General features: G+C 42.6%; 1 protein-coding gene across 1 annotated transcript; it reads left to right on the top strand.

The window, feature by feature from the left end:
• Window positions 1-30,490: 30,490 nt before the first annotated feature.
• LOC145351339 (NACHT, LRR and PYD domains-containing protein 12-like) lies at window positions 30,491-57,652 on the top strand. The gene is made up of 9 exons (XM_080200958.1): window positions 30,491-30,776; window positions 36,193-36,359; window positions 36,611-36,782; window positions 36,972-37,037; window positions 38,467-38,577; window positions 38,705-40,445; window positions 47,966-48,127; window positions 49,851-49,975; window positions 57,468-57,652. The coding sequence occupies exons 1-9, from the start codon at window positions 30,491-30,493 to the stop codon at window positions 57,650-57,652; spliced, it is 3,015 nt and encodes a 1,004-aa protein (XP_080057084.1).
• Window positions 57,653-72,089: the final 14,437 nt, after the last annotated feature.

Raw genomic sequence — 72,089 nt, 5'->3', positions numbered from 1 at the left:
TGACAATTGAAGTTTTGAAAACGTAGAAGCGAGATTAATCTTCGTTGCCCACGGTGGTAAGGATTACAGATCAGACCCAGGCAGTGGTGGGCGTCTAAAACTCACTACCTCAGACATTGATGAAGTTAGAAAGTCTTGTAGCATCAAATAAACTTTTAGCTGTTCGCTTGTGCTGCTCGAACCTGCAGGTCAATGGGCAAAGTCCCGGAAAATGAGATTTGTGTAATCAGATCTGAGTTGGCGGGCGTGGACGTGAATGGTTCTATTGACCTCCTTCTGTGCTGTAAACACCTTTCCCAGTGTCACAGTGAAATGTACATTTGAGGAATACTGGTCAGGGAGATAGGCTGGAGATGATTTAACTACTCTTCTCTTTGAAAACGAAATGGTTGAGAGAAGATAAAATAGAAGTGCATAAAATCAGAGTGGTCAAGGCAACGTGGCACAGTGGTTAACACAGTCGTTAACACAAGTACCCGGGTTCGGTTACCGGCTTGGGTCACTGTGTGTGCAGAGTCTGCACACTCGCCCGTGTCTGCGCAATTTTTCTCCGGTCACTTCTCAAGGAATAAAGGCGTGCTGGTTAGGTGCATTGCCTATCGTAAGTTTTCCCTCAGTTCACCCAAACAGGCGGCGAAGTTTGGCGACGAGGGGATGTTTTGAGTAGCGTTATTGCAGATTGTAATATTAGATTTTTACCCCAAAGGAATTCGGGTAAATACCAGACTTTTTAATAAGGAAGCAGATCTGTGTATAAGTAGCGGCGACTGTGTTGTGGGATGGGGGATAAATTGAAGGACATGCCAACTAGTTGATATGAGTTGTGGGACCCAACATTGATCGAATCTAAATGGCTTCCTCCTGTCCTGTCGATATCGTTTAACAGCGACCAACCTCCACCATTCGCCGCCATTCCTTTCCCCCATCTGTCTCTGATATGCTATAGTTTTACTAGTGTCTTTGCAAACTGTGCTTTTTTGGGCAGGAAGTATATATACATAAAATATATATACACACATATATATATAACAACCCTAATAAAGGAAGAGATAATAACAATAGGGAGAAAATAATCTTAGTCCAGATGATCAAATGTTCAATAGAAAAAAAACACAATACTGCGGATGCTAGAATCTGAAACAAAAGCAGAAAATCTCAGCACGTCTGACAGCGTCTGTTGAGAGGGAATAGAGCCAATGTTTTGCCAGAGCAGAATGATCAACTCTTCAACTTGTTTGGCGTGGAAAAAAGAAATAGAAAATGTGAAAAGTTATTAATCGGAGTGCCGAAAGGACCAGGATAATAGCAAAATGTTCAGGTGATGGCAGAGTTTAAAAACGAAACAGCAACAAGAGTGAAAATGTTGATCTTCATGTAGATTGTATGGATGAAACAGGAATACGCTCCATGAGAGCGAGTTAATCGACAGTATTAAGGAGTTTTAAGTAACTGTGCATGGGCATTTTGGAGCTGACAATGTGTAAAGAAACAAGCGAATATGTGAATCTATGAATCAGTAGCAGGGGTAGCTGAGTCCACAATTCAAAGCATTCAACAAGACCTGACTGGCTTAGAATTTCAATCCTACATCCTCGCCTACCGGTTATGTTTCAGGCTGTTGCTAATCGAGAATCTATCTAGCTCTGCCTTAAAAAAAAAATCGAAGCCTGTGTATCCACTGTTCTTTTTTTTACGAAAGATAGTTCCAGAGACAGAAGGAAAACAATTCTCCTCATCTCTGTCTTAAATGAACGACCCCTAACTTTTTTTTAACAAGAGTTACTCCTCGTTCTAGATTCTCGAACAAGAGGAAAGATTTTCACCACATCTACTCTGGCAACAATTCTGAAAGATTTCGATCTTACCGCCTGTCACTTTTCCGGACTCCAGTGAGTATAGACACCATTTTATCATAATATGACCGAAACAGTAATGGTACATATTCCGCCCCCCGCCCCCCCTCCCCCCCCCCCCCCCCCACACACACACACACACACTGACACACGTTGGTTGTTGTTAAATTCAGTTTAATATTGGATTTCGGAAACAGCTTCGAAGTTTAACAATGCCAATAGTACTATATAAATGCATAGTTTTTTTTAATTATAGGAATAAATGGGTGTTTTTCTTGGAATAAATAGTGCTTTTCTGGTTGGCAGTTGGCGCCTAGTGGCGTGCTGGAGGGATCGGTGCTGGGGCCTCAACTGTTTACAACCTGGAGGAGGGGACCGAGTGTAGGGTAACAAAGTCTGCTGATGACACGAATGGAATGTTGGCCTTTATCGCGATGGGGATTCAATATAAAAGCAGGGAGGTCTTGCTGCAACTGTACAAGGCACTGGTGAGGCCGCAACTAGAGTACAGTGTGCAATTTTGGTCCCCTTATTTGCGAAAGGATATATTGGCCTTGGAGGGAGTGCAGAGAAGGTTCACCAGGTTGATACAGGAGATGAAGGGGTTAGCTTATGAGGAGAGATTGAGTAGATAGTGCCTGTACTCGTTGGAGTTTAGAAGGCTGAGGAGTGATCTTATAGAGACATATAAGATAATGAAGGGGCTAGATAAGTTAGAGGCAGAGAGATTCTGTCCACTTAGAAACGAAACAAGAACTAGAAGTCGCAGCCTCAAAATAAGGGGGAGTCAGTTTAGAACAGAGTTGAGGAGGAACTTCTTAAGAACAAAGAACAAGGAACAAAGAACAACCCAGCACGGGAAACAGGCCCTTTGGCCCAACGAGCCCGCGCCACCATTTTAACAAAGCATTTTCCTACACCTACCTTGCCTCGCGTGTATGCGAGTGGTACCACTATTGTAGCCAGATTCAGGGGAGAATAGTGTAGGGTCAATTTGGTACACCAATCAGCCGAAGAGCACATCTTTGGGGTGTGAGAGGAAACCAGAGCACCTGGAGGAAACCCACGCAACCACAGGGAGAATGTGCAAACTCCCATAGACACTGGCCCAAATCCATGTATCTGCACAGCTAGCAGTGATAGTCACTGAGCTGTTGTGGTGCCCGTCTGCTGGTCCAGGTTTAAGCACACACAATGACATGAAGTACTAGGCCACTCTCGAAACATCCAAGAGCAGCCCACGCACGACCCATTGTGTGCATGCCCCTCGTTAGACAACAAGGTGGACCGACACACCTGTGGATTAAAAGAGACAAAACATTAACATGTAGTATTACATTTCCAGTATCGCCCTGAGGCTCTGACCCTTTTTAAAACCGTCTTCTATAACTCTCTATCTCTGTTTCACTCGTGTGCCTATCTAAGTAAACCTTAAACAAGTCCAGTGTGCCTCCCTCCACCACCTTACTTGGTAGCGCATTCCATATCCCCACGACCCTCTGTGTGAAAAACCTTCCTGTAGTATCCAAATTATACTTCTCCCCCATCACCCTTAGCTCGTGACCTCTCGTGATAGTTGTCTCCAATCTAGGGAAAAACCTGTCACTGTTGACTCTATCTATACCCTTCATTATTTTATACACCTCTATCAGATCCCCCCTTAATCTCCGTCTTGCTAAGGAGAAGAGCCCCAGTTTACCCAATCTTTCCTCATAACCCAGTCCTTCCATACCAGGCAGCATCCTGGTAAACCTCCTCTGCATTCTCTCCAGGGTCTTCACGTCCTTCCGGTAGTAAGGTGACCAGAAGTGGATGCAGTACTCCAAATGCGGTCGAACCAACATTCTGTACAACTGAAGCATTAGATGACAGCTCTTATACTCTATACTTCTTCCTATAAAGGCTAGCATTCCATAAGCTTTCTTTGCAACCTTCTCCACCTGGGTTGCCACCTTCAGAGACTTGTGCACTTGCACTCCCAGGTCCCTCTGCATTTAAGAAAGAAAGGAAGAACATAAGAAAGAAATAGGAGCAGGAGTAGGCCATCTAGCCCTTTGAGCCTGACCCGCCATTCAATAAGATCATGGCTGATCTGTCGTGGCTCAGTTCCACTTTCCCGCCCTCTCCCCATAACACTTAATCCCCTTGCCTATCAAAAACCTATCTACCCGCGTCTTAAATACATTTAGCGAGGCAGCCTCCACCACTTCAACGGGCAGAGAATTCCAGAGATTCACCACCTCTTGAGAGAAGAAGTTCCTCCTCAACTCCGCTCTAAACTTTGTCCCCCACCCCCCTTATCTTGAGGCTGTGCCCTCTAGTCCTACTGTCCTTTCTGAGCGGGAACAGCCTCTCCACCTCGATCCTATCCGTCCCATTCATCATCTTATATGTCTCAATGAAATCTCCCCTCATTCTTCTAAACTCTAACGAGTACAAGCCAAGTTTATTCAGCCCCTCCTCATAGTTCAACCCCCTCAACTCCAGTATCAGCCTAGTAAACCTCCTCTGCACTCCCTCCAAGGCCAAAATACCCTTGCGTAAGTGCGGCGACCAAAACTGCACACAGTACTCCAGCTGTGGCCTCACCAGTGCCCTGTACAGTTACAGCAAGACCTCCCTACTTTTACCTTCAATCCCCCTCGCTATGAAGGCCAGCAACCCATTTGCCTTCCTGACCACCTGCTGCACCTGCAGGCTGGGTTTTTGCGACTCATGCACAAGGACCCCGAGGTCCCACTGCACCGTTGCCTGCTGCAGTTTTTCGCCATGTGTGTAATAGTCCTTTCTACCATCATTCCTACCAAAGTGGACAACTTCACACTTGCTAACATTAAATTCCATTTGCCAGTTCCTGGCCCATTCTCCCAGCCTATTTAGATCCCTCTGTAGTCTTTCCACACCCTCCGCACAATTTGCCGTTCCACCAATCTTGGTGTCATCAACAAATTTCGACACCATACACTCGGTTCCCTCCTCCAGATCATCTATATAAATGGTAAATAGTTGAGGCCCCAGCACCGATCCCTGGGGCACTCCACTAGTCACCAACCGCCAATCCGAATAGCACCCATTGACCCCCACTCTCTGCCTCCTATTTGACAGCCAATCCCCTATCCACGCTAACACCCTACCATCAACTCCATGACCCCTAACCTTCTGGAATAACCTCTTGTGCGGCACTTTATCAAACGCCTTCTGAAAATCAAGAAAGACCACATCCACAGGCTCTCCTCTATCCACCGCCCTCGATACATCCTCATAGAACTCCAATAAATTCGTCTATACTCTTAATTGGTCTACCTTTTATCATGTAACTCCTCCCTGCATTATTTCTTCCAAAATGCATCACCTCGCATTTGTCGGGGTTAAATTCCATCTGCCATCTATCTGCCCAGTATACCAACCTATCTATAATCCTGCTGTGTCACATGACAATCTTCCTCACTATCCGCCAATCCTGCCATCTTGGTGTCATCTGCAAACTTGTTGATCACACCACGTACGCCCTGTTCCAAGTCGCTTATATATATTGCGAAGAGAAGCGGTCCCAGCACTGAGCCCTGCGGCACACCACTGGTGACAGACCTCCAGCCAGAAAAGGACCCTTCCACTACTACTCTCTGTCTCCTGTTGCCTAGCCAGTTTTCAATCCATCTAGATACCTGTCCCTGTATCCCACGTGCCTAAACTTTTTCTACCAGCCTACCGTGAGGGATTTTGTCAAACACCTTACTAAAATCCATATAGATGATATCAACGGCTCACCCATCATCAACCATTTTTGTCAACTCCTCAAAAAATTCTACCAGATTCGTAAGGCAAGACCTCCCCTGAACGAAGCCATGTTGCGTATCCCTAATCAGATCGTAACACTCCAAATGCTTACACATCCTATCCCTAAATTTTTTTTCCAACAATCTTCTTACCACCAATGTCAAGCTCACTGGTCTATAATTACCAGGGTTGTCCCTACTGCCCTTTTTAAACAGCGGTACCACATTAGCTATCCTCCAGTCCTCTGGGACCTCACCTGTGTCCAAAGAAGAGACAAAGATTTGCGTCAGAGGCCCAGCAATTTCATCTTTCACCTCCCTAAGCAGCCTGGGATAAATACCATCAGGCCCCGGAGCTTTGTCAGTTTCTATGCTACCTAAGAACCCTAACACTTCCTCCCTCGAAATGGATATTTCCTTCAACTGATCTACAGCTCCCTCCAAGACATTACAAGACACCAAGCTCCTCTCCTTTGTGAATACCGACGCAAAGTATTCATTCAGGATCTCCCCCATTCCCTCAGACTCGATGCATAGCTCCCCTCCTTTGTCCCTATGAGGACCAATTTTCCCTTGAACCACTCTCTTGTTCCTAATATAAGAGTAAAATGCCTTTGGATTTTCCTTAATCCTATCAGCCAAAGCCATTTCATGCCCCCTTTTCGCCCTTCTAACTCCCCTTTTAACTCCCTCCTGCTCTCTCTGTATTCGTCTAGCGCTCTCTCCGTTCCCAGTTGTTTAGACCTAACATATGCCGCTCTCTTCTTCCTGACCAAGTCCTCAATATCACCTGTAATCCACGGTTCTCTAATCCTGCCTTTCCCATCCTTCCTCTTTACCGGCACATGCCCTTCCTGCAACATTTTCAGTTTGCCCTTGAAAGACTCCCACTTGCCAATCGTGGACTTGCCCGCTAACAACCCCTCCCAATCAGTGTCCTTCAACTCCTTCCTAACCTGGCTATAGCTCACCTTCCCCCAGTTCAGCACCCTCCCCTTTGGACGGCACTCATCCTTTTCCATTTTTATCCTAAAGTAGACAGACTTGTGGTCACTGTTAGCCACATGTTCTCCTATTGCAACCTCTTCCACCTGCCCCGGCTCATTACCCAACACTAAATCCATATAGCCCCCTCCCTAGTCGGGCTAGTTACAAACTGCTCCAAGGACCCTTCCAGCACACATTTTACAAATTCCTCCCCATCCATACCTCCAGCTCTAGGCACCTTCCAATCCACGCCAGGAAGATTAAAGTCACCCACTACAACCACCCTATTCTTTCTGCACCTATCTAAAATGTCTCTACAAATGCCTTCCTCCACTGCCCTTGGGCTGTTGGGTGGCCTATAGTATACCCCTAGCATCGTAATTGCTCCCTTTCTATTCCTCAATTCCACCCACAGCGACTCAATCCCTAACTCCTCCATTTTGTCCTCCGTCTGCACTGCTATGATGTGCTCCTTAACTAACAACACCACCCCACCACCTCTCTTCAACCCTCCTCTGTCACACCTAAAACACTTATACCCAGGAATATTCAGCTGCCAGTCCTGCCCTTCCTTTAACCACATCTCCGTCACTGCCACCACATCTAAATTCTTCACGAACATCAAGGCCCTAAGCTCATTCATTTTTCCTGTTACACTCCTCACATTAAAACAGACGCAATCCAACCCTCCAGGCCCACTCGGATCCTCATTTCCCCTGATAATTTTCCTTTCAACCAAACCTACCCTGACGCCCAACTCGCTCCCGATCCCAGTGCCTAATGAGCTATCAGTCTCATCCCCACCCCCCCCTCCCTATTAGTTTAAACCCTGCCTGAACACTCCAGCTAACCTCCCAGCTAAGACGTTTGTCCCCCTCCCATTCAAATGTTCCTCATCCCTCCTGTACAGGTGCCCTTCTCTCACAAATACTTCCCAGTGATCGACAAAAGTAAAGCCCTCTACCTTGCACCAATCCCTCAGCCACGCATACAGCTGCATGATCTCATTATTCCTAGCCCTGCTGTTACTAGGCAGCAGCCCAGAGAATGCACCCTGGAGGCCCTGCTCTTCAGCTTGGCCCCCGACTCCCTAAATTGCCTATGTACATCCCCTCTCCTCTGCCTTCCTACGTCCTTTTCTCCTATGTGTATTATTACTTCAGCCTGGGTCCCCTCACCCTTCAAAATTCCCTCTATCCTCTCTGATAAGTCCTGTACCCCTGCTCCAGGGAGGCAGACTACCATCCTGGAGTCACGCTTTTGCCCACAGAACCGCCTATCAATTCCTTTGACCCTCCCATCCCCCACCACTATCTCATTGCCAGCCCCCTTCCTTCCCTCTGAGTCATTCTGGCCCTCCTGTCTTTCCTTTTGTACCCCTGTCGATGCCTTTTGGGGCATCTTCTCTCAGAGGGTAGTGAATCTCTGGAATTCTCTGCCCATTGAAGCAGTGGAGGCTACCTCGTTGAATATGTTTAAGTCACAGATAGATTTCTGATCAACAAGGGAATTAAGGGTTATGGGGAGCAGGCGGGGGTTAGTGGAACTGAGCCACTTTCAGATCAACCATGATCTTATTGAATGGCGGGGCAGGCTCGGAGGGCTAGATGGCTTACGGCATAGATTTCTTATGTTCTTATTTTTATACCCTTTTCATTTTCACAAAATTTGTCGCACATTATATTGCAACTGCTCGCAAACTACGCACCCTTATCTGAAATAATTCCAAAGACTCAGATATGGCGTTGAGTATTTGTCGTGCCGCAACATAATCAACAGCTAGCAAGTTGGCTGTTCTCTTTGCACTTCAGCTATTTTTGGAACAGGTTGCCGACCTTTACCAAGGCTGCTGGTGGTGCAAAGCAGGCGACCAAGTCTCCTCATTACATACCGACACAAATGCTAGATCAAACGCCATCAAAGCTGGCTGTAGGCTCAAGCTGAGCCGTCAGGTCAAGATGGCCAACAATGATGAATCATTGTCGCGAATCAGCAGGATGCAAGCATCCAGTTTGAGTGACTTCCACAGAAATGGGAACAAATTAAAAGCGTTCTTCTTCGATTCTTTGCATTATGAAAGGCCTCTTGCACTAATGAACCCGAATTCTGAGCCTCCATCAAATGTGCAGCTGTTGAAAACTGGGCAGGGCTGCGGTTTTTATTGATAATGGAAAAAAAAGCTTCAAAACACAATGCTAACGGAGGTGATGTGCAGTGTACGCACATTGCCTGTCACCACGATAACCGAAATTATTTATCGGTTCACCGGATACAACTGAAGTTATTTGAAACGTGAAAAAAATACAACCGACTTTTATTTGTTTAAAACATTAATCATATTGTCTAATAGTCGGAAACAGTGAACATTTCGCTAAATGAATTATCATAATATGATGAATGCCATTGGGTCGTCACGCATTTTACTGTGAAAGACATATAGAAAAATGGCTGGAGTGTCAATGTCCTGACCCCTTGAACGCCGCCATTCAGTCGCTGCAGAGCACTGAGTCAATCGAGAGGTGCTTGGTTGCAGTATTAGCTTTTTAAACACAATCACTTGACTCAGAGTAGTGGTAATTAGGTTACAGCATTGGGCCATCGATTGCATGATAATCTTTGACTTACAGCCTTAAGGATTACGTATCACTGCAAAACAAAACGTAGGCTGATAAGCACATTATCGGCAACATGGAAGAGCTGCATTGTCTGAAAAGCTGCATTCTCCATTTGTTGCGATTACTTCCTTGACAGCTTTTAAATGTACCCAGAAATATTGATTCCCAAAATTTCCTAAAGATTAACATTAAACTAACAGAGGTTTAATTGCCAATTTAGTCTTGTTGCCCTATTTTTGCATATGTGTATGGTACTTCTTATACCGCAGTCTTCTCGCATCACGTTGTCCAATAAAATTATACCTTTGCGGCCAACAGTTTATGCTCACGTCATCTCTATGACTCTATTTCTTAATTTTTCACGTTTCCTCTTTGCATTCCTTATTCCACTTTATCCACCTTTTTATTAATAAAGTGACAACAAACACCTTGAAAATTGAAAATACTAGACTGAAAATGCTGGCATTGCCGCATCTATGGAGAGACAATCCAAGTTAACGATTCGTTCCGTATGACCCTTCTTCACGTCATCGGCCATATAGGCAATATTCGTGCTAATCGCCTAACTATTTGTTCTCCAATTTCTCCGTCATATCGGGCGTTTTGTATTTGCTGGTCTTTCCCCTGGCATGTACCTAGACTACAGTCAGGGTGGTTCGACTTTAAAGTATGAATTCAAACTGCTAATTGGTGATTCCAGTTTTTTTTCTGGTTTAACGATACTTTTGAAACGCCTACGCTAATTTATTGTGTTTTTCCCACTTTAATAGGACGCACTTGCGTGTTTGCAGGCTAGCTTCTTTCTGAAACGAGTTCCAGACCGTTGAGGAATTTCACAGCTCGAATTTCCAAGGCATGAAGCGAACAGCGTAAACCTTTCATGACATTCAACTGATTGATAGTTGCAGAGCTTGGAAAGCATCGATGAAGAGATAGACTAAAATTCATCTTTTCCCAACCCAAGAATCAACTGTTATTGAATTGCTAAATGAAATAAATTACTGCATTGTGGCAGGCATTTGCCTAAGACGACAGTGTGGCTGGTGCGTGAATAAAAACCAAGTCCTCAGATCAGCACGGGCTGAAGGGTGAACAAGTTGGGTGGAAGACAGGTTAAGGTGCAGGATGACAAAGAAACAAAGGGGAACAAATGACGGGTAAGGTGCCGTGTGTGTATCGGGTGGCGAGCTAGGGAAAAGATTTGGTAGGTGAAGGGATAGAGTGGCTGCCAACTGGGTGCTGGGGTGTTAGGGGATGTGCGTGGAAGTGAAGGTATGTTGTGTTGTCTTGTTGGAGGACGGGGTTGTTAGGACACCATTGAACTGATACTGCTGCCTAACAGTACATGATAGTTGACGGGGGTTATCAGGCTTATCGTCTGTGATCTTTACGAATAGTGGTCGAGTCTTGTCGTTCATCAGCGTGTCATGAGGACACAGTACATATTTCATTAAGGGTTGTCGTTGAGCTTTTATAAATAGCCGCTGAATGAACAACAAGAATTTTAGAATGGCTGAAATGGGTTACATGAGCAGACAGTCCCTTCTTGAATGTTGTTCGGAAGCTTCATGTCCTGCAGTAACAGTATTGGTACTTAGCTACCTTATCGCTGGGATCAGCTGCTATGATCTGACTAATAAAAAATAATGTACAACTTGGATGTAAAAGAAAACAATCTGAGAAACTAAGCTTTATTTAATAATACAGTTCAAATATACTTGTAACTGTTGAAGCAGCTTTACTATTAACACTTGGCCATTGTTTCTGAACTTGGGGGAGACCAGAACAAGGGGGGGGGGGGTCTTAGTTTGAGGATAAAGGGTAACCTTTCCGGACCTGAGGTGAGCAGAACTATCTTCACCCAGCGGTGGTGAATGTGTGGAATTCGCTGCCACCGAATGCAGTTGAGACCAAAATGGTGTCCGATTTCAAGAAGAACTTAGGTATATTTCTAGGGGCTAAAGGAATCTTTTTGGGTGGATTGAAGGCTCAGGATATTGAATTTGATGAATGGCGGAGCAGACTTGAAGGGCCGAATTACGTACTCCTGCTTCTAGTTTCCATGTTTCTATCTCAGCTGGCTTGAAAGACAACCTCAATTCTTTTTTTAAAGAAACCCGAAGGAATTACAGCATAGGAATGGCTAGGAGAAAGAAAGCAGATGGAAATTTTGCACTTGGATTTCCAGAAAGCCATTGCCGGGACGCCACACTGAAGACTGTTGAATAAGGTGAGAGCCCATATTGATGGAAACAAGCTAACAGCGTCAACAGAAGATTGACTGACCGACCGAAGGCACAGAGAGAGAGTAAAAGGCCCTTTTCAGGACGACAGCTGGTGAATCGTAATGATCTGCAGGGGTCAGTGTTGGGCCACCTCCTTCCACTTTTACATGCAATCTAGAGAAGAGAACTCAGGGCATTGTGGCCAAGTTTGCAGATGAAACACGGTAGGTAGATGGACAGGTAGTGTTGAGAGTACAGGGAGGCCACAGAAGGACTTGGACATGTAAGGAGAGTGGGCAACGAAATGGCAGATGGAACACAATGTGAAAAAGCGTGATGTTATGCACTTTCGAAGGAAGAATGGAAGAGTAGACTATTTTCTAAACGGGGAGAGAATTCAGAAATTGGAAGCATAAAGAGACTTGGGATTCCAAGTTCAGGATTCGCTTCAGGTTAACTTGCAGGTTGTGTTGATGGTTAAGAAGGCAAAATGCAACGTTAGCGTTCATTTCGAAAGGACATAATACAAAAGGACTGATGCACTTATGAGTCTTTACAAAAATCTAGATAGACCACATTTGGAGTAATGTGAGCAATTTCAGGCGCTGCATCTAAGGAAGGAATCGCTGGCCTTGGAGAGTGTTCAGAGATCGATCATGACAATGGCCCCAGAAATAAAAACATATGTGGAGCATTTGAGTACTATGAATCACTACTCCATCGAATATAGAAGGATGAGGGGAAATGTCATTGAAACGTACAGAAAACTGAAAGGCCTGGTGTTGCCTGCCAAACATTCTGTTTTAACCCTTATACTGTGGACAAATAAGTACGAGTAGACGTCTTGTTAGTACAACCAATATTTATTTAAACCCACACAATCAATAATCACCCACCCGACCAACAATAAGATATCTTACAGAAAATGCTAGAATTCAACTCCAACACAAGAACTTAACTTTGCGTGACTGGCAAGTATCCAAGCAGATATTGACCTTTATCTGTGCACTGATCTTGATAGTTGTGTGCGTCGTCTGGACCTTTGGTCTGGTCTGGCACTCTGGCTGTGGTCTCCCTTCCTTCTCAGGTGTGGTGGCTCTCCTCACAGTCATCGTCGCTGGCAATGGTCACCATTGTTGTAGCTCATTCGTTGGGTCAGATAGAATTTCCTGGTTGCGCAGAACCCTTTATACCCCGTTGGGTTTCACGCCCCTTTTGGCCATTGCCAATTAATTGATCAGGACTTGATTCCCCTTGAGCGATAAGAGTCCAATCAGGTGCTACCACACCGATCTCTGGGTGTGTCCCCAACGGCCATGCCTGTAGGTGCTGGAGGCACACAGGTCACATGCCTCCCTCCTAAATAAGAGTTCACGGTGCCCTTATGTCTGGTACATAACCCAAGATGCCCAGAAAGTCTCTTTCATCCTGGAGATGAAACAACCCAGTGTGACCATAAAGTCCCTTTCATCCTGGAGATGATCCATATCCCGTTTATTCACCCATTAGGGTTGCAGTCTTTTTGTCTCTGTCTTTAAACTACAGCCTGTAGTTTTAGTTCTTGCCCAATTGTTCCAGAGTGCTTTACAAATCGCCATTATAGATGGCCTGTTTGGCCACAGTCCCCCTTTGATCCTGAACACGAAGTGTGATGGATCACAAACTCAGGATCAGTATCTGTCAGGAACTCCCCAGTCACTCAACAGTCAAGTAAGGCCCAGGCATTGGCATGCACAGTAATAATACCTCCTACAACATATTCCATAATCTACAGACAACAACACTCTACAAATGCAGACAACCACATATTCTAAACCCCATTATTACAATAAGCTAGTTACCCATAAATGCAAGCAATCACATACTGTAAACACCATTTTAAGTTCAGAGTTATGCATGCACAGGACAATAATAAATCATTGATAGAGATGCAAAAGGGAAATGACATTTAAGTTTGGATTTTGGAGGGTCATGCACCCAAAAGTGCTGAAGGTTTAACTCTCCAAAGTATTTGTTATTAAAAATGGTCAAATTTGCATAATAAACACATTTTAGACTAAACTTCCAGTCACAGCTCAAAATCTATCTCCTAGCATACACATGCCATGTTCTTTTCTGACCCAATTAATTCACAATAACGAAAATACAAGTTAGAAGTAATTCAAATGATTTTCTACCAGTTTAACAAATTATAGAGGCAACTCCTCCATCATTCTGTCTACTTTACCAGTTTTATTTATGAATTACATGATGTGCACAAATGGTTTATTTGTTCCTCTTTTAAGCATTTTAACTCCTGTAGTCCCAAATAACTAAGTACTAGGAAATCTTCTGTTGTAAAGCCATCGACACTCTCCAGAGCCCTTAACTTTCCAGAAAAAAAACTCCAACTTACTAGCATTTGTATACGTTGAACCGAACAAATTTTACATGTGAACATGAGGATTACCACAGATAACATTTACTCAGTATAGGAAAGTCACAGAACAAACATATATTACTTGTAAAATCATCTCACATTCAAATGGTTCCATCATACACTGAGAATATGTTTCAATGCATCCCTCTTTGAAACACAAAGTCCATACCCTCTCCATTACCCTTTGTCAAAATTAAGCTTATTTGCCTGTTTAGAATTTAGGCAAATTCCCATTTACAAGTTGATTATTTTGCACGCTCAATTTATTCTATCAATTAAGTGTCACTAACTGTAAAGCTTAAGTGTAACCAATCACTTTAATTTGAAAATAAACAGTGATAAAAACTGAATGAGCCAAAATCTTCTACTCTCAAACATCATTAGATTGCAATAAACAATTTTGGAGTCTTGAAGCTGCTAGGCTTCTTATTCACAAGCCATCTATTTAAAACAGAAAAAAAAAACTTTGGCTTGGAGCCAATTGAATTACTTTGGTCTCAAAATCTCTCAAATTAAAAATAAAAACAAAAATAAAATTTACAATCTTCAATGTATATAATTTTTTTAATTGCCAAATTAGGAACAGAAGATGGTGAATTCTCTGCTAGTTAAGAAAACCCAAGAAATAAAACATTCTAATGTGATGATGTCACGATTTCTTCAAGACAAAGGAAAGAGCACATGGTTTCCTCCAAGGTTTAAATGCTTTCTTAACAAAATTTGAAGCGGACATGAGAAGGGGAATTGCGATTGTTGTTCCAGTTTTCTCCGACAGGAAAGGATAACTCTGTCGCCCCACGTTAAACCAGGCCTGGGAGATCAGTGTCAACACCTGACATTAGACTGGCCCTCTTATTTGGCTGTAACTCATTCAGAGTCTGCTGGCCCTCCACACTGTTCACAGCAAGTTAGCTTTTGGGTTACGAATCCTGAGTCTACTGGTCTGTTCCTTCAGCAGTCAAGTCTTTTTTATTTATTCGTGGGACATGGTGTCGCTATCTGGCCAGCATTTATTGCCCATCCTTAGTTGCTCTCGAGAAGTTGATGGTGAACTGCGTTCTTGAATCTCTATAGTCCATGTGCTGTGCGTTGACCCACAATGCCATTAGGAAGGAATTTGACTGTGATGGAACGGCGATACATTTCCAAGTCAGGATGGTGAGTGACTTGGAGGGGACCTTGGAGGCGATGGTTTTCCCATTTGTCTGATGCCCTTGTCTTTCTAGATGGAAGTGGTCGTGGCTTTGGAAAGTGCTGTCTAAGGCACTTTGGTGAATTGCTGCATGCATCTTGTAGATAGTACACATTGCTGCTACTGAACGTCAGTAGTGGAGCGATTGAATGTTTGTAAAAGTGGTGCCAGTCAAGGGGTCTGCTTTGTCCTGTAGGCTCGAAGGGCTAGATGGCTTACTCCTGCCCCTATTTCTTATGTCCTGGATGGTGTCAAGCTTCTTGAGTGTTGTTGGAATTGCACCCATCTAGGCAAGTGGAGAGCATTTCGTAACATTCCTAACTTGTGCCTTGTAGATGGTGGATAGGTTCTGGGAATCGGGAGGTGAGCTACTCGCCGCAGTATTCCTAGACTCTGATGTGTTTTTGTGGATACTGTGTTTATGTGGTGAGGCCAGTTGAATTTCTGGTCAATGGTAACCCTACGGATGTTGACAGTGGGGGATTCAGTGATCGTTACATCATTAAATGTCAAGGGGTGATGGTTATAGTGCTCTTATTGGTGATGGTCATTGCTTGGTAATTCTGTAGCGCAAATGTCACTTGCCAGTTGTCAGCCCAAGATTGGATATTGTCCAGATGTTGTTGCATTTGAACATAGAATGCTTCAGTATCAGAGGAGTCGTGAATGGTGCTGAATATTCTGCAATCATCGGCAAACATCCCATTTCTGACCTTATGATGGAGGGAAGGTCATTGATGAAGCAACTGAAGATTGTTGGGACAAGGACACTCCCTTGAGGGACTGCTGCAGAGATGTCCTGGAGCTGAGATGACTGACCCTCCACAACCACAACCATCATCCGATATGCCAGGTATGACTCCAACCAGTTGAGATTTTGCCCCCTGAATAACCATTGAGTCCAGTATCGCTAGGGCTCCTTGATGCCGCATTCGTTTGAACGCGGCTTTGATGTCAAGTGCTGTCAGTCTCACCTCACCTCTGGACTTCAGCTCTTTTGTTCATGTTTGAACCAAGGCTGTAATGAGGTCAGGAGTGAGTGACCCTGGCGAAACTCAAATTGGGTGTCACACAGCATGTTATTGTTGAGCAGGTGCTGCTTGATAGTACTATTGTCAACTTACCTCTTTATAATTGCCACGACACTGCTCCAAAATGTAAACCTATTCCCGTGTCGTAAAGACAATGGTTGACAGAAAGAAAACATTACCATTACCCACCCCCTCCACTTGTACAACACACTGCCACCTGGCCAACTCCCAAATGCTTCACACAATGCACTGCAAAATAGTCTTTGAAGTTATTTGCAATTTGGAACGATTCTTGACAACACTCATTTGATCTTGACCTCCGGAAAAATAGATTTAACAAGAGTAAGCAATGGGAATCACCACTCTAACATTCTCAATTATGTTATTTATTGATAATTTGAATAAGTTGAGTAACAGGATATTTAATAACATCCTTCAACTGCTGCCTGAACTTAGACTGAGTGACCACATAAATAAACGTGTTTGTGCAACAACTTAAATTCAACAGCATCATTCCAACTCTTTGAAAGATATATTCTGAATCGTTATAATACCTGGGATTCGACCCTGTAATGGCATGATAGAAGAAATAAGCAACAATTACCAACCACAGCAGTATAAAGTTCCCAGATATAGCAAAGAGTAAAATCATAGACTTCCTTCTGCTCTCCATCTCAGGATCAGTTTGATTCTCTGCCTTGCTCTGGCTTCTCAGTCCCTTGCGGACCCGACTAGTCACTAAAACGTGCCTCACTGTCAGACCATTGAGTAACAGAATAGAAGCAAATGGAAGCAGAGGAGTTACAACAGTATCAAACCAGACAAAAATGATCCATCCGGATTCAGTGTAATAGCTGGGTTTTGCATTACAGAACCACGGTACAGAGCCAATTATCTCTCGAGGTTCGCGTGTGAAATACAATGGAATGTTTTTGAAGCAGAACAGAATGCATGCAGTTGTGATAACCACATCTGCAGTTTTCCTGGTGCAATATTTCGCTTTCAATTTCTGGCAACAAATGGATACAAATCGATCAAAGGAGAAGGTGACGGTGAACCAGACAGAACAGTCTCCAGCTGTTCGTGTCATGGCATAGGTGACACTACACACAGGAGTGATGTTCAGGAAAGATCTTGGGAAATAATAATAACTACCACGGTGCAGTATGACATCGATAATGATGAACAGAAGATCTGCAAAAGCCATGCCCACCAGGTAGCGAGTGGTGCAGGGAGATAGGCCGCATTTTCCACGAGACAGGATCACAATAGCCAGCAAATTAACTGTACAAGACAGAAAAGGAAACATTGAACGTTAATCTCTAAATAGTGCTTTTTTCACAGCACGTTCTGTGTTTTATGGTATAAAAAATGGAGTTGAAAATATCATTTCAATAATCTTAGTTATGATATCAATGTTTGTCAAACGTAGCCATTTTCAGAAAGGGGAAGAGCAGGCAATATTATTTGATGCTGCAGGTCTCTTAATTATCTCCTCCAAAATGGGATTGCATGAATTATCAAACCTCCCCCTACGCATACGCACGAATTAAACATGTACACACACAAACACACACAATTCTGGTGTATCCATCAGACTGTTCTTGACATGCCTTTAGTGTTCAACCGCTCCCTTCCAATCAAACTATTTCGCAAGATCTGAAATTCTCCTTGGGATTGTATCCCACTATACATTGACCAGTTTTTGGGGTTAAGAAAATCCCCATTTCCAACAGATTATTAATTGACTCAAGCCTCCTGCGGGGGATGAATTATGTGCAACACATTACTTAAATGGAAGTCTCTGAATCGGGTCACCCAGTATTTTTTTTTCGTGATGCTCTCCTCTTCACCCTTCGCAGCTTCAGATGTTGAAAACTCTCCGCCATCGGAGACAACTCCATGACGTTAAGGGCTGACCATTCTGCCATTGGAGATGCCACGGCTTTATTCTGTTGCAAAGTGAGAATGGACTCTCACCTCTAGCATTGCACAGCCTATCTCCACTCCATCACGTTCCTTGGGTAGGATCATGATAGGAAGAACGCTGTTTCCAAGGCAAGTCCCCGCTCCTTTCTGCCTCTGACTGGGAGCCAGTCACGACAATTAGGGCGTTTCTGTCAACGCCGAAAGAGGCAGGAGCATGAAAAAGAGCTTCTCGGCTTCAGCTTCATGTTCTCGTATTGCACTGCTAATATTCAGACCCTTGTATCCGACTTACAATCAGCGCTATCTGACAGAAATGAAATGATGCTGCTGACACTCAATAGGTCGAGCAAATTATGCGGCGAGAAGAACATTTCACGCCAAGTGTCTTTCACCAGAAGAGAAACATATTAGAGATTGTGAGTGTTAATTTCATGACAGTTTGAGCAACAAGTGTGGCTTGCGGACGGGAATATCAAAAGGGGACTCTGGTGATCGAGTGGCGAACAGCAGAGTCAATAATTAAAGGGAAGCTAGACGTAGAGTGACGAGGAAATCAATGGAAGTGCAAAGCACAGATCTTGTCAAGAAGTAGGAGAGCTAGGAATGGCTCTGTGGGCAAGAATGGGAAGCCTAAAGTAGGTGGAAGGATCACTTCAAATGATAGGTAACAATGAATAATTTCAACAGAAGAATCTATTCAGTAGAAGTAAAACGAGAGAGGAATACTAGAGAGTAATCAAAGAGTGAGCAAAACATTTGGTTCAGAACTTTGCTTCCACAAGTGTTAAATGTGTGGACAAATATAACAAAATGACGATTTAATATTCATGGCAAGTCACTAGAAATTGAAATAGAGCCAAAGAACTGACAGAATTGTAACGCATTTATTGTAATTAAAACGGCTGAAAGAAAGTTAGCATAATGACATGGAAAAAGAATAGATTTCTTAACGTAGGACAGAATAAAAAAATGTTAAACAAGAACGAAAAAAAAAGAAATGTCTCCTGCAGCATGTATTAGGGAACGACGCATGTTTACGAAACATTTTGTATTTTTTTGAAAAAAAGATAAACAAACTGCTCAAGCTGTCTACGGAACAGTTAACACATTTTCATGATCTAAAGATCAACAATAAAGATGGGTTCAGTTCACAAATGCCATCTAGAGAATGTAATGCTGCCCCTACCTGTTCTGACCTATATAGGACTCCAGATCCACAATAATGGGGTGGGCTCGCATGTGTCATTTGAAATGGCCGAACGAGCTACTCTGTTCAAGGGTAATTAGGGATGAGCAGCCAAGTCTTGCTCAAGCAGCGATGCCCACTACCAATTTCTCAATAGAAAGAAGGGAACAAACGGAATGGCTAATCTCAGAGCATTAGACCATAGCGTAGAAGAAGCCGGAGGGACAACACATTAACTATAAAAACATAAAGCAAGAAGATGAATGGGGAAAATGTGTTTGACACAAGGATACTCGTTAGGAGAATAGATATCAAACATTTACACAAAATACATAGAATGAGAAAACAGAAACATAATTGAAAGATTTGTAAATAAATTCAAAATTACTGTCCTGTTAGCAAAAAGGAAGAACACAATGGAATATGTCAGCATACTAATAATTAATGCATTTGCAGAAAAACAAAATTATATCAGTGCAGGAATGTATGAGGTGCTGCATTTTATTAAAATGTAAAACATTAAATAAGATTTCCAAATGCTCTTTGGGGAAAATAATATGGGTTATATAGAGGGGCAAAAGGGATTCTAGGATAAGTAATACTGCATATTGTAATGGAGAATCATAGAATCCTACAGCGAGAAGGAGGCCATTCAGCCCATCAAGTCTGTATCAACCACAACCTCAACCAGCCACTATCCCCATTACTCCATACATTTATCCTACCTAACCCCCCTGACACGAAGGGACAATTTAGCATCGCCAATCCACTTAAGTCGCATATTTTTGGAGTGTGGAAGGAAACCGGACCACCGGGAAGAAAACGACGCAGACATGTTAAGAATGTGTGAACTCCAGGCAGACAGTGATCCAAGCCAGGAATCGAACCCAAGTACCTGGAGCTGTGAGGCAGCAGTGTTAAGCACTGTGCCAGCATAACGCCTCGGTGGAAATGGTGGTGACAGTGCGGCGGGTCGTTGGTGATTATTTTGCCGGAATAGAATTGGGGGAAAACGAAACGGATGGAATTAAACTTACAAAGCAACACGATTGTACAATACTCAGCGTGTTCAAATATGCATGAGATTTTGCGTTGAGGAAATTATACTGATTCAAAGGGAATGAAAATAATTGCAATAATTAAAATCAGTTTGAAACTAGAATTAAGATAATTGCACTCCTTGTTTCACCATTAATAGTTCGCCGAATATTGATTTACTGTCTGCTTTTAGATATGTTAACAGATGTTTTTTTTTCTATATGGCATAGCAATCATTAACATGAACTGTTCTGTCAAAATGTAAGCTCTGAAAGAAGGGACGATTCAGTGTTGATCAAATGGCATAACTCAATGCTGACCAAATGGCATAAACAATTAAATACACTTTTCTTGGTCTACACAACATAATGGCAACGTTGATTCGGAGGATTATTACATTGAAACAATTAGCTTGTTTAACTGAACGATCATCTCGGTTAGAATTAATTCTTTTCTAGAGGATTTGTGTTCCATCACCGAGCCGTCCTGCCGGGAAGTCACTAATGCTGTTATTGTTCGAACAGTTCAATGGGAAATTGAACTTTGTATACTTGGAAACAACTATCAGCATAAAAGTTTCCCATTCTCATGCGAGAAAACGCATTAAACACGAGGGCGGTTCATAGACTAGCGAAGTCAGTCACCTCATAGAACAATTCGAAATATAATCACCATTTCACATACCGGTAAATTAGCCATGTTCAGTAAATTCACACTTAAAGATGAAATGCCGTTTTAGTTTAGTCTAGACGACGCTCAACGCCTACCATGACATTCATCGATAGTCCTAGTACTATCCCTTAGAAATTTGCCACCACTCGGGTCAGACTCAACCATTCATGGCATCCCAATAAATAAATTGTTGAAAAATAAGGGAATATGTGAATTGCACCACAGGTTTATGCTCATTTCAGACAATTCAATAAAACTGTAGACGCAATTGTGGATATTGACAAAACAAAACCATATGACATATGGATATGTGTACTGTTCTCTACTGGATCTACATTTACCGTTATCATTTGGAAAGTAAACAGATCGGCCATCCGTCACATATACTGGAACAACTTCAATGGCTAATGTCACTTACCAGGAACACAAATGATGGCGAGAATCATGTAATATATTTTCTGGACACTGTAAATTGTTTCACGCATTGTTGTGCGAACGGCTGTATACCTGAATGCAGGCTCTGCAGCTGTGCAATCGCCTAGCACTGAATTTAAAGCACGGGGTCCCCATGGGAATAGTACGATTGCAAAATATTTCAGAGCACTTTTATGCATTTGAACAAACAGATTGCGACTTCGAAGTCAGCCTATGCTGTGATAGACTTTTTTTTATTCAGAGGTTGAATTGCGATGTTCCAAACTCTGGATAGCTCTTATCACGCTAACTAATCTAAGGCATTTTGAATTTTCTGGACAAATTAATTTTATTCCATACAGCACCAATCCTATCTCCAGATGACACATCGTTTTAGTCATTTTCTATAAATGGCTATGACCACATGATAATTTAACCTAGCGGGTTAGAGAGTTTCTTTCAATCTGTTTTCCTTCATCTGACGACCATTTTAAACCGTGGACATATAGTTAAGATACGAAAATGGACCACGTGTGACTGTAGATTTCTGAATGCCGCCAGGCAAGGTAATTCAACACCACATACTGACATCGCCAGACATTTGCCAGCTCACAGTAATAAAATATTTTAAACCAAAGTATAACCAGGCATAATAGACCCCTCCAACCGGTACTGCGTATGCAATCAGCGCAGACATTCGAATGTTTTTGTCCATTAATCTACAACTAATGCAGCACGTCAAACTGTGAGCCGCTTTAACCCATATAGAAGGCTCAACTTGCACAGCAGATCAACAGTGTAAAGTGCCTCTAAAAAAGGCAGGCCATGGATCCAATGGATAACGTCTAACCCAAACCGCAGCTTCGCAACACGATCAAGTGGTACAAAAAAATCAGAATTAATAGTTTATTTAATATTATGGCATCATCGATCTTCGCATCTAATTCCTAGTTTTTCGGGTTTACCAATAAATGTAGCTTCTTCCAATAAAACAACAACTCAAACTTCGATTGATCAAAATAATAGGCAATTGCAACCAATGTTAAAAAAAAGTTTATTTATTAGTCACAAGTAGATTTAAATTTAAACTGCAATGGAATTACTGTGAAATTCCTCTAGTCACCACACTCCAGCGCCTGTTGAAGGACCCTGAAGGCGAATTTCACACGCCAATGCAGCGAACTAACACGTCTTTCTGACTGTGGGAGAAAACCGGAACACCCGAAGGAAACCCACGCAGACATGCGGAGAACGTGCAGACTAAAAAGGTAAACTAGCAAAAAATATAAAAAAGGAGAGTAACCGTTTCTTTAACATCTAAGAAAGCAATGTGGAAAAATGAACACAGGCCCCAACAGAATTTCAGAATCATACAGCGCAGAAGAGGCCTTTTGGCCCTTCGAGTCTGCACCGACACATAGAATGAGACTGGAAAAACAATAATGAGGAATCGGGAAATGACAGATGAGTTAAATAAATACTTTGCATCAGACATCACAATGGCAGGCAGCAATAAAATTCCAACATTATTAAATGACCAAGGGGGAAAATGAGGCGGTCAATAAGTGCCATAACGATCACTAGTGCAAACGAAGTACGAGGAACCAGTGCGGACAGTTAAGGCTGCGGGACTCCATGGGTTGTATTCCAGGCTAGAAAAGGATATAGCTACACAACACTGGATTCTCTGGTAGTTGTCTGTCAAGTATCATTGCATTCTGGAAATGTACTACCAATTTATGGGCGGCACGGTAGCACAGTGATTAGCACTGCTGCTTCACAGTTCCAGGGACCTGGGTTCGATTCTCGGCTTGGGTCAATGTCTGTGTGGAATTTGCACATTTTCCTCGTGTCTGCGTGGGTTTCCTCTGGGTGCTCCGGTTTCCTCCCACAGTCCAAAGGTGTGCAGATTAGGTTGATTGGCCATGCTAAAATTTGCCCCTTAGTCTCCTGGGATGTGTAGGTTAGAGGGATTAGCGAGTACATGTGTAGGGATATGGAGATAGGGCCTGGGTGGGATTGTGGTAGGTGCAGACTCGATGGGCTGAAGGGCCTGTTTCTGCACTGTAGGCAGACAGAAACATTTAAATATAGGTTAGTAATCTTAAAGACTGTCATTGGAAACTCTAAAATGTATTTAGAAGAATGAAATAACAGATAATTTACCATTACGTAATTTAACGAAGAGACAATGGCTGAATAGTATTATCACTAGGCAATTAATCCAGAAATTTAGCCAATGTTTTGGGAACCAGGTTCGAACAGTTTCAGATGGCATAATTTGAATTTAACTTAAACATCTGGAATTAATAATCTTCTGATGACCGTGAATCAATTGTCAAAGTTCTTCATCTAGTTGACGAATGCCCTTTACAGAAAGAAATCTGCTATCCTTACGTGGTCTGGCCTACATGTGACTCTAAGGCCACAGCAATGTGGAGACAACTGCTCTTTGAAATGGCCTAGCAAGCCACTCAGTTCAAAACCAACTAGGGGCGGGCGATAATTCTTGGCCAGCTAACCACGCCCATGTCCCATGAATTAAAAAAAAACAGAGCCAGCATGATTTCATGTGGAGAAAAGCATTTCTGAATAGTTTTGTCATGGATTGTTCAGGAAATAATCAGCAGGATGTATTAAGGGGAACCTGTGGATGAAATTTCCAAAGGAAGTTACCATTCTAATTTCTCCATAACAACACATTGGAACAATATATTAGCACGGCTAGTTGATTAGCTAACTAAGTGATGGTAGAGAGTTCGGAAAAGAGGGGCACATCTGGAATGGCGACACCTATCGAGTGGTGTGCCTCATTGATCAATGCTAGGCTATTGGTACGATGGGCCAAAACATACAGAAAGTGCTGCTCAGCTTCAACTTGTATTTCTGAAGTGTAATGGCTCTGCGTGCCAAAATGATTCGCTCACTAAAGGAGAGTAAGCAGATGCCTCAATTTATATCATTTATTATGAGGGGCATTGAATAACGATAAGCAGGCGGGGAGATAATCCTTCAGTTCTCCTCGGCAATTGAGACATCGCATTTGAAGTACAATGAGGCAGAATGGAAATGCATGGGAAGCCGTTTCAGAGAAGGTTTACCGGAATAATACTTGGAGTGAGCGAATTGTGCTGTGAAGAAATGTTGGACAGCTTAGCTTATACGTACTCGTGTTTAGAAGACAAGATGTGACTTGATTGGTTTCAATACAAGATAGTGAGCAGTCTTGAAAGGATGGCTGTGGAACAGATACTTCCTATGTGGGAGAATCTAGAACTCGAAGTCACTGTCTAAAAATAAATGATTGCATCTTTCTGACGGAGATGAAGCGATTATTTTTCTCCCACAACTGGTTGTGCGTCTTTGGCACACTTTCCTTGCGAAAGTGATTGAAACAGAGTTCTTGAATATATATTTTAAGACTCAGGTGGATGCAATCTCAGCAACAAGGAGGTGAGAGGGCATCATGGGAAGAGAGTTGGCAGATCTGCGACTACTGTCCATAAAAACCAAATTCACATTGATCGGCAGAACAGAGTCTGTTTGATTGGCCTATTCCCCCTCCTTGTTTGTATCTACATGAATGACGAAGACAATTTCGCGCTCTTTTCAAGCAAATTAACTGTTGAGTATATGTGGAGGCTGCATCTTTCCCAGCAGAGAGTGACAATAGTAATTTGTAAGGGAGGGAAAATAAGGTCTGCCAGTCAGCAGATCCAGATATCAATGTCAGAACCCAGGTAAAGTTTCCCCACACTGGTGAAGAAAGCTTCTATTTATCAACTCTGTCCATGTCCCTCATAATGATGCAGAATACTATCAGGTCGCCTCTCAACCTCCGTCGTTCCAGTCAGAACAAACCAAGTTTCTCCAAAGCCCCCCTCATAGCTGATGCCCATCATACCAGGAAGCATTCTTATAAATCATTTGTGTACCCCCTCCAAAGCGTCTACATCCTTTTGGTAGTGTGGCGACTAGAATTGAACACTATTTTCCAAGTGTGGTTCAACTAACGTACTATAAAACCGCAACAAAATGTGTCAATTTTTAAACTCAATGCCCCGGCTAATGAACGCAAGCATGCTGTATGTTTTCACCTTACCATCTCCAACTGCACTGCAATCTTCAGCTAACCTGTGTACCTGTGCACCCAGATGCATCTGCCTCTCAATACGTTTAAGAGTTCTGTCTTTTACTGAATATTTCTGATCTGTATTGTAGGCTTGTTGCTTTAAGCTGCACCCAAGCAAAAGCTCTCTTTCATATTGCTTCTGAATATTTCGATTCAGCAATTTATTTTCTTTCACTTTAAAATTAGAAATCCAATAGTTGTCAAAGCTTTCGATTTTTGGCTAACATTCATTCTATTAAAACAATCTCTAAACTATTCTGGCGAGGTAATGAAACCTACGCCCATTTATTCTCGGTTTGTAGTTTTTTTAAAGTTGTGCAAATTTCTGAGAGTTATTTCAGCAAACAAAACATCCGAACTGTGTTCATGAGAAATTGGATTCACATCACGCTGTTTAAATCCAGAATTTGTTTCAACTTTAAATTGTAAGTTATACTCTGACACTTATTGATACGAAGGAAAACGGCAGAAAGCAGAAAAAAAGTCATGTTGTCTAATGACAATAGAAGCGGCAATCTAGAATCCACTACTTACAGTGACATATTCAAATGTTTAGAAGACCATAGTACAATCAAGAATAGTCGATTGATTTAAGAAAAGAAACAATTTTGGCACATTCGTTAAACCTTCTTAATGGTGGAAAAGGGGGAAAAACGGGTTGTTCAGCCCAACATTTGAGTTTTGGAAAGGAATTCAATCGACATCTGTGAAAATGATAAGAGCTCATGGTGCTGGCGTATCAGACTGATATGGATAGAGAATTGGCCAACGAACAAACAACAGACTCGTGATGTTTAGATAATTGCCAGGGTAATGAGTAAATGGTTGGAGGTCACCGGGATGAGAGCTGTAATCTCAAATATTTCAGTCTAGACTAATGACTGGAACAAGGACATGTATAATACAGCACAACGTTCGAGGTAAGCAAACACATATGTGAGGGGAGCATAATGAATTTGTCAATTAGTAGTCACCTCTACACGTTTAATATTATAATTCCCCTTAGCATATTCTTAAACTAATGGTGTTTGGAACACTATTCACCTGGGACACTGCATAATAATAATGAATCAAATGAAAATTTTCCGTTAATGTCCCAAGATATGTCGACGAGCTGCAAAAGCCATGTAAGTGATTTACCGGGATAAGGCGGGGATGGGTAGGCCTCAGTAACATGTTTTTTTTCAGAGATGCCATGCTCATTCGATCAGCAGAATGTCGTTCTTCTGTCGGTCTGGCTTCTATGATCCAATGTTAAGAATGAGTGGAGCAGTGATAGCGCGAATGCCAGTACTTTTAATATAGGGGAAATGTGGTGGACTTGTGTGATAAAGTAGGAAACTCTGTTTCGGAAAGCAAACATCTGGACGACAGGCCTGAGGCAAAACGATTGAAAAATAGGCGAGTAACAAAAGGACATTGAATTGGAGTGTATAAGAGAGCAAGTTGGCGACCTAATTCTGGATATAAGACGAAGATGAAGAATGATGGAAACGCAGTTGAATAAGCCAACGTGTGGCAAGGCGGAAGAGAGTAGTAGGGGATATTTCTGACATTGTGTGGTGTAATATTGATGATGGTGAATCAACAGGGTGTTTTTATTCCAGACATGTTCCATTTAAGTCAATAACAATGTTGCCAAACATAGGGATATCACACCAGAGTTTAAAGTCCCGTCAGTTTAATATCAGCAACTGTAGAATGATGTTGCTGAATCAACAAACATAGCCTCCTCGCCCTTTCAGACAAAAATCTGCATTGTTTCTATATCATCAATATATTCTAATTTCATGTTATGTTAGTTAAAACAATCGTTTGGATTTAAAATGTACCTTGAAGGTAATGATTGCACATGCTACAGTTATAATGTACCTAAATTGTATGCCGTTTGCAGTTTCTACATGTCCCGGTAAAGTTAGATTTATATTAGAAAGTGGTGGAAAAAAGTTTTGCAATGCAAACCTGAAGGCGGGGGAAGAGCTGCACCCTTTTTAAATCTCACACTCCCTTGAGCAAACCAAATGTGGACTTTGTATTTCTGAACGCTATGAATAATAATAAACAGATTACATATTTGAACTTGGAGGCCAACTTCTAAAGCAATTCCTTTATTGGGCAAAAAAACAGCGTTGCTATCAGGTAACAGCTAGATATGGAAAATCGCCAAACGTACACAATGGATAATTCTTCAGGGTGAAAGGAAGTTTCAGTGATGTCTCCCAATGGATACATTTCCATTTTGATTCCCTTTACCATCGAATACCATAGAACTCTACAGTGCAGAAAGAGGCCCTTCGGCCCATCCTGTCTGCACTGAACACAATCCCACCCAGGCCCTACCTCTATATCCCTACATATTATACCCACTAATCCCTCTAACCAAACTTTACTAACATAGGTAGAACACTGGTTCTTTTTTTTCCCAGAATGTCGGGACCATATTGTGAATTTTATCGTGAACATGTTTCGCATCATGTTTACATGTTTAGATTTAGAACATGTTTAGATATGTTTAACATATTGATTCGATCATGTAGCAACAGGGAAGAGCAATTGATGTAATAGTCTGTTAACTAAATGAAAAAATAAATTCCATAGCATTGTGAATTGAGCAGAGGGAAAGGGGACTCCTTCAAGTAAATCGCTGTTGCAGCTCGTAGGATTGTCCGGGGCTTGGAACCGTGTTGATGGAAAAAGCAACCAGGGTAGCATTGCGAATGCATTGGAAAGCGTTCTGCGAAATGGTTGAGGTCCCAGCGATGACTGGGGCAGTGGGCCAGCGAGTTAGGTAATGAACGATCCCTTCGGAGTCTTTACCCTGTTAATCATGAACAAAGTGCGTTTCGCTTGAACTTTGATCAAACTTTTGAAAGTCAGCGTTCCTTGCTTTGAATAAGTACAATCCTTGAGCCGATGTTAAACATTTACTATTGAGCCTGACCCAACTTAAATCATTGGATACAGCGTTGTCATCCAATGTGGTCTGAAGTCGAAACTCAGAAGAAAAAATATCGAGGTAGCAACAGTACTGATTGTACACAGATGTTGGTGTCGCATTGAAAGGTAAGGATGAAAATAGCAGAGCAAATTGAAAAACAAAACGTGGTGATTGCTGAAGCAGGTTTTTGTATTCAGCGTACACGTATCTTAGTGCACTCTCCCGCCGCCCTCGTTGGTTTTATAGTCCTGTGAACAGTTTTACCCCTCACCGTGCGTTGGATTTGTGAATCGGTACAGTGGCAATTCTTTGCGACACAGATAGTTGCCGAGAACAGACCGTTATTGCTAACGGCTGTGGTTATCTTTCAATCTCATGTTAAGCCCCCATCCACAATGAACTTTCAGCTGAGCTGAAAAAAAAATCAAGATAGCAGTTGGCCGCGGAACGAAGGGTTTCTTGGCGCAGAATAGCAGCATTTTTCCGATTCTCAGACGTTCCTTATTTTCAGGGGCTCGGGCACCGAGAGTTAAAAACAGTCTGCTAATCCACACTCAGTGGAATCGGCGGTATTTCGCCTAACAGCGAGGGTACGATTCAGTTCTATCCTACCCCACCGCTCCATGAAACACTCGCCGCCCCCGACCCTTGTGTGCCTGCATGGTTTCAGCCTAATAGATATTGGCGGAGGCGCTAAGAAGGAGACATCTCCTGCTCCGCGTTCCTTCACAGAAGGGGCAGGGGCAGAAGCTGTGGTACTGAGATAGTTCAGAGCTGAAGGTACCTAACTGTACGTAATGGAATAGAATGTGCATGTGACGGCCAAGTTTGAATGCACACTGTTCATTGTTAACACTAGTGCTGTATTGAAATGGAATCGAGTTATCAACGTGCGTTTTCTTAGGAAAAAGAAATACTGTTGTCTGTTGCTTGTTTTATTCTGTCCTCAGACTGGTGATTTAAATAGAACATGTATAATCTGTGATAATGTACATTCTGTGGCTTGTCATGGAATTGGATTGGAACTGGGGAACATAATGTTAGGTTTGCCAATTGCTAACTTTTCAAAAGTAAAGTGTATATATTTTCCTCAACTGAATGCTGAAATTGTGAAATGTCCATTCAAAAGAAAACTTAAGTTAAATCCGATTCTAAAATTCTGATGGAACAGATCTCTCCCTGAAATGCTGCCCCACTTCCCTATCCCCATACCAACCTCACCTCCCGAGACAAACACACCCCACCCATTTCTTCTTGGTTGGCCGGCAATGTGTTTTTCGTTTCTTTATAGCTTTGTTGTCGTTGCTCGGTAGATCTGCAAACATGAGTTAATGGGTGTTACACAGGCAATGGATTCCTGAGAGTGCATGCTTTACCCTAAGCCGATGAGATCTGGATCTGTTAATGACTGAAGGGCCGGCAAAATCACTCCAGCCCTTAACTAGCTTCCAGTTTTTTTTTAATTCTCTCTCTATCCTCGGAATGCGAACGTATGTTCATGCAACACAGCCTACTGAAGTGACCCATGTGCTGATTTGAGTTTCTGGTTCTGTCTGCTGTAATGTAATGCAAATTACCTGGGCAGTTATTTCGTCGCGTCTGAGCATAAATATGCCATTAATTTATTTGGTACAGTTCACAAGACTAATTGAGCACCACTTTCGAAAGTCCTTCTTTAATAGATCAAAATGTAATCCCACCTCATCTCTGTTGTTTTAAATTTTAATGTAATTTCTGAACCGTCTCAGCTGGAGAGGATCAGATAAGAAGTAGAGAGTTGTGCCCTTATTCTGAAGAGACACGAATTTTAATATATGGTTGCAAACCCAGAACAGAACAAGACTGTCACATAAACTTGTGCATTTGAATAATAATCTGCCTTGATTCCAAACAGGGAAATATATGTATATATATATATTATATATATATAAATAAAATGGGAAATGCAACGAGTAAAAAGTTTACATTGCATCGCGAACAAATTGCCACGAACAAAAGTCCCCGAATGGTTAGGTGCAGTTGGCCGGGCAGCTTGGAATTGAACAGTCAACATGCAAACGAGTTGGATGCTCAGACAGCTAATATGCCAATCCATGGAAGCTTCGCTAAAAAAGACATTGCTACACAACCTTGTCTCGTTTCGGACAGCATGCCGAACGATGAACAACGTGGCAAGACACAGGGAAAACGTGAAAAAAATTACCCCACACAATGTTTCTCCCGCGGAACCAGCGGATTGCTGAGAAATGCTGCAGGTGAACACAATCCAATTGGCCCGCAGAGTTCAGGTCCGCCCAACAGAAACGAGTCATCTAACTGTTGTCAAGTTAAAAGCTCTACAGAAAGCGATATCCTTAACAGTTTCCCAGGTAGGACGATGACTTACTATATGATTATGCTTTGTCGAGATGCTGGCAAATGCATTTCCTGGCTCGCTGCATTTATGATTGAGATAGAAGAGATTCATCCACCAATTTAACAGATGGTCAATGAAGTTGGTTTGAGGTAGTGGTCTCCTTTAGATGAGAGCAAAATCTATTTCTACTAGATGGACACAGGCCCTTGGGCCCAACTCGAACAGGCTTCCTAAACTGAACTGGTCCCATTTGCCTGCGTTTAGTCCATATCCCTCTAAACCATTCCCATTCATGTACCTATCGAAATGCATTTTAGATATCGTAATTGTACTCGCCTCTACCACCTCCTCTGGCAACTCATTCCATATGCTCACCATCATCTGTGTAAAAGGTTTGCCATGGGTTCATTTTAAAATTTTCCCTCTCACTTCTAACCTATGCCTTATAGTTCTGGACACCCCAACGTCGTGGAAAAGACTATGGCTATTCACCTTATCCATGCTCCTCATGATTCTATAAAACTTTATAAGGTCACCCCTCATCCTCCTATGCTCCAGGGAATAAAGTCCTTGCATATTCAGTCTCGCCTGATAATTCAAGCCTTCCAGTCCCGTTTAAATCTTGTAAACCTTTTAACATCCTTTCTAAAGCATGGCGACCAGAATGGTATACAGTATTCCATGTGTGACTTTAACAATGCCTTGCACAGTTACAACAAAACGTCCCAATTCGTGCACACGATTCTCTGACCTACTAAGGCAAATGAATCAAACGACTTTTCATCATCTTGCCTACCTTTGGCGCCACTTTCAAGGAACTATGTACCTGCACCATTACATCTTTCTGTTTGACAACACCCCTCAATACCCGGCCCTGGTTTGCATGATCAAAATGCAACACCTCGCAATTATTTAAATTAAACTCCATCTACCATACCTCGACTCTAATCTGAAAAAAAATTAGAACATTTTGGAAAACCTCAACAGGTCTGACCAGCATCTGTGCAGAGAGAGAGTCCACTTTTGTAACAAGTTCATATTTTCCCCTTTCTTCCATGAGATAAATTTGTTTCCCACAGTCCTATTTCATGGCACTGTATATTTGACATTGATTGTTTAAAAAAATGCATACCGCATCAAAAGCACTGTCCACATTACAATTAGCTATTACCTTTGTTTCAACAATTCCAACAAGTTATGTAAACACGATTTTGCCGTTATGATTCCAGGCTGGCTTCCTAACGTATCTTGAACTTCTCTAAATGTCTATTGATTTTGCCCAGACCATAGTTTACATAAAGTTCTCTGCCATTTATGGTAAAGTCCGCAAAGAGATAGCTGAAAAAATTGTGGAGACATTGGTGATGATCCTTCAGGAGTCACTGGAGGCAGGGAGGGTGCCCGCGAACTGGAAGGTAGCTAATTTAACACCACTGTTTAAGAAGGAAGGGAGGCAGTAGGCAAAATTTCAGACTGGTTTGCCTGACTTCAGTCATTGGCATGATTTTAGAGTCCATTATTAAAGATGAGATCGCGTAGTACTTGGATGTGCATGGCAAAGTATGACTGAGTCAGTATGGCTTTGTCAATGGGAGGTCATATTTGACAAATCTGTTAGACTTCTTTGCGGAGGTAACAAGGAAGTTAGATAAAAGAGAACCTGTAGACGTGATGTGTTTAGTTTCCAGAAGGCCTTTGACAAAGTGCTACATAGGAGACTGTACAATAAGTTAAGTGCCCATGGTGTTAAGGGTAAGATCCTGGCATGGGGAGAGGATTGTCTGAATGGCAGAGGGTACAGAATGGGGATAAAGGGGTCTTTCTCAGAGAGGGAGCCGGTGCCTTAGGGGTCAGTTCTGGGACCACAATTTTCAGAATATACATTAACGATCTGGAACAAGGAACTGAAGGCACTGTTGCTAAGTTTGCAGATGGTACAAAGATATGTAAAGAGAGAGGTAGTATTGAGGAAGCAGGGAGGCTGCAGAAGGACTTGGACACGTTACGAGAATGGACAAAGAGATGACAGATGGAATACAATGTGGGAAAGTGTGTGATAATGCGCTTTGGAAGGAGGAATGGAGACAGACTATTTTCTAAATGGGAAAATTCTTAGGAAATCAGAAGCGCAAAGGGACATGGGAGTCCTTGTTCAAGATTCTCTTAAGGCTAATGAGCAGGTTCAGTCAGCAGTTAGGAAGGCAAATGCAATGTTGCACTCATGTCGAGAGGACTAGAATACAAGAGCAGGGATGTGTCTCTGAGGCTTTATAATCTCTGGTCAGACACGATTTGGAGTTTTGTGAGCAGTTTTGGGCTCCATATATTACGAATGATCTGCTGGCCTTGGGAAGGGCTGAGAGGAGACTCACAAGAATGATCTCTGGAATGAGGAACGGTTGAGGATTCTGGGTCTGTTCTCAATGGAGTTTAGAAGGATGAGGGGCGATCTTATTGCAACTTGCAGGATATTGTGAGGCCTGGCTAGAGTGGAAAGAATGTTTCCACTGGTATGAAAAAAAAACTAGAACTAGAGGGCACAACATCAAGCGAAAGGGACAATACTTTAAAACAGAGCTGAGGAGGAATTTCTTCAGCCAGAGGGTGGTGAATTTGTTGAACTCTTTGCCGCAGAATGCTGTGGAGGTCAGGTCATTGGGTGTCTTTAAGGCAGAGATAGATAGCTTCTTTAATTAGATTAATAAGAGGATGAGGAGTTATGAGGAAAAGACAGGAGAATAGGGATGAGAAAAACATCAACCACGATTGACTCGATGGAGCAGACTCGATGGGCAGAGTAGCCTAATTCTGCACCAATGTCTTATGGCCTTATAGAAGACCGGTATTTGTGCCACTTTTTGAACAAGGGTCTAACGTTTGCTATTCAATAGCCCCTTCCACCACGACTGACCTTAAGGGAGGCTGGAAGGTTATCACCAGTATCTTTGAAATCTGCACTGCCACTCCCCTTAGTTAGTCCACTTGCATGAAATTAATCATGCCCTACCATCTCATGATCTGAATGCAATTATAACATTTACAAGATCCCATTGCTCCAGTATAAATTCTGCTAGGTTACCAGTTACTTCCTCTCTCACTTGAGCCTGGGTACAATCCTCTTTCTTTGTAAAGCCCGATGCAAAAACTTTCTTTGTTTAACACCTCGTGTATTTCCGCTGACTCAATGTTTTGATCCCAAATTGACCCTATTCTCTCCTTCACCTCCCCTGTACAGTTACATGCTTTTAGAGGATACCCGGATTTCGTTATATGTTAGCTTCTCGTCTCTTTTCATTCTACTTACTTGCTTTTCTTCTTAGTCTTTTTGGCCAATTCCCTTCTGGTCATTCTATGTTCACCCCGAATCTCCATCATATGTTCTACCTAACAACTGCCACATGCAAACTTCTTTCTTCTCAACTTTGTCTCTTTCCCTCTTGTCATCCACGAAGTCCTGGGTTTATGTGCCGTGCATTTCCCTTTCAAGTGAATATATAATTTCGGTGCATGTAAGACTGTATCATTGAATGCATCCCAGTTTTCATTCACTGTCTTCTCTTCCAATATTTGATTCCAAATCATTCAACTCGGATATATCCTTGTCCCATCGAAGTTGGTTTTGGTACAAATAATTATCCTGCTTTAGATTGTTCCTTATCCATGCCTATGTCAAATCTAAACCTAAGGATGGAATCGTCCACTCTATCTCCATTTCAGGAACATTGGTAACCTTCTGACCTGCCGTCTGTTCTGGCAATCTCCAAAGGCAATCATTTTAGTTAACTTGCCGTCACAAAAACAATGTTAACATTGCCTCTGAAATGTTTAGATGAAACAAGAATTGCTATTTGCAGCAGTTAACAGAGAAGCATGATTAAACGGCAGCATTGGTGAGGCTTCTCTGGATTTTAAGAAGGTACTTGATAAAGTGCCACACGAGGGATTGGCTAACAAATGCAGCATATTGGACTTGAAGTCAACTTCTTTCTTTTTCATGGCGCAAGAACAGCAAAGATAATCACAAATTTTTAGAATTGTTATATTGCAGAAAGAGGCATTTGGCCTAACGTATCTGCACCAACATTTTGAATAAGGAATGCAATCAGTGCCATTCATCCACTTTTCCCCCATAACTCACATTCTTCCTTTCAGAGAAGATTTAAATTTCCTTTTCATTGCTTTGATTGAATCTGCCCCCACCAAGATCCCAGGCGGACCGTAACCATTCGCTATATGAAAGAACAAATCTCAATTTTGCTTCTATTGCTGATTATTTTCAATTTGTGCCCTTTCCTTTTGGATCATGAAATACATGTGATCAGTTTAACTCCATTTATTCTGGTCTGTTTCCCTCATTCTTCTCAGTAACTCTATCAAAACTCCTATCAGTTCTTTTCCATAAAAAACGTTCCAACCTTCTCCAATCTATCTTTAAAAAGCGAGTTATGCATTCCCAGAAACATTCTCTTCAACATATATCTTCACCCACTTTAATGAACGAATCTCTTTATTAATTCCTGTTTCCTAGACATGGATGCAGAATTCCAAATGAGGCTGCTCTATTCTCTTCCACAAGTACTACCTAACCTCCTTGTTCTTATAATTTATGCCCCAAGTAATAATTCCCAGGATGCTGAGTCTTTCATTAACCGCACTCTCAATCTGTCCTGCAAACTGGAATGACTGATGCACAGACCAAAACCGGTCACTCAGTGCCGGGAGTGGGATGTCCTCCTTCCGGGCCTTCTCCTGGGCCTAGCCAAATTGGTCGTTAACAGATGGAGGCAGTCGAGGGTGTCGATCGGCATAAATGCCTGCCTCTGTACCGCAGATACATCCACGGCCGGGTGGCCCAAGGGAGGGAGAACGCAGTATCCATGTGTTCCATTCAATGTCTGCAACCTAGGCACCATGGATGCTGGGGTGCATCATCACCATCGCGAAGACTTTCTTGGTGTAATTAAGTGAAGTTTCCTTTGTCATTTTGTCTTAGTTAAAGAGATCCACTAGAAGGTGTCATCTCATATTTCCTTTGTTAAATTTGTTGATTCTTCATGTTATTGAGAAGCGTATAGCCAAAGGCCTTGTTGCTCCAGCAACGCATTCAGCCTCGTAACCTTTTACTGAAAGGCGTATAGACCCAGGTCATTTTACTCTATCAACGCATTCAGCTTTTACTTTACACTATGCCGTATGTCATTAGTATGAACAATTGTTAGCCTCCTCCTATTAATTGCTGCTTATCGTGGAACGTGGTGAAAGGAAGGAACGTGCGCAAATAGCTGGTTTTTGTCCGCATGCTTATAAATATATGGCAATTTAGAGAAAATGTAGAGCATTTTTTTTAAGTTTCTGAACCTGTGTTATGAATGTAAATTAGATATCTCTCCATAAGTTTTGTGATACTACATAGTGTGGTTTGTTTGCAGACATTGACCCCTCAATAATTGAAATCCTGGCAAGTTACAGTGACCGCCAGTTGTACACGGTTACTAAATTCTACCGCCAGAGATTGGAAGAAGCAATTGAAGGATTTGTGGAAATTGTTAGTTTAGCGTTACTGCAGGAAAACATGCTCACCGAGAAGGAACACCAGGTACGCTGCTCGCTCAAAACTTCAATTAGGGGAACACTTATGCTTGTTTAAGGCACGCCTATGAATGAGACAATCTAAAGGAGAAAACATATATCTCACCCTTCACCCGCTTACAGTAAATTAAAATATTGTTTTACTTAAAGTCTTGAAATGAAAACAAATCAGACGTAATGATGTATGAATCAGGGCAATTACTAATACTACCGGAGTGACAAAGATGTGAAAACAACGTTGTATGTGTTTGGTCGCAGGTTATCAAGAGTATGGCAGACACTGGAGACAGATCGAAGGCTTCCAAGCAGTTTTTCAACACTGTCATGGATCACGGTGCTCAGTCAGGAAGAGCTATGTGGGTTACCTTCGTGAAATTCCGGGACGTCAAACCCAAATTGAAAAACATATTAACAGATATATACGAGAAAGGTGCTGTATAAATATGTCCTTACATGTGCAGTTCAATGCAATGACAACATTTATTTGGTCACCGATATTGATAGATTTTATTTTGTAATCACTCATGGAATGTGGAAGTCGCTGGTTAGGTCAACATCTATCTCCCATTTATTCACATTTATTGTCTTTGCACTAATGACTGAAAAAAAATGTTTACAGGTTTGGATCTACCGAAGGAAACTATCCTCAGCACGGTGGAATCGAAAGTGTCTCAAGATCTGGAAGGTAAGAATGATTATACTGAGAATAAATGAGAAGGAGAATAGGAAAGAAAATGAGATTGGAGGATGGGAAATTAATATGAATGGAAGGAAAGACCTATAGTTCGCACATTATTGTTTTTGAGGACGACACACAGCAAGGTTGCTGGTGGGATTTAAATACAGCCCTCACTGTATTGCAATATTTGTGGGCATAAAAATGTTAGCGACCGTTGTGAAAAAAAAAGTTAGGAACATCTGCTTCACTAATATTTTTGGGGGGAATGAAACCTGCTGTCTATCTACTCTGGAACATATGTGACTCCAGATCCACAGTGCTGCAGTAAACCTTTAACTGCCCTTTAAGTAAACCACTCAGATTAGGCAAAAAAATGTCGCCTTGCCAGTGACGACATGCAACCACTGAAGCATAGACCCATGGCATCCCAAATCGGTGCAAGAGAGACCATACGGCCCATCGCATTTGCACCCATTCCCTGAAAGACCCAGACGCAGGAGGAACGCAGACAATCACCCAGGTTCGGAATCGAGCCAAGGTCCCTGGCGCTGTGCGGAAGCAGTGCTGACCACTGCGCCACCCCTCCATTCGGTAAGATTTTTGTTCAATGAATGGATTTTGTTTTAAAGACCCATCAGAGATATGGCAAGTCTCACAGCAACATTGTCCATGACGAGCATTCTTAAATGCCATTTAGATTATGTGTTTAATTTTATCCGATGGATGTCGAAACTACAACGTCCCATAGTACTACAAATTTGGGACATTTTTTTTTTCGCCCGTCCAGCGCATTCAATGGAACAGGAAGCGGGCGAGAAACGGACGGATAGCTAACGGGCAGCCAGTATGAATCGCACTGCACGAAAGCCCGACGACCGTCCAGGAGGGTGGGAAGGGCGCGGTGGGAGTAAAGGGAGGATGTGCTCTGGAGTTTGTTTTTTGCCCACTCAGGGGGACTGCCTCAAGAGGCTGAAGAACTGTACAAAACGATTGAAAAATGCTGCAAAGTGTTTCTGAGCGTCACATTTAAACACAAAGGCAATTCCCCAGACACTTTTTAATTTAATTTCAGCCCATGGCCGGAAATTTCCGGCCGTTCACAGCGATGGGCTTCTCTGATCCCGCAGAAGTGAACGGATATTTGGCTTAACACAAAATTCTACATACGTGCATCCACTGTACCGAGGTTGCCACTAAAACCTAAAAGTAGCTTCGCCAAGCAGCTGCACCCAGATCCGTAAAAGCAGAGGGAGTACGAAAATTTGCTTTCATGTGGCCGCCGGAAGGGCAACATTGTGTTGGACTTTCAGGACTTTCCTGTGGGAGGAATCTTTCGGTGCCTCGGATAATGAGGGCCAGAGATAGCAAAAAAAAACGGGACGACAGTGGGAAGACACCCACTCCTTTACCCCCACTGTCTGCTTATTTTTCCCAGGCGCTCCCGCCGTAATTACGCGGAAAATAGGGATTCGAAATCGACTATTTCTCGCGAGATTTCCAGTGCTTCCAATTCGGGATCAGGCCCCAGCCCCATCCCCTACCCCCGGTAATGGAAAATTCTCTTCTTGATCTGTCGTCCAAACTAAATCATGGTAATCCACTGGTATCAAGGTTGGACATGTTACTCTTTTTTTTAATGTCAACGTTGCTAATATCATTAATTCCTCTTAAAGGTGTTCAAGAGGAGCATCGAAATCATCTTCGCGCAGAAAATGAGAGATTGCTGGTGAACGACATTCAAGAGAAGCAGACCCAAACATTCTGTCTATCGGAAAGATACACTGAACTGATAGTGGTTGCCAACGTCCGTGAGAGAAGACTCCTGGAACACGAGCTGTGGTCCAGGGGTAGGGACCACGAGGAGTGGCAAAGGAAACTGGTCCGGGACGAGCTGGAGAAAATCCGCATTCACCAACTGTTCAGAGATTGCTTCGGCAAGAGCAGCCTGGGGGGCACCGCGGTAGTGAGCGGGGTGGCGGGCATCGGCAAAACCACGATGATACAGAAGATCGTCCACGATTGGGCGGCTGGAGAAATGTACCCTCAGTTTGACTTCGTGTTTCATTTCAAGTTTCGGGACCTGAATATCCTCAGAGGGAAGACGAGTCTGAAGGAATTGATCCTGAAGTCATATCCGTACCTGGAGGAATCGATCCAGCGTCTGTGGGATAATCCCCGCAGTTTACTCTTCATCTTCGATGGTTTGGACGAGTTCAGGGTCAACATCGATTTTAAGGAGAGTTGCCAATGCATGGAAGCGGAGCGGGTATGCTTCGATCCTGAATGTCGCTGTGAGCTGGCTGACATTGTCCGCTGTTTAGTACAGCAGAAGCTCTTGAAGGATTGTTCGGTGTTGATCACCAGCCGACCGCATGCACTTGAATCGTTGGAGAAATCTGAGGTTAACCTCTGGGCTGAAATCTTGGGCTTCTTCGCGAAGGAGAGAAGGGAATACTTTCACAAATTCTATGGTTCTACAGACGTTGCGGAGGATGTGTTCCGCCAGGTTGAGCAGAACGACATCCTGTATACCATGTGCTACAACCCATCGTACTGCTGGATCCTCTGCTGCTCGTTGGCTCCCCTCGTGTCAAGCCCTCAAGCCGGACAGCAACTCCCCCGAACCATCACTCAGCTCTTCTCAAATTACATTTGCAACGTTTTGAACAATCACTCCCGAGAAGTCGAGAACCGGCGCGATATTTTACTCAAGACGGGCGAGATGGCCTTCGAGGGAGTCTCAAGTAAGACCATCGTGTTCAATCAAAACCACTTCAGTCAGCACCAGCTCCAACCTTCCCAGTTCATCTCTGGGTTCATGATGGAAATTCTGGAGAGAGACTACTCCGTCACCAACGCGGTGTATACATTCATCCACCTCACCGTCCAGGAGTATCTCGCCGCCCTCTCACCCTACTTGAGGACGGCTCCGGCAAATTTGGCTGAGCTGCTGGAGCAAGCCGACAGTCGGGATGATGGGCGATTTGACATTTTTTTCCGCTTCATTGTGGGCCTCTCCGCTCCCTGCACATCCCAGCCGCTGGTTAAGTTCCTGGGTGATTTCCAATACGAGGTCAAGTGCCAAGTGAAGGTCTGGCTAACACAGAAGGTCCAATCCCAGCTCTTAAGTGCACACAGCAAAAAGGATAGAAGGAATCTCATGAACATTTTCCACTATGTGTTCGAATCGCAGGATAAGATATCCCGGTTCATAGGTGACGGCAGCCTGACCGTTAAACTGGGTCACAGCAGTGAATCAAAGGCAATACGTCTGAATCCCGTAGATTGCTTTGTGCTTGCGACTGTCTTGGGTTCCTGTGACACCATAGAGGAGCTGGATCTGAACTACTGCTTCATACAAACTGAAGGGATTCACCGGCTCGCTCCCATTCTGCACAAATGCAAGATACTCAGGTACATGTTCTTAAAACAAGGGGGTATGTAATATGTTCAGATTTTCAACACAATACAAGCCGTGTCGCTGTTGATTGTTATTAAACTGCAATCCACATCGTGTTGTGTTGGTGTACACAGTAGACAAGGCCCATGACCGATTTCAGCTACTCCTGGCTAACTTCCCGTATCCCTAATGGAAAAAAAATGATTTATGGAAAGAAACCAATGTGTAAGGGAAAATAAATAGGTTGAATGAAAGGGCGCTGGATCTAATATCCCTACATTAGAGTAGAATGATATGATAGTCATATGGTTATTCGAGTGAAATTTGCACATCTTCGAGAAACTGAGTTCAGCAGAACTCATCAGCGAGGTTGGTTCTTTGTTTAAAGAGCAGGCACCTCTAGCTGGAGCCAAAAGCTTGGGTTCAAAACATTAAAAATACAAAATTAGTAATAAAGCAATTCTCTGTGTCCTGAGTCACTGCATATACAATGCATCCGTGACTTGGGGGAGACTACTATATTGCAGTTCTCTCATTCTCTCTGGAGAAAAGTCCCAGCTCCCTCAACCTTTCCTCATAAGACCTACACTTCAAACCAAGCAGCATCCTGGTAAATCTCCTCTGCACTCTCTCCAACGCTTCCACATCCTTCCTATAGTGAGGTGACCAGAACGGCACACAATATTCCAAATGTGGTCTCAGCAAGGTCCAGTATAGTTGCAGCATACCCCCATGGCTCTTAAACTCAAACCCCCTGTTAATAAACGCTAACACACAATAAACCTTCTTCACAGCTCTATCCACTTGAGTGGCAACCTTCAGAGATCTGTTTGTATGAACCCCAAGGTCTCTCTGTTCCTCCATATCCCTCAGAACCCGACCTTTGACCCTGTAATCCACATTCAAGTTTGTCCTACCAAAATGAATCGCCTCGCACTTATCAGTGTTAAACTCCATCTGCGACTTTTCTGCCCAGCTCTACATCCTTTCAATGTCTCTTTGCAGCCTACAAAAACCCTTCATCTCATCCACTACTCCACCAATCTTGGTGTCATCAGCAAATTTACTAACCCACCCTTCAGCCCCCCCTTCCAAGTCACTGATAAAAATCACAAATAGCAGAAGACCCAGCACTGATCCCTGTGGTACACCGCTGGTGACTGGCCTCCAATCTGAAACTTTTTCCTCCACCACCACCCTCTGTCGTCTATGAGACAGCCAGTTACTTATTCAATTGGCAAAATGTCCTTCTGTCCCACACCTCCTCACTTTCTTCATGAGCCTACCATGGGGAATCTTATCAAACGCTGTACTAAAATCCATGTATACAACTTCGTCTACACAGTTAGTTACCTCATCAAAGAATTCAATCAAATTTGTAAGACAGGACTTACTCCTCACGAAACTATGTTGGCTATCCCCGATTAAACCGCATCTTTCTAAATGGTTTTAAATCCTTTCTTTCAGGGCCCTTTCCATTAGTTACCAATCACCAACGTAAGACTAACTTGCCTATAATTACCAGGGTCATTCCGAATCCCTTTTCTGAAGAGAGGAACAACATTCGCCATTCTCCAGTCCTCTGGCACAGTCCCTGTGGACAGTGAGGACCCAAAGATCAAAGCTAAAGGCTCCTCAGTCTCTTCCCTTGCCTCCCAAAGTATCTTGGGGTGTATCCTATCTGGCCCAGGAGACTTATCGGCCCTCAGGTTTTTCAAAATCGCTAATAAATCTTTGCTCAGAACACACACCTCCTCCATCATTTCTGCCTGTATCACACACTCATCCTCAAAAACATGGCCCCTCTCCTTACTGAACGCGGAAGAAAAGCCTCACCTATCTCTTCTGACTCCATGTACAATTTCCCACTATTATCCTTGACTGGCCCTAACCTCACCCTGGTCATTCTTTTATTTCTCGTGGAAGAGTAAAAAGCCTTGGGGTTTTCTTTTATCCGACCCACTAACGACTTCTCATGCCCCCTTTTAGCTCTCCTAAGTCCTTAACTCATTCCTAACTACCTTGTAACTCTCAAGTGACCCAACTGGAGCTTGTTTTCCGTCCTTACATAAACTTCCTTTTTCTTCTTGACAACACATTCAACTTCCTCTGTGAACTACGGTTCCCTCACTCGGCCATTTCCTCCCTGCCTGCCAGGGACATCCTATCAAGGACAAGCAGTATTTGTCCCTTGGAAAAGTTCCACTTTTCGTTTGTGCCCATAGTTTCTGTTCCCATCTTATGCTCCCTAATTCTTGCCTAATTACCCCTGCCCCAATTATAACCCTTGCCCTGCCCTGTGACCCTATCCCTCTCCATTGCAATAATGAAGGACACCGAATTGGGGCCACTATCTGCAAAGTACTCTCCCACAAACACATCTAACACTTGACCCGGTTCATTGCCCAGTACCAAGTCCAATGCGGCCCCACCTCTTGTCAGATTACCCACATGCTGTGTCAGGAAACCCTCCTGCACACATTGTACAGAAATTGTCCCATCTGAACTATTCGACCTATAAAGGTTCCAATCAATATTAGGAAAGTTAAAGTCACCCATGATAACTACCCTGTGGCCTCCATTCCTATCAATAATCTGCTTTGCCATTTCCTCCTCCGCACCTCTATTACTATTTGGGGGCCTATAGAAAACTCCTAACAACGTGACCGCTCCTTTCCTATTTCCAACTTCAGCCCATATTACCTCAGTAAGATCACCCTCGAAATGCCTTTCAACAGCCGTTAAACTATTCTTGATTAACAATGCTACTCCTCCACCTCTTTTACCATCTCCCCTACTCTTATTGAAAGATCTATACCCCAGAACTGCCAACAACCATTCCTGTCCCTCTTCTAACCATGTCTCCATAATGGCCACAACATCGTGGCCCCAAGTACCAATCCACACTCCAAGTTCACCTATCTTATTCCTGATGTTTTTTGCATTAAAGTAGATACACTTCAACCCACCAGCCTGCCTGCCTGTACACTCCTGCAACCTTGAAACCTGCCTCAGTACCTCACGATCCTCAACACTGGCTTTTGGGCTACAGCTCATTTTCCAACCTCCCTGATAAGTTAGTTTAACCACCCCGCTCCCCCCCCTCAAGAAGAACCGCAGCAAATTTCCCTCCCAGGATATTGCTTGCCCTTTGGTTCAGGTGCAAACCCACCTTCCCCAGAATGTCCTGGTCCCACCTTCCCCAAAATGTACTCCAATTATCCAAGTCAATGAAACCCTCTCCCATACACTATCCCTGCAGCTACATGTTTATCTGCACTCTCTCCCTGTTCCTAAACTCACTCGCACATGGCACCGGCAACAGGCCAGAGATGACAACATGCTTTGTCCTGGATCTCAGCTTCCATCCTAGCTCCCTAAATTCCTGTTTTAAATCCCTATCCCTTCTCCTACCGACGTCGTTTGTACCAATATGCAGCACGACCTGCGATTGATCCCCCTCCCCATTAAGGATCTTGAAAACACGGTCCCAGACATCAAGAACCTTTGCACCCGGGAGGCAACATATCATCCGCGAGTCTCTTTTGCTGCATCAGAACCTCCTATCTGTCCCTCTAACCATTGCGTCCCCAATTACTATTGCTCTCCTGCTCTCCTCCCTTCCCTTCTGAGACACCGGGATGGACTCAGTGCTGGAGATCTGGTCTCTGTGGCTCATCACTCGTTGGTCGTCCTCCTCAACACTATCCACTGGATGAGGGGAACAACCACAGGGGGTCCCCGCAGTGGCTGCTTCCTTCCAGCCCCTCTCACCGTCACTATCTATTTTCATTCTTCGGAGTATCCAAACCCTGAAGCTTTTATCTATGATCACCTCTGCATCCTGAATGATCCAAAGTTCAACCAGCTCCAGCTCCAGTTTCCCTAACGCGGTTTTTGAGGAGCTGCAGATGGATGCACTTCCCAGAGGTGAAAACAGCAGGGACACTAACCGCGTCCCTCACCTCAAACATCCTGCAGGAGGGACATTGCACTGCCTTTCCTGCCATTCCCTCAAGATAAAGAGAAAAAAAATGGCCTGGTATTCCCTCGCCCCCTTAAGTTAGAGGAATAAACGAAAAAAAAGAAAGCTTACTTGCTCTTTTGTTTTAGGTTAGAGGAGGGGGAGGGTGGGAGACTCTAGACGTGTTAGCGGATGTCTTGCAAATGAGTGCTTAGATAATCGTGGGGTTCAATGCGCAATGTTCAGTTACACTTCTTGGCAGGGTGTGCAGTGGTTGGAGGAGAAGCTGGTTGTGATGCCAGTATTGCCAAGCGCCCCTTCGCTATGAACGCTCGGCCTCAGCTTTCTTGCATCGATGAAACTATAAGTGTTCAACTCCTTTCCGGATGCTTCTTCTCCATTTTTGGTGGTCATGGGCCAGAGATTCTCACTTGTCGCTCGGGATATTGCATCTTTTTCAGGAAGGCTTTTAGGATGTCTGTGACGATTTTCCTTTGTCCTCTGGGGCCCACTTGCTGACATTATGACAGTAAGACCTGATCTAAATAATGTGCGTAATCCTGAAGCGCTCTGGATCTATTAAGATGGAATGGCTTCACGCATTGTATCAAACACATTGTACGCGTTATCTACTGCACACAATTTGGAGTCAAAATGTCTGTATAAGAACAAAGAACTAAGAGCAAAATCAGCCCGGGAAACAGGCCCTTCGGCCCAACGAGCCCGCACCGCCATCTCAACACCAGTAGTCCCCCTCTCCACCCGCGACCCCTGTCTAATGTTTTATGGCCATGCAGGTTGAGGGAAACTGATTTAGGGACAATTTATTCCTGCCAATCAGCCTAATAGCACATCTTTGGAGTCTGGGAGGAAACCGGAGCACCCTGTCAAAACCCACGCAAGCACGGGGAGAGTGCGCAAACTCCCACAGACACCGGCCCAAATCCATGTGTCTGCACAGCAATCAGCGATAGTCACTGAGCTGTCGTCTTGCCCAGTATGTTGTCCAGTTTAGGCACACACTGACGACATGAAGCACTAGGCCAATCTCGAACAACCAAGAGCAGCCTCAGTACGACCCATCGCTTGTATGCCCCTCGTTGGACACGAGGTGGACCGACTTAAAACGTGTGAATGAAAAGAGAAAAACATTATTATCATACCGCACCGATTTACATTACCAGAGACGCTCCGATGCTAATGACCCTTATTTAAAACAATCTCCTATATCCACCCATCTCCAACCCATGCTTCATAATACTTGGGATTTTTTTTTACCTTACTTGAATCTGAAATTATTTATTGATTTTCTTTTGCGGACGAATATGCAGCAATTGTTAAGTAAATTTCAACATCTGCCTCGCTCAAAAAAAAAACAAAATTTTCAGCTGTATTCCAATGACAATACTCCAAGCCATCCCTACGATTATATATATATATATATAAATTTTATATTTACTGAGCTTCCTCCATCATTTGCGACTGCAGTCTGCTAAACTTACTTGGAAGAGCCGCTCTGATATGCTCCTAATACATTCTGACATTTTTTGAACATTATGCAACTGTCCAGAAATCATTTCAATGATTAATTTGTTAGGAGGATTTCTTGGCAGTTCTCAAAGTGAATAACCTCAGATCCGTCTAAATAAATTGCTGCTTCCATTCTTAGGCTCCTTTCTAATAATCTGACGGACTCGGGCATGGAGATTCTCTCTCTCTGTCTCAGGAAATCAGACTGTAAAATCGGAATCCTGGAGTAAGTATCATCATTGATGCCTTACTGAGCATAACATTGTCTCGAACTTAGATAATTCAAATAATTGAACAAATTATCTATGCTGACTTGAGTGACTGACACAAAACATTGAAGACTGCAATGGAACTCATTGAATTAATATACAGGGAAGTCAATACATATGCATTCTGTTTCATAATAGAATGACAAATATTACTTCAAAGAAAGGTAATATTCACTCAACATTTCCAACGAAATGTCGCGATGTTGGATACAACAACCATTGAAACTAGAAACGCCACTGTACAGAGAGGCCACTCGGTCCATTGAGTCTGCACCGACCCTCCCTATCACCATTGGTAATGCATAGCTAATCCTTCACTTTCTTGGACAGTAAGGTACAATTTGGCATGGCCAATTTTTCTCCACCTATAAACATTCGGATTTTGATGTTGGGTGGGGGCGGGGTGGGGGGTGGAGGGATCAGAAAACACACTTAGAGAGGGGGAGAAAGTGTAAACTCCACATAGTGACCCAATAACGGAATCGAACCAATGTCTCTGGCGCTGGAAGGGAGCAGTGCTAGACAATGTGCCGCTGTGCACCCTGAATGTTAGCAAGCATTAGTTGACTTGAAGTAGCGGTCATCCATAGCAACAGATACAACATAACAGTTCATGCCTTTCCTGGCCTCCGTCCAAACATGAATTAATGTCCACTTTAATTCATCCAGTTTGCACTTGACGTGAGCAAAACTGTGCGCACAAAGGGTAAAATTAATGCAAACCAGATCAATTTGGTGAGATCATTCTCACCCTATTCCCATACGTTTCGCTCAGTTGATGGCTTGCAAGCTGCTCCCTCTAAGTCGAAGAGAAACGCTTCTCTTGGGGCTTTGGTTGGATGAGAAATAATGCCCGAAGTAGTAGATACAGTATAAGGAAAGCATCTTGTGACATAAGAAGCAATACTGGAATTTGAAGGCATGAGAAGTTTGAGAACCTAACGGCAGTATGGCAAAGGATTTTCAGAAGCCCCAGACAGCCTACGAAAAAGATATTCCAGAGCTGCAGAGCTATTGCAGTTTTTCCAAAGATGTTGTTCCTGGAATTTTCGGGATAGTGTAGCAATGTGTGGGCAAGATTTTAAAGTCGCATTGAGATGCAACTCCTTTGGTATCGAATGCCGTATGGAGCTTTGGTTCCTGGGACGTTGGTTTTAGTCTGCAGAAACAGTAGAATTCCAATGCGATAATTCCTGGGATATTGGATGGAGTTTGAGAATGTTGTCTCTAAGCTTAAATGTGGTCTGTGGCGGTTGCTTAGAATTATTAAACGCGGCATGAAGCGATCAGTGTAGATCAATTATCATGCGTTGATTGTTAATCAACAGCGTCTTAACATGGAGTTTTCACTGCCTCTTAATTGATAATTCTACAAAGTTCATTCTGATTTTCTTTCCCCATTCCGAAACTTCAGAGTTATGTCAACATGCTTGAAGTGGACTGAAAACAAATTACTGCCCTTTAATAATATAGACTTTATTTCAAGAACTTGGTTTGTTTCTTCACACAACAAATTGTAAAAATATTGACTGTTGGTCAAATAACTTCACCGACTACGTCAGCTGCATAGATGTTCAAGACTTTGAAAAGGTGATGTGATGTACATGATTCACCTTAATGTGAGCTTAATATGACTCGATGCCCTTGATGATTGTCCACTCTTGCAGAAGGGTTCTGCATAGGTCGTACAGGTGCAATGCGTCTCCTGTTCCAGTTTTGGTAAGACAATGTATTTATATTTATATTGTATATAATATATAATCCTCTATAGGTTGAACATCAATGGACTTACAGACAATTGTGCCGAGACGCTAGCTGCAGCTGTCGCCGTCAACCAGTCGCTAAGAGAATTGGATCTGCAGCGAAATCGCTTCCGAACTGGTGCACCCTTCTGTCGACTGATACGATCCTGCATCACTCTGCAAAAAATCTCGTAAGTATTTCTGTTATGTTTTACTAACAGGATGATATAGATAGGGTGCCCATTTGGCCAGAAGACAGGGGAATATAATTCAAATCAGTAAAGTGTGAGATGATGCATCATCAAGTGAAGGGAGTACACGATGAATGCCAGGAAGTGCAGATACAGATAGGTGTGCCTGTACATCCCGGAAGGCAACACGGCAGATAGATCAGATAGTGAAGTTGACATATGGGACATCCGCTTTCATTAGCTGGAGCATAGAGGATGAAAGCAGGGGTGTTTTGGTGGGCCTGCAATAACAACAACAACAATCTCTTGCTGGCCTACAGCTAGAGTATTCTGTGCAGTTCTGGTTGTTGTAAAGGATGTGATCACACAGAAGAGGCTACAGAACAGATTCACAAGGACACGGCATGAGCTAAAGCGTTTCAGCGAAGGAACAAGGCTAGTTAGGCGGGAACTGTTTTGATCAGAACACAGAAGGCTGAAGGGGGCAATATTACTGAGGTGTTTAAAGTATTGAAGGCCATTGATTGAAGTGAAATAAGAAAACTTAGAGTTTCGAACAACCTTCCAATCTTTTAACATTGTGTTTCCTTCTCAAACGTTGTTCAAGGTTGAGCTGGAATCAATTCAGCGGAGAAGAGAAAAAGATCCTTAGGGCATTACATCAATCCAGGGAAGGACTCGCAGTACTCGTCTAACTGAAGCTTAATAACCATGTAAAGACGTGACGTTCATTTAGTACCTTCTCAAATGAAAAATGCAGCTTTTTTTTTCATTCACATTTTCGTGAACAACTGCTCAATGGGAAATTATGCTGGGAAACCAGAGAGTAGGGCCATTAAGACTCAGATACAGAGTAGACAGAGTGTGGTTGCTAATAAAAGAGGTCTGGTGGATGGAAGTGCATTTGTTTAAATGCGAGAAGTGTAACAAGCAATGCACATTAACTTAGAGATTGGATGCATATTTGGAAATACAATGTTGGTGCTATTGCAGAGACTTGTTCAAGGGATGGAAAGGGCTGGCAGATTAACGTTCCAGGATACAGGTGTTTCAGACGGGATAGAGAGGGATGGAAAAAAGGCAGGGGAGTTGCGCTACTGGTTAAGGATAATATGACAGCTGCACTGCGGGAAGATACCTCTAAAGGCTCATACAGCGAGGCAATATGGATAGAGTTCAGGAAAAGGAAGGATGCAGTCACAACGACAAGGTTTTACAATAGGTCGCCCAAGAGCCAAAGATAGAGGTACAGATATTGAGGCAGATTTTGGCAAGGTGTAAAACTGGAAAGGATATAATGGCGGGCGACTTTAAGTTCGCCTATATTGACTACTTAGTGGTAGTGCGTGGATGGGGCAGAGTTTATAAGGGGCATCCAGGAGGGCTTCTTGACGCAGTATGTCTGTAGTTCAACTAGGGAAGGGGCCGTACAGGACCTGGTATTGAGAAATAAGCCTGGCGAGAAGATCGACGATCCAATAGGGAAGCAGTTCAGAAACAGTGACCACAATTCAGTAAGCTTTAAGGCAAAAGCTGATGGATGAAGATAAGTGCAGCCCCCAATTTAAGGTGCTAAATTGGGAAAAGACTCATTACAACAATACTGGCAGGGACTGAAGAATGTATATTGGGGACCGATGTGTGAGGCCAAATCAACAATTGGCATGTAGGAGGCTTTCAAGTGTGAGTTGATAGGATTTCAGGACTGGCACATTCCTTTTAGCATGAAGGATCAGTGTGGCAAGCTTTGGGAACCTTGGATAAAGAGAAATGTTGTGAGACCAGTCAAAAAGAAAAATGAAGCTAGGAGACTGGGAATACACAAAGCACGATTAGAATACAACAAACGTACAAAAATCTTAAGCAAAGAATAAGGAGGGCTTCAAGGGGACATGAAAAGTCATTAGTCAGCAAGGCTAAGGAAAATCCCACGGCTCTTTATAGATGTATAAAGAGAAGAGGGTAGCCAGGGATAGGGTTGGCCACTCAAGGAGAGGGGAGGAATCTATTCGTGGACCCACAGGGATTTGGTGAAGTATTAAATGATTACTTTGAGCCAGTATCCACTAAAGGAAGGGCTTGATGGATGATGAATTTGGGAAAGTGTTTGGAGATAGTAATTACAGGCCAGTGAGCCTTACATCAGTAGAAAGGAAAATGTTTGAGAGGATTCTGCAAAACAGAATTTCCTCCCAATTGGAAATTAGTGGCGTCTAAGCGAGAGACAACTTGGTTTTGTAAAGGGGAGGTCATGCCTCACTAATTTGACCTGTTTTTTGATGAAGTGACGAAGATGATTGATAAGGTTAGGGCAATGGATGTTATGCACATAGACTTCAGTAAGGCTTTTGAAAAGGTCGCTCATGACAGACTGGTGAAGAAGTGGAAGTCACATAGAATCAGAAATGAGCTGATACAGAATTGGTTCTGTCACAGAAGACAGATAGAAGCGGTGGAACCATGCATTTCTGAATGGAGGGCTGTGGTAAGTGGCGTTCGTCAGGGATCAGTGCTGGGACCTTTGCTGTTTGTGATATATATCAATAATTTGGAGTAAAATATAACTAGTTTTATTAGTACGTTTGCAGACAACACAAAGTTTGGTAGATTTTCAGAGAGCGATGAGGGCTGTCAGGGGATACAGCAGGATATAGATCAGTTGGAGACTTGGGCGGAGAGATGGCAGATGGAGTTTAATTTGGACCAATGTGAAGTAATGCATTTTCAAAGGTCTAATACAGATAAGAAATATAGAGTAAATGGGCACAGGGATCTGGGTGTACAGTACACATGCCACTGAAAGTGGCACTACAAGTTGAGAAGGTAGTGAAGAAGGCATACAACATGCTTGATATCATCGGCCAGGGCACTGAGCTTAAAAAATTGGCAAGTCATTTTGCAGCTTTATAGAACCTTATTTAGGGGATGCTTGGAATATATAATGTTCAATTCTACCAGACGGATGTGGAGGCTTTGTTGAGGGCACAGAAAAGATTTACCAGGATGGTGCCTGGTATGGAGGGCATTGTTCTGACGTTTGAAGGGCTGCATGATAGAAGGCTATAAGATTATAAGGAACATGGACAGTGTGTATAGTAAGAAGCTTTTTCCCAGGGTGGAAGGGTCAATTACTAGCGGACATAGGTTTAAGGTGCAATGGGCAAGTGTTAAAGGAGATATACGAGGCAAGTTTTTTTTTTACACAGAGGATGGTGGGTGCGTGGAACTCGCTGTTGGGGGAGGTAGTGGACGCAGAGACGATAGTCAGTTTTAAGGGGTGACTTGACAAATACATGTATCGGATGGGAATGGAGGATATGGTCCCCTAAAGGATAAGGGTTTTTCGTCCAGTCAGGCAGCATGGTAGTTGCAGGCTCGGAGGACCGAAGGGCGGGCTCTCGTATCGTCATTTTCTTTGTTCTTTGTTCTTAAATTGCAATGTAAAGTTTTGAAATACCCACTCATATTGGGTGAATGATTGTACATGGCCAAATTGGTTGAGGAAAAGCACTAAATTGTGTTTTTTTTTTAAATGATACATTTGGTCAATGTTTTCTTTAATTAAAATGTGAACATGACAGAAACAGGGCCAATTAAGGATCAACCATATCCATCACTCAGGCCAAGATGGTATTAGCGTGCAGTGCGCACCTGTTGAAATCACTAGTTTAATCTCCCAAACCAAGACTCGGTGGCCAAGTGCGTCGGTCTAGTCGACTGAAAAACTGGTGTGGACCAGATTGGTGCCTGCAGCACTAGGATGGATAGTTCCCCATTTCGTCAGTAGATATTTGTTGCTGCCTTCTTGCCCCACCCTTTTTAGAGGTTGTAGTGCTAGGAGTCTGACAAATCTTCGGGAAGTCAACTGATGGATAATCACCTGGGCATTGATTCCAACTCTTCAAACAGTTTGTGGTCCACACTGCATCAGATGACTAGTAATTTCTACTAGCTAAATAGTGGCAAGATCCTTGTCTTACAGCCACATGTGTTAACCAGTAGCACAAGTGAACTATTCCAAAACACTCAAATTAGGCTATCCATCGCGAATACTTCAGATCTTAACCTCATCAGAACCAGGGCTGTCTGTACTCTAACTCCGGATAATTTCAATTCATACACTACTTCTATATTGGTTGAGCTGTAGTGTAATTTCTTCATTCATAGATCATAGAACATTACAGCGCAGTACAGGCCCTTCGGCCCTCGATGTTGCGCCGAACAGTGGATCCAATCTAATGACCCTCTAACCTAAACTATTCCAATATTATCCATATGTCTATCATTCACCTCCTTCAGTATCACAGGTACGACAAGTCGGACCCTCTTAGAGTGTCTGAATACGTTTAAAGAACATATGACCAGTACACTGTTTCATGGTAGAAGAGGTGCCTGTATAGTGTTACTCTTACTGGGGTAGCAATTCAAAGTCCCACGGGAAGATTCCACCAACCGGAATACAAATCGCACCATGGCAAATAGTGCAGTTTGAATTTAATAAAAAAAATCTAGAATCAAAAGTCCAGTTATGACAATGGAACAATTGTCGATTGTTTTAAAGAAAACATCTTTTTTCACTAATGCCCTTTAGGGAAGGAGATAACACGCCTTATCTGATTTGGCGTACACGTGACTCCAGAATCACAGCAATCTGGTTGAAATTACCATGACGTTTCTCGTTCGTCAACAGTTCATAATTATCCAGTGTTATTTGTATTTGCTTAACTTAGAGTCATTGGAACCAAACTGATTTTACAAATGCAAATTTGATTGCCAGCACAGATTGCACGCAGATCCCCTCAACAATACTTGGAGCCCCAGTATCCTAAGGCTAAGGGGTTTCAAAGGGTACGACAAGTGTGGCTAAACTCATGACAATTTGACAAGAGTTTGGAACTAAATTGTCTGCAGGGAAGTTCCAAACAAAAAATCTCGGTCAACGGTTCGTAAAGCAGCATTTGATCGATGTATTGTATTTCGCAGTTTAATTGTATTAAATTGTGCAGTAAGTACATAACAGAGGAAATGTCTTTTCTGCAACCTTATTAATACAATTTCAATATCAATGATCATAAAATTATATATATATAGATGTCCTTGTGCGGCAAAGTTCATCTTGTTTGCTTGTGTTCGCAACGTGTAATCTTGAAAAGATTACACGTTGCGCTCTGCCGCTGATACTGATTCGAGTGATTGAATGAGTCATATTCCTAACTCAGCTGGTTAATAAGCAAACCCGGATAAAGATCACATACAACCCACAATAATAAACAGGAACTTCACCCTGTTCTCTGGTGTGGATTTCGACCTTAATAAAGCGTGACGTCAATCGGCCTTGAGTGTCATGATACACCAGTAATAGAAATACAATTGACCAAAAGCCAAAACTGAGAATGACCATCGGATGGTCTCCAACAAATTAGTCTGTGCAGTATGTGCGGTGTTTTCCGACATGCTGTTTCCTGTTAAGCAAAGAAAAACTGTTGGATGATTTAAGAAATGAAGATCCTCAAAGGGATACTGCAGCAGACTAAAGCGAACATCAGAGGAAAGACAAATAAGAAAGAATCAAAAGGAAGTGAGATTAAATAGGTCGATTATGCACCTTATTCCCTGCAGTACCAATGGACACAGAAGCCCTTCATGGTGCCGGCAGGCGCCACTTGCTTACTTTCATATATAAACCGGTGTCTTGCACGTGAGTGCCCAGTTCTGAGCTTCATTTGCAAGAACTGAATTCACAATCGTATACGGTAGACAAGTAAAAATTACTCTTTATTGACTTGTTACGTTTAGTGATCATGTTATAAAGTCAAACTGTCAGCAATCACTCAAGTAGCAGTTTAAGGCTAGATTCAACCATGATTCGAATAGCTGACTTGCAGGCATGAAATTAATTGTCTAATTCAAATTTACATTCTTCATATGTATTGCAATGTTAAGCAAAAGAGCGTGTTTCATGCTAAATTGGCCACCAGCTAACAATATTTCAGCACTGTTTTAAATAATTCCAGCATCACACTAAGTGATCGTATAATCCTAATCATGTCGCATACTATCAGAACAGGTTTTAAAAAATGGGAACGTTACATACAATACTGAACAATAGTTGCTCCAACATAAAGGTCTCCTTAAAAATTCAGCCATGCGTTACCTTTAATAAACACATGGTGGCGCTCCTAGATCTGTTCAGAGGTGTTTGTGATTGCGTTCACTGTCAACTGCTGTCCAGGAAGAATACCGAGAACAACAATCCGTAATCATTGGATCTGCATATAGAAATTTCTACCCTTGTTAAATTGCTTGTGCTTGAATATTGATTCCGGTACTGCCACGATTGGGAAAACAATTTTCACTACATGACGAACTCTCGACCTTGTACTGGAGTTTCCAGAAATTGGCGATGGCTCTCCTGGGCTCTGCAACAAGCAACATCTTGGAGAAATACCACAGTGTTATTCAAAATATATGATAATTTTAAGTTTTCTTTGTCTGATATTGTTGAAATTGAATAAAAGTAATTGCTTGAATGGTTGAGACAGTTGGAGACAGGAAAACATGTGATGGGATCTCATGCACTAAGCTCAGAGTTGCGACTCACTGTGAGACAAAACTTCCCTGTCAGTCTGTCATAACCAATAAAACCGTTGATATTAGCATTTGGTTCACCGAACTTATCTGCCTCACATTTCCTGAGACTTCAACTGCAGATAATACATCAGTCGAGCTTTGTTGTCTTGAATCAATTGTTAACCCAATGAAAACCGGTCGGTAAATGGCTGGCCAGCAGGTTTCAGCTTTTATTCATTTCTGCAGCTCGCTGCACTAATTTCCTTTACGTATATTTGTTGATTTTCATATTGCTACCAATCCACTATTTGTCACAATATGGGGCATTTGTGTAGCTCACTTCCTTTGACTAAGCTTGAATTTATGAATGTGCTCATGTTTCTAATTGACGTTGAAGAAGCTTAAATCAGGCTTTTGAAAACTACCTATTTTGATAATACTTTGGATTTTTCTATGACATGGAAGTCTCTTTGAACGCACCTATAGCAAAGTGTGCATTTTAACAGTGCATGTGATTGCCTCAGATTACATTTTAAAATTGAAATGTAAGTGTACTGAGAAGTAATTGATCCGTCCTTAAATGTACCAATTGCATGTGTGAAACTAACCACGTCGCCCTCGACGCCCGCGGTGCTATCATAGGTGTACTAAAGGAGCCCATTAATTGCATACAGCATATTATGCGCAAACAGAACACATAACCATCGAAACGTTTATTTTGTTTTTGGATTAAGAAGACAATTCCAATCGAAATGGCTGCCATATGATATTAATGGTAGATTTTTAACACCTCAAATCTTCTAGGGATGAACAAGAGAATGCCCTGAAATATTTTTCACTGAAAGCGGAAGAGGACATGACTCTCTTCCAGTCGGTTGCATGCGAACACCGGCCCGTATTAAATATCTCGAAACTATGAAGCGAGATCAGTGGTAGTCCATTCCACATTCGAGACCGTGGCACGAGAACAGGAATTAGCCACATGGAGCATCAAACTCCTAAACAGACTTAATTCTACCAGCCATTGCGTTTATTATACAAAATCAGCAGTCGGCTGTTCAACTGCATGAGCTTGTTTTACAGGAACCGAAGTGAGCAATTTAACCCCTGCAGCTTGCTAATGAGAGGAATTATAATTTTGGATCGAATCTGGAAAAAAACCAATGGAGTCTTTTTATTTTATCTTTATTTTATTTTATCAATTCGAATCAAAAAATGTCAATTCAAATTCAGTCCAGTTATGGTCATCACATGAGGGACCTCTAGATATTGAGAAAACGGCAGGCAAGCAACGGTCTTAAATGTCCAAATCAGGATGGGGACCAATAAAACAAAATGCCTCAAACCCTTTTCAGACCAGGCAACACTTGTGGGGAGAGAAGAAATTTAGGATTTGTGTCCGGATGACTTGTCTTCACTGCACGTCAGTGAATTGGAGGAGGAATTCTAGGTAATGGTGCCTCCTGTGTCTGTTGTCTAAGTCCTTCCAGGTACCAATGATCGAAGGTGTAGTCTCAGGAGTCTTGCTGAGTTCCTGCAGTGTACCCTTTAGATGGTACACACTGCTGCCCCTATGCATTGCTGGTAGTGGAAGTTCGATTTTACCATTTTGATTCGAAGGGCCCGATTACACGGGCGTGAAATCACGGTAAATTCAGCTGTCGGGCGTGTAACGTGATCTGCACTCAATTCCAAGCAGATCGCATTTTTACCGACACCCAATTTGTGCGCGGATCCGGTCTGTGCCCCAATTGGACGGACCGATGATTTCATTAGCATGCAATGAAATCGATTTAATGAACTGTGCGCCAAACTCTACCGCCGAACCCCACTTTACGTACTTCGGGTCTATTCGGCATCCGTGCTATAAGTGACCTGTTAAATAAAAGTCGGAAACCGACGTTTCCTCAGTGTGGGTTGGCGGGAAGGTAGGTGCATGGCGGCCGGAAGCTCTTCCCAGTGTGTTGTAGCCGGAGCAATTCTGCTGTCCCAGGTTAGTGGTGGCTCTGCCAGTATGTGTGGGGGTGGGGGGGGGCGGTGTTCCATGTGCCTATATTAATAAAAAAGCTTGAAAGTCCCTGGCTCCACTATCACAGCAGGCAGTGCATTCCACACCCCAACCACTCTCTTCATCCTATCAGCCTGTATCACACTCTCATCCTGAAAGACATGGCTCCTGTCCTGAGTGAACACTGAAGAAAAGTATTCATTCAACGCCTCTCTTATCTCTTCTGAAGGATGAAGGATTCACACAAAGTGCAGATGGCTCTGCTGCAGCCCCTCAACGATACCAGTAGCTGTGACAATGTGGAGTACGTGGCTGGGGGGATTGGGGGGCATGGGGGGTGGGGTGGGGGCTGTGATTGTTGATATGCGTTGCATGACTCCAACACTCATTCATCCCCAGCTCCACCCCCCCCCCCCCAAATCCACCCCCCCCCCCTCCACCCCCGCCTTTTAGAGTGATGAGATAGCTTTCCCTATGCAACCTATCAATCTTGCTGTTCTTCTGGTTGCTGCTGGAGCTAAGAAGGGGGAACTTTACCTTGTAGATCTGTTGGGCACATTTTGTTTTTGTTAAACATGTCTTCAGTTTAAAGGAAAGAACTTTAACCAAACAGAAAAGCCCAGAAAAAATACACATTTTAAATGTGTTTTTAGTCAATCAGAGTACAATAGGAGGAATGTGAGGCGGGCAGTGGGTTTGAGTGAGGCAACATCAGTAGGTAGCAGGCTAACTCGCCCACTTCTCCGCTTTCTTTGTCTTAAGCGCCCGGACGCTCTGATTCAGACGTTTTTCAAACTGCGCATGAGCAGTCCAGAGCTCCGATCGTTCGGGCAGCACTAAGCCCCGCCCACAACGTGGACCTGACCGGAGCCGGCAAAAAGCGGATGGGTGCGCTGGAACCAGGATTCCGGACTGGGATCCGTTTTACGTCGGGATCCGGCCCTTAGCCTCCCATTGGTAAAATCTGGCCCGTAGTAAATTGTAGGACGATGCCATATGTAAGCCAGTGGATTTGTGGCCTGCCTGAGCCATTTCAGTTCAGATTGTATTGAATTTAACTTCAAACAAGAGTCCGCAGAACATTCCCCTGTCTCCCTGGATTACCAATGTAATGGCAATACCGCTACTTCCCAGTCTCTCCATTTTCTGAAAAATAAAATGTAAGGAGGTCCTTAGAACTTCTCACCCAAATCATAGAAAATGTTAACTTTCCTCAGCATCATATGCAAACGATGTAATACGTAGGATATGCATCATATCCTACGTATTACACAGAAAGTTCCAAAATAACCCAAACGGATGGAATAGCCATGTGCAGACGGTGATCAGATTGTTTGGCAACTCGTGGCCTCCGTCATATTGTGCGTTAACCAAGTAGTACAACAGGAAATGTTTCCTTTGAGGAGATTCACATGAATATGTTTTTTTACTCTTTCCTGAGACATAGACGTCACCAGCTGGCCAGCATTTATTGCCAATCCCTCATTGCCCTTGGGAAAATGGTGTTTAGCAGCCTTCTTGAAATGCTGCATTTTACATTCTGTGAGTTTACCCACAATGCCCTGAGAGAGGTAATTTGAAGATGTTGACTCAGTGACTGCGAAGGAACGGGGATATAGATCCAAGTTAGGGTGGTGAGTGACGCACAGGGAACTTGCAGGTGGTGGAGTTCTTATGTATCTGCTGCCCTTGTCCTCTTGGTGGAAGACTTCCTCGGTTTAGAAAGTGCTGTCTGAGGGTCTTTGTTGAATTTTTGCGGTGAATCTTGTAGATGGTACACACGGCTGCTGCTAAGCGTTGGTGGTGGGAATGTATGTTTGTGGATATAGTGCCAATCAAGTGGGCTGATTTGTCCTGGATGGTGTCAAGCTTCTTCAGTGTTGTTGCAGCTGCACTCATCCAGCAAGTGGGGAATACTCCATCACACTCCTGACTTGTGCCTTCCAGATGATAGACAGGCTTTGGGGAGTCATGAGGTAAATTCTCATCGCAATATTCCTAACTTCTGGCCTGCTCTTATAGCCATTGTGTTTATGTAGTGATTCCTGTTGAGTTTCTATTCAATGGATAGCCCTAATATGTCCAGGGGAGGTGGCCACATTGTCTCTTATTGGTGATTGTCATTGTCTGACATTTGTGTGCCCTGAATGTTATTTGCCATTTGTCAGCCCAAGACTTTTTTATTGCCCAGATTTTGCTGCATTTGAAGATGCAGTACTTCAGTATCTGAGAAATTGCAAATGATGCTGAACATTATGCAGTGATCGGCGAACTTCCCCACTTCCGACTCAATAAACTCCCACCGAAGATTCGCATTCGTTATTTAAAAACAAAATCTTTCAGCGTTATACATACGACGAGCAAGATAAGTTGACGTGTCACATTAATATCCTTACTGCAAGAACAGATCAGAGGCTGCATATCCTGTTATGAGTACCTAACGTCCTGACACCCCAAATTTTCTACACCATCTACAAGGCACAAGTCAAGAATGTTTGGATAAGCCCAGCTCCAATAACACTTCTGAAGCTCAAAAACATCCAGAACAAACAGCCCGAAAGGCAAGCAATCACTCCCTCCACGACTGACGCATTGTAGCAGCAATGTGTACTATCTACAACATGCACAGCAGGAACAAACCATTTACCACCATCTTTCACATCCACAACCACTAGTAACCTGGGAAAACCACCTTCAGGAAGTTCCACTTAAGGTTCGTCAACATCCTGACCTGGAAATATATTGCCGTTCCTGCACAGTCGTTGGGTCAAAATCATTGAAATCCCTCCCTAACAGCACTGTGAGTACACCTTGGACGCCTAAGCGTTTGCAGAAGACTGCTGACTGCCACCATTTCAAAGGCAATTGGGGATGCACAATAAATGCTGGCGTGGGCAAGGATGCTCAAATCCTTTGAATAAAAAAAAAGTTGTCACTACATTGTCATCCTCCACACATTCAGATCTGATTTAAGCTACAAATTGCACTTTAGGCAGTGGCAGATCGTATTAATAATTATGTTATCGCTGAAAAAAGCACGAACATTTTAGGAAATACAATATCAAAATAAACATCAAACCCGTCGAAAACACACATTGTTACACACCACCACTTGAATCAAAGTTGCGCTACAATGAAGCAGAGTTTTTTGTTGCAGAACTCCTCCGGCTGAATTCTTCATTGTAATTCATATTCGATGCCGAATCTCAAAATTGGGTCACAGGGAAATGTTGTCAAAGTTTTCAGCTCTTCCCGGAATTTCCTGTGTCGCTGCGTAAATGCAAGTGTTCAGACAGGAGCTGAAATACTTCAGCATCGCTGCAGTTTCCGTGGCTATATATTCTGGGTTTGACAGGACGCCTCGGTAATAAGTGGTGTTTGTCAGTTTGTTCGTCACCAGCGTCATTGTCGTCCATAACAATACGAAACTGCCCGATATAGGCAACAGTAAAATGATGGATTTCCTTCGGCTCACTATAATTCTTCTGACAGTTATAGAGTTAAACAAGGCGATCAACGCAAAAGGAAACCAAACGAGTGAGTCACCGTGAAACCAGGCGAATGCTAAACCTGCGGAAGATGGGTGGGGAAGCTATACTGAATGGTAGCCCCATTCGAATTTGATACTTATTTTCTCAGTTTGGACCGCTGATGTTCTTCACAAATATCAGGACCGATAGCATTGTCACAACAACTGCCGCAGTTTTTTTTCAGTGGTTCCAAACTTCCGGCAGCGGATGACCACAAATCGGTTGAATGCGAAAGAAATGGTGAACCACACAGAAAAATCGAAAGCGAAAGCGAAGGAATTTACACAAAGGTGTGCGAGAGAGGAAAGAAGATGGGGAATTGTAACTGAGAATAAAATGCATCATTATGTTATTGATCATGACCTGTCGATCCGCTGCCGTCATCGCCATCATATAAACAGTGATTCATTTGGGAAGGCCGCAGTTTTCTCTGGAGAGAATCAAAATGGTCATCAAATTAGTTTTAAGAGAGAGAGACGTAACAAGTCTGATTGAAATCTATAGGGTGACAGCTGACGATGGCGCTGTGGACCTTTCAGCGTGATATTCAATTATCGGATGTGCGTATTTATTGTACATTGCTCCTCACCCTACGGAAGTGGTAGAGAGCTGTCATTTTGAACTACTGCAGCCTGTGAGGTGCAGGTACTGTTAGGAGGGAGTTAACGGATTCTGAGCCAACGACAATTAGGTATATATTTCTAACTCAAGATGTGTTTCGTACTTCTTGTTGTTGCTTCCGTCGTAACGGTTGGATGCAAATGAGTGCCTTGCGAGACCACTGAAGTGTCAGCCACACTGGTTGCAATGTTCCTTCCCTAAAAGGCTCAATTAACGAACGGGTTTTTACCCACAAGCTACCACGGTTTTTTTTTAGCAATAGCGGCTTTTTCGAAACTGAATCACCAACATTATCCTGGCTTTCTGGATTACGATTGTGCCAATATACTACTGTGCCATCTGACAACAAGTGACAAATTGGAGTTCCTACCTAGGAACCTGAATCGCTGAAACACTCCGTCAGCGCGGGGTATTGAAAAGACGCAGTGGACTAAATTCATTCCGCAGCACACTCTAAAAGCAGCAAATCATCATTACTGACCACTCCAATCGCATTGAAAGTGATTGAAAGTGCATGCACATTTAATGAATAGACTCTATTCATGGTGCTGATCTCTGCGGGGAGATAACTTATTCAACCGACAGCAACAACATTGCGCACCAACTAACAGGCAGATTCAAGTGTGTCACCAGGGACACCTACCAAGGTGAGAATAGGATAATAAATTTCTTTTAATTGCAAGATAGCTGGTTTCCCCATCTCCTGCTGCAACTGATGAGAACTGTATGAGGATAAGTAACTGACCAACGTAGGGCTGGGGTATTGAGGGAAGGTTATATTCATACACAGTTCACCAGTGAGTCAATCAGGTTGCAGCTGTGAACACATTACTTACAGCCATTTAACAAACAAAGCAGAGTGAGGTGCCCTTTTTAATCTTGCCTGAAATAGCAAATTCAAGGGGTAATCAAATCATAATTTGGCATTTCAAAAGAAAAGCCGGAATTATAAATTCTATACAAACAAAAAAAGTAAATCTTAGAATAGGTGTTGTATCTACAGCACTGAGAGGGGAAGCTTCTCTATTTTATTAGCCCTGGCCCTGCCTTTGACTCATTCAAATATTCTATTTACTTTGAAATTATTCATCAGATGTGAGCGTGGCTCCCAAGAGCTGTATTGATGTTGCTATTGCTATTTTTGCTATAAATTGCTATTTTTAATATCACTATTTGAGGTTATGATGAGGTCTGCTCGACTGTGTGCAGTCCCTTTGATATGAATGCTGTTTCACTGCTAGGGGCTTTCCGGATTTGGGCACACCAGCATTTGGTACCAGGGAAATAAATCGGGGAAGATTAAACGAAACAACGCAGGAAATGCAAAGGGATTAAATTCTGAACTAAACTCAGTGAGCTCAAATTTAAAACAAAAATAGTGATGATTAAAACCACTGCTGGGGGGGGGGGGGGGGGGGCGGGGTTGGGGGTCGAGGGTGTGCGTGGGCATGGGGAACGGAGGCGTTGGGGAAGCTGGCAGGAAAGTGGAGGTAATGGAAAAATCAGAGCAACTGTGACTGGCATTCAATGGCCGAAAGGATCGATGGACAGAATGTTCCATGCATTCTCCGATTTGATATAACATTATGAAAAGCGGATGAACAAAAACTGTGAAGGAAGATAAATAGTTAAAAGGAGACTTCAAATATGCAGAAGTACATTAGATATATTTCAAGAATGGTTGGCGGTGCATCTGGTGGATGCATCAATGGAACATATGCAAAATATGACCATAAAACGCAATTTTAAATCTTCACAATTCTTGCTTAAGGTTTTGTCACTTTTGACGGAAAAAAGTCTTGGTACTCTATTGTGGTACTTACGTCGTGCAATTTTCCTTTGTGATTTTTTCCGACTTAAGATTATGTATTCCTTCCTCTTATTCTCAACAAATACATTATACTATATTTCTGAGGGGTGGGGATGGGGAGGTGGTGGTGGGGTGGAGGCCTTAGGGAAGCTGGTAGGAAAGTGGAAGTAATGGAACAATACGGTAACAATGACTGCATTCGATGGCGGGAAAGATCGATGAATAGAATGTTTCATGCCATCTCCGATTTGTTATAATGTTACGCAAAGCGGATGAACAACAAGTATGAAGGAAGAGCAAACGCTAAAAGGAGGCTTCAAAGATGCAGAAATACATTAGATACTTTTGAGGAATAGGTAGGAGTATATCTGGTGGATGCATCAATGGAAAATAAGCAAAATATGACCATAACACGTAATTTTATGTCTTCACAATTCTTGCATAAGCTTTTGTCACTTTTAACGGAAATGGCCGTGGTACTCTATTTGTGGTACTCAGGTCGTACGATTTTCCTTTGTGACTTTATGACTTCATGACAAATGCATAGAACATGGCAAAAAATTTAAAGTTGCGAGATGAAATTGATCTTTTCTGATATTTGTGAGTGAAGAGTGCTCATTGACTGAGTTCCCGTATGTTCCATCCTCGAAGATGATTATGTCTTCCTTTGATCAACATTTAAACAGACAGCAGATTCACTCGGTACGATGGAGGGTACCAGTTCTATGCCTGCGATCACAGCGTAAATTCATGTCAGTTACTCTGAACCCAGTATTTCTAATAGGTTGGATGTCTCAATACTTCTAAAACGTTAGATGATTAATTTAATTTACTTCATTTCAGCAGCTCTAAAGTTTAGGCGTTTCCCTCTTCGACGAATCGGTCACCAGGGAAAATGCCAAATGTTTTTTTGAGATTCAGGTTGCCGAGGACAAAGGTGTTACTATCGTTATCTCTTTCAGTCACTTTCTCACACCATTTGATCAATTTCGTCAGATGTGAACTCCCATTATCAAATCGACCACTGACAATTTCTGAGTGATGATTTATAATGTGCCGCAATTTTTTTTCAATATTTTTCCACCACGGGGGCTGAATTTCCTGTAATTTGAATAGTTGTTCTATCAATTTCCTTCTACTTAAACAACATTGCTCTATGAATAGTCGACCGGCATCATACCCATATCTAGAGGGAATTAGAAAGTGTTGGTCTCAACCTGTTGTTTTCTTCCTTGCATTTCAGTACAACTATAAGTACGTTTAATGAAGATTTGGTGCTTCAACCAAATGCCACAAGTTACTAGTTTTATTCTATTTAATTTGCAGCCTGTTCCTCCTGCAGCACTATAGTTTCAGCAGTGAAATCCGCATTTTCTTGGAACCAACACAAACACACTTACGAACGTGTGAATTCGGAGCAAACGGATGCCATTCTGCCCCTCTAAATAAAGGAAAACTTCATTCATTAGTCACATGCAGGCTTACATTAACACTGCAATGAAGTTACTGTGAAAATCCTCTCGTCGCCCCACCTCGGTGAATGCTCGGATACACTGAGGGGGAATTTAGCATGGCCAATGTACCTAACACTAGCCCTCTTGGCGATTCTATGAGATCATTGTTGATCTTTTTCTGATCACTACTCCACATTATTTCTATCCTCCACAGCTATTGGTTCCCATGTTAGTCAAAATTCTATCTAGTCAACATGAAGAAAAAGAAAAATATCAATGGCTGAACTACCGCCCCTGTCTATGGAAGAACATTTCAGAAGGTCACAACATCAGTGATTAAAGAAAAAATCTCGTCTCCGTTTGAAAGGGGATACCACTTATTTTTGAACGAAGTCTTTTGTCCTAAATTGTCGAAAGTATGGAAAAAAATTTCAAGAGCTACAATGTCAAGCCCCTTCAGAACCTGAGATGATTCCATAAAAGCTCTACAATGCAGAAAGAAGTCATTCGGCCTATCGAGTCTGCAACTATTTGCTGCAGGATCATCCCATCCAGGCACTCCCTCCACATTATCCCGTAAACCCATAGAACATAGAACATAGAACATAGAACATTACAGCGCAGAACAGGCCCTTCGGCCCACGATGTTGCGCTGACCAGTTAAAACAATGACCCACTAACCTAAACCAATCCCTTTTCGTCCATAAACCTATCCACGGATCTCTTAAACGCCCCCAAACTAGGTGCATTTACAACTGCAGCAGGCAGGGCATTCCAATCCCTCATGGTACATCTACTATGAAAAATCTAAACACTCAGACCTTCGAGTCTGCATCAAGCCTCCAAAAGAGTCCCAGTACCCGACCCTGACCCCACGCATTGCTCATGGATAATCCATGGAACCTGCACATCGTTGGCCACGAAGGGCCATTTAGCATCTAACTTGGCTCATTTAATTTGAGCACCTTGGACTGTGGTAGGAAACTGAAGCGCCCGGAGAAAAAGCTAACAAAAACAAAATGAGCATTCAATCTCCACACAGACAGTCACCAATGGCTGTAAACGAAACCAGGTCCCTGGCACCGTGAGGCAGCAGAAGTAACCTATGTGCCACTGTGCAAATGCTGTTCTGAAGTTGACCAATGACCTTCGTTTTCCATTTTTCACATTCCGCTGTCTCACCTTTCACCATTATATTAATGATTTGATATCATTAATAATGCCTTTTTCTTGTGCCCATGTCAATACCATCTTTGTTCCCACCTATTCCTGACTATATATTCTTCTCTATCTTCTCCATCCCCTATTCTCAGCAGCATAATTCACCATATTGCTAGCCTTCTTCAGTTCTGAACAGAAGTGATTCATACTCAAAACATTAACTCTGTTCCTTGGTCCACAGATGCTGCCAGGCCAGCAAGGTTTACTTTTTTTACACCAGATTTTTAGCATTAACAAAATTTTGCTTTCACTCTATGCCTGGACTCGGCACTGCTCTATACAACAGTAATAAACATCTTCATTTTTATACTCGATTCCACTTTCAATAAACAATAACATTTTATTTGCCTTACAAATTCTTGGCTGCAATAACATTTGTTGAGACATGAACCAAGATTCCGTTGCACTTCAGAGTCCTGTCACCTCTCCTAATTTAAATAAAAAATGAAATTTTCCTATTTTTTTTCCCACGAAGTGGATGTGATTCCACTTCCCTTCTGATATTTCTGGGCCAGTTTCCAGGCCCATAAATCTGTCAATATCAATTTTAACTTTCCTTACGTGCTCTTTAAATTTGACTTTCTGCATATCTTTTCACCGTCAGCAAAGTTAGCAACCTTATATTTTGTCCGTTCACCCAAGTCATTGATAAACTTTTAAATTGTTGAGGCCCCAATATAAACCCCCGAGTACTCGACATTTCCCATTTTGCCAACCAGAAAATACAAATTTATACCTGTTCTTCCTGAAAACTAACCAAACATCTGTTCAATTCAATATCTTATTTTGCCTTTAAACATTTGACATGACACCTTATCAAATGACTTCTAGAAATATACGGGACAAAGTATCCACACTTTTTTCCATTGCTTTATATACTTCTTAAAAGTATCTCAATTAATTGGTGAAATATGATTTCCCTTGAGAACATAACATGTTGACTCTTCTTGACTGTATTGTGGTTTTGAAAATACCACATTATAATCTGCTGAATGGAAAATCGCGTTTAACTAACTTGCTTTTTTTTGAACTGGTAATGCAGCGGGTCGATGAGGATACTAATCTTGAATGGACTTTTAAAAGACATTTCATGCAGTGTCACGCACCTTATTCTGAGAATAATCATAGCTCACGGAATAACAGAGACAATACCAACATGAACATCAATTTGGCTGTAGAAAAATTAGGAGAGCGTAACAGTGACAGGGTATTTTTCATGCTGGTGGAACACTTGTAGTGGAATTACCCAGGGCGGGGTATTAAAACACTTTTTTGTTCTTGGTAGATGCCAACACCTAGGAATGGGTGTAAGCCGAGAATTTCAATATTTGCAGATGTTACGAAAATTGGAAGAATTATAGACTGCGAGAAAGACTATGTGGAAGTTGAAAAGGAAATATTTGACTCTGTAATGTGGGCAATCAGGTAGCTGATGCAATTTTGATATGGAAACGTTTAAAGTGACACGTCTCATTAGGAAGCATATGGATAGACGTATCAAATCCGTGGTCAGAGCTTCAGCTCCTACTTCTGCGATTGGATCCTGAACTTCCTAATGCAGAGACCACAATCTGTAAGGATAGGCAATAACACCTCTCCCACGATCTTCTTCGAAACTGGTGCCACACAAGGTTGCGTTCTCAGCCCCCCCCCCCCCCCGCCCCACTATACCCCTTTTACACAGATGACTTTGTGGCCAGATTCCCCTCCAAATCGATGTTCAAAATTGTTGATGGTTCTCAAACAATGAGCTGACAGACTACAAAAATGAGAGACAATCTGGTGAACTGGTGCGACGACACTAATCTTTCCCTCAGTGACAGCAAAGGAAGGGAAATTGCCATCGACTTCAGGAAGCGTAATGGAGAAAAAGCCCCTGTCCACATCAATGAGGACAAAGTAGAAATGATTGAAAGCTTAAGTCTTTCGATGCCCAGATCAGCAACAACCTGTCCTGGTCCCCCGATGCCAACATTATGGTTAAGAAAGCCCTCCAACGCCTCTGGTTTCTCAAAAGACGAAGGCAACTTGGCATGTCAGCTACTACACACGCCAACATTTATAGATGTACCATTGAAAGTATTCTTGTTGTGTCACCGCTTGGTATGGCTCCTGCTCTGCCAAGACTTCAAGGAACTACAAAACGTCATTAGTGTAGCCCAATCTATCACAGCCTGACATCAACTGACTCTGTCTGAACATCCCGTTGCCTTTGAAAAGCAGCCAGGAGAATTCAGGAATTCACGCACCCCAGACATAACATCGTCCACGTTCTTCCGTTGGGAAACAGATACAAAAGCTGAGGTCGCCAACCAACTGACTTAAGAACAGCTTGTTCCCTGCTGCCATCAGACTTTTAAATGGACCTACCTCACATTAAGTTGATCTTTCTCTACAGCTTACCTATGAGTGTAACACTACATCCTGCACTCTCTTGTTACCTCCTTTATGTACGTTATGCTTTGTCTGTATAGCGCTTAAGAAACAACACCTTTCACTGCATACTGAGAGAGTATTAATTCAAATCAAAATAAGAGTTCCATTCTTAAGGTGGTGAAGGAGCAAATGCGCCTGTATGCATATGTGCTCAAATAATTGTAGGAGGCAGGGCAGGTAGTAGTTAATTAAACATACAATGACCCTGAGTTTCATGTGGATCCAAACTGATTCAGCATCTTGATCGCCACAATTCCTTCCTCTATAATTCGTAATTAACAGAGCTAGCTAGCTTTCACCTTCACCTTTTCCTACCTTCTGGTCCTTCCGAAGTACCTTGCATCTCTGAATGTTCATGTCCCAGTCGCTGTTACCCTGAATCCATGAATATGTAATTGCAATCAGATCGTACATATGATTGCTATTGGCACTGGCAGTTGATATATTTTGTGATTAATCATTTGTGTATTTATATACATGATATTTAGCTCCGCTTTTTCCTTATTAGTTATTGCTATGCTTATCTGTTGGTGCTCCCATAGCTTTATAGCCCTTGTTCCTTCCTGCCAAACCCTGATTATTATGTTCATATTTATTTTTGTGTTTTTTTTCCCCAATGTCCTGTCTGCTTACTTTATCACACTTTATCATATTTTATCCCTTCTTCCGACTTTAAAGTACTGCCCATTGCACTCTATTATGCAACTCGCCAGATGACTCGTCTCAGCGCTGTTAGATCTCCCCAAAGATATTGCCCACATCTCCCACGAATCGGAACCCATTCGTTCAAGCTTTGAGCCAAGCATTTCAATTTGCAATCTAATATACTATATCAATTTGCTTGTGGCTCAGAGAGGATGCAGTGATTACTATTGAGATTCAACCTGGTTATTTCGACTGCAGACGAGTATAATCCGTCAGCAGTTCTTTTTTCCTTTTCTAACTATGCCGCTAGTGGCCACATGGACAATTTCCACTGGGTGCTCCTTTGCAAGCTTCTCTGCAGTCTGCGATAACTTCCCCAAACCCTGGCACCAAGAGGAAACTCAGTACACTGGGCTCCAGTCCTCGGCTGCAAAGCACTGTTTTTTTTTCTCCCATCACGACACTAGGCACTACATCTCAAATCTCCACTGCGCCCCTTCCCAGAACTGTTCAATGTCTTCCTGTGCTATATACAGTTTTGCTCATCCACGTTCCAGCCATCACTTCAATCCACGCAATTTTCGGGACCTGTTGGACAATTTAAAAATTTAATACTCCTTCACTCGGATAGTTGCCTTCCCATGATTGCCTCATTTGCAGTTACATCATCCTCTCCCTGGTCACTTTTCGAATCAGAAAACATTTCCCTGAAAACTGCTGACTCGTAAAATGGGTCCAGGTAATCTTCTCCCTAGGTGACGCATCACATTGTCCGCAATTCGACTTCCAGCTCAACGAATATGCAGCAAATCATTAATCTGCAGACACTTACCGGCGGCATGTTTACTCTGGACCACACCGTGTGAAGTGTGTCCCAGAGCTTGTAGGCATGATCCATTACCAACCCTGCCACCTTGACTCGATATTAATGATTTTATTTGTTCACATTCATTTCTTATGCGCTTATCGCAGGAGAATCAGTGTAAACACGGATCAACTTGATTCAAGCATATGCAGGAGAGCGCTACTTCAGAAAATTCTGAAGCAGACTCTGGTGTTTATATGAATGCTGCATATACTTGTATCATGTTTTGCAGTCATACTGGCATTCTATAAATTTCAATCTAAATGTACATGTAGATTTTACCAAAGAGACACATATTGTATTCATCGCATTTCACCTTCTCCCAATCTCAGACTCTAACTTGTCTTGGTATGCCTACCCCTTTTTGTCCTTGACATCTGACTCCAAAACTTCAATATTGCTAAAAATGGTCAGTTTATACAATTCTTAACAACACCAGACTCTGCTTCAGAATTTTTGAAGTAGCGCTCTCCTGCATATGCTTGAATCAAGTTGATCCGTATTTAAAACTGATCCTCCTGCGATAAGCGCATAAGAAATGAATGTGAACAAATAAAATCATTAATATCTAGTCAAGGTGGCAGGGTTGGTAGTGCATCATGCCTACAAGCTCTGGGACACACTTCACACGGTGTGGTCCAGAGTTAACAGTTTATACAATTCTGTACAAAATTCTGCAGATAGTGGGGTAGCTAACCCTCATAACAGAGAGGAAGCTTGTTTTCTATAACAAGGGAGGTTGTCACCATGTATCTATTATTGTCATATTGATTATTAGCTTCTAAACCTCGCCACGCAATCATATTAAAACCTCAACGTTTTTCATTTTTGTTCTCTCACCCCCAACATAACTAATTCATAAACAATTATTACTATTAGTCCAAAAATACTTTCGTTCAAGAATTTTACTGCATCAAATTAATCTCGCAAATTCCAATAAATAAATGGTGCCAAGGTGGCACAGTGATTAGCATTGCTGTCTCAGAATGCAAGGTACCAAGATTCGGTTGTGAACTTAGGGGACTGTGAGGGCTTTGCAGTTCTCCCCTTCTCATGCTCGTTCCCGCTGGTGCACTGTGTTCCTCCCCAGTCCACGAAAGAGTAGGTTAATTGAATTAGCCCTGGAAAATGTGGAGAAATATGGTGGGGCGTGGGCCGGAATGATATGCTCTTTCACAACATCATTGATGCCTCTATGGACTGAATAGCCTTCATCCACATTCCAGAATGCTAAGGATTGTATGACTTTTCATCCACTTTAAAGATTAATGGGCTGATTATTCGCAAATATGGTACTTATCCGTTTTCCTGTGAAGCCATGCTTCATTTTCTAGCTGAACGCAGCCGTTCGCTCTCCAGGAGACCCATTATTTCTTTATTTAGTCTGCATGTGGGCATTACATTTTTATGTTGACAGGGATATGCACGCTCTTTGCTTTCCTTTTGTTGTATTTTCAGGCTCTCTTCCACAATTCCCGTACTGCTATAGATTTGAACAATTTTGAGCTCTTTGTCTTTAGTTCATGTTTCTCTTGACTTGCGGGGAGCTGCGGATTTGACACATAACCTTTTTTTTTCACATATTTGTTTTAAAACATTAACGCCTATGGCTTAAATGTGTTCAGTTCTCTAACCATAACTTCCAGGCTTTTGCTTCTCTATTATTTTAAAATCACACCTCTTTAAGCAAAGGTAAACATTTTTTATCTGTGAAAGTGTACTGTGGATTTTCGGTCCCTGCTTTCCAATGACTATGCCGAATGCACAGTACCAATGTAGTTTCTAAGCTGTCTCTTCCATCTACCCAGTATTATAAAGTTAGACTGAATGCCCTTGGACATTATGGTGTTTAACCACATTTCCCACATTATGTTTAACCATAATGTGGGAAAATAGCTATTTTCTGACATATTAGTGAAGTAGAGGAAAGCTTATCAAAATATGGATGCATTGACAGATGGATAAAATCTACTTTGCATCCAGCCAGTTATTCTTCTGTTGTTGAATTTCTTATAGTTCAATCTCACTGTGGCCAGTCGGTCAATTGTTGGGCACTTGATCAATATTTTATCAGTTGGTTGGTTACTTGACGGTTAGGCTCCGCTGAATTCATCAAATTTCAAATTGATTCTGATCAAGTTTCGGTCCATTTGGAGTGACTGCCTTCATTACTGCATGCTCAGTCAAGTTTCATTTTCTGAGTGTTTGATCAGGCTGTGACCAGTTCTTCAGCTGATGGATATCAGGTCATGTTGTTGTAATTTGCCATTTGCTAGATGGTGAACGATGTTCTGGTCAATCGATGATTTCACAGAGCGCAATCAGGTCATGATCAGTTCGTCGATTCGAGGATTTTCAATAAACGGTATTAATTTTACCCAATTTGGAACACCCAATTGAAACTAAAGTTTATTGGTGATCGATCATTATGTTCCCCGATGTCAGTTCCTGAGTGTTTGAAAAGATTGATGTCAGTTTCTCAGGTTGCTGGAGTTGAGTCAGGTTTTGTTTCATTTCAGTGATTAATTTTATTTACCTTGTTCACTCTGTAATTATTTTATCAACGATGATCTAATTAAACTTCATTACTTCTGACCAGATGGTTACTTCCTGTTGATATATTGGTATGAAAACGGAGCAGGTTAGGGGCATCCAGTCTGTGGCATGTTTACTTGCTGTTTGAGCAGAATTTGCCAAATCTTTCTGTTTCCTGCATTCAACTTGCATGTGCTGAATAGCTCAGTTTTAGCCTGCTTCTTTAGTGTTTATTTTGGATAATTCCTTGCACTTTATTCGGGTGTC

Source organism: Carcharhinus amblyrhynchos, chromosome 13 (genome assembly GCF_965287045.1).
Source record: "Carcharhinus amblyrhynchos chromosome 13, sCarAmb.v2.hapA, whole genome shotgun sequence".
Taxonomy (NCBI): Eukaryota; Metazoa; Chordata; class Chondrichthyes; order Carcharhiniformes; family Carcharhinidae; genus Carcharhinus; species Carcharhinus amblyrhynchos.
The sequence above is the reverse complement of the archived record's forward strand: the minus strand, read 5'-3'. Positions and strand labels throughout refer to the sequence as shown.

What these genes read in the sequence shown, in the direction of transcription:
- LOC145351339 (XM_080200958.1), top strand. Translation starts at nt 30,491, where the DNA reads ATGCCAATCCATGGAAGCTTCGCTAAAAAAGACATTGCTACACAACCT. An exon ending in TCACCGAGAAGGAACACCAG is followed by an intron (nt 36,360 to 36,610) that starts GTACGCTGCTCG and finishes GTTTGGTCGCAG; the next exon opens with GTTATCAAGAGTATGGCAGA. An exon ending in CACAAATGCAAGATACTCAG is followed by an intron (nt 40,446 to 47,965) that starts GTACATGTTCTT and finishes AATCCTCTATAG; the next exon opens with GTTGAACATCAATGGACTTA.